We start from the raw sequence: 72,089 nt of genomic DNA, 5'->3' as shown, positions 1-72,089 counted from the left end.
TTTTGTGTTAAAATATCTAAAAAAATTGATTTTTATTTTTTATTGATTTTTTATAAAATAATCGAAAATAACTAAGAAAGATAATTACATGGCTAAAAGCCTATAAAAAAATATATTTTTTAAATAAGAAAATCCACAGCATAAAGATAATATTTATTTAATTTTATACATTTTTGAAAAGTTGCTCTTTCTTTTCTTTTTTCTTAAATAACAAATAATACAACCTTAATCTACCAGAATGTGGCCCCATATCCAAGACGTGCCGACCACGCCTAACGCGCAGACCCAACGCCCAATGGGCCCATTCACATTCGAAAAGCAACTTTACAACTACTCGAACCAGAAAAAACAAAGCCCACCACCTTCTCCTTTCTTCTTCTATTTCTCTCCTTGCTGTTTTTTCTTCTTTCATCAAACGCACGATCGATCATGTCTTCTCTTCAACGGAACGCAAGTGAATTAAAACTATCAGCACCACCACCGTCCCCTATTCCAACCGGAAAAGGCTCACGTTCCGCCGCTAACGAAATCTTATGCGAATACCTTGAGAAAACCTTAAACATCCCTGACCTTTCTCTCCCTGAACCTCACATTCCGTTATTACATGATGATATTGATACCCCTCCCAATATTCCGGAACAAATCGATTATCAATCACTAGAATTAGGAGATTATGAAACCATTGATCGGCTCTTACGGTCCGCTAGGGAATTCGGTGCCTTCATGATCATTGACCATGGCATTTTTTACCATGATGACTCATTGCGATCGTTGGTTCTTGAGTCTGATCGGGTTTTCCGTGATTTAGAACAGGCTGACACTGGAGTCCTCGGTAATTTCGGCAATGAGAATACAGAACAGATTGCCTGGGTTCGTTCTGGGAATAAACGAATGAAATGCGCGCGGGATCATTTCGTGACTGAAAGATATCGCAATTTTAGGTAATTTCAATTCCGAGATGTCGGTTTCTTTCGCTCGTAAATTTATATTACCGGTTATTACTTATAATTAGGCTGCTTGTTGGGCCTTGATCAATAATACAGTAACTTTGTTAACAAACTCTGGAATGCAGGGACAGTTGGGGTCTGATCCATGCATGAGCCTTACTTTTGTTCTAATTTTAGTTGTTGTCTATTCGTTTACAATATACATTTTATGTTGTCAAAAGCTTCTTGAAGCTAAATTTGAGTCTGGATTCTTACAAGTTAGAATTTACTTGAGCAAATTTAATATTGTTAAAGGATGACTGCTGAATACATGTATTAAGTTACTATTAAACTATATGTAATAGATTTTAATGTATGCTGCAACAGGAAAGTGTTTGCTTTACTACTATTGTTTGGGAAGAGTGTGTGCAAAAATGAGGTCCATTTTATTTAAACCCATATTCAGGTCATAAAAGAGCAACCTAGCCGTGGATGGTCCTCAAGCTTATTCATGAGTTTAACCTGAAAATTTTGAATTGATTCTTAAACGAACTTGCATGCTAAACTTGCTCAATAATTTCTTTTGTTTTTTTCTTCTTAAAAAAACTTGACCAGAGAGATTTTAGTATATCTGTTAACATTGATGAATGACTGTGAACAAGTTTATAACAGAGTCAAGTCTCAGTGTCACTTGCAAACAGAGAGTTTATTTTGTTTGTAGGCAAACAATTTGGTACTTTGCCACCTAGGAAAGCTAAGAGAGTACAATTTCTTCTATTTCTGCTTTTTAATTTTAATTTGAACGACATTTGCTGTTGCTTGTATATCATACTTGGACCAGTTTTTGATAGCATAACATTGTAGCAATGCGAGTACATGCTTAGCATATTGATTATGGAATATGGTTTATGGCCTGCCTGTAATTAATCTATTTTCCATATATGCAGCGAGAAGATGGAGACAATTGCTACCAAACTTGATGCAATTGCTGAACTATTGGGTCAAATTTTTGTCGAAAACATAGCTAGAATGCACTTTGGTAAAAGAATCCAAGGCAAAGAGTCTGTTCTCAGTTTATACAGATACAACAACAACTATAAATTGGTACGGAAGCCATTTTTGCCGAATGAAAAAAACTGCAAACGTTGTGATCATACTTTGTGCCTTCACCTTCCTGCAAGGCGGTCTCGATTTTTTGTCCAATCAGCTAGTGGTCCTTTGTCTTTTGATGCAGGTCCAGACACCATTGTTGTCATTGTTGGACAACGATTTGAGGTAATTCTTTTTCACTGGTTGAATTTGCATATTTACTACTTTTGAATTGCTTATACAGGAGATTACTGATGGGCTCTAAAAACTATGCTAGCATAATATTTAGGGAAGACCCAGGTCCCTGAAATTTTTCATTTTTTTGGCATTGGATACTTTAAATATGTCCGTGTTTTAACAGGTCCATGAACAATAATTTTTGTTAGCATCAAAGACCTTTTTGCCCTAATATGGAGCAGAAGATATAAGTAAGGCATATATATGCTACATTGGCTGAAAAAGGGGGTGAGAAAAGAAAATTTACATTTTGGAGTCGTTGAAAGAGTAATTATATACCACAACTGAAAGCACCGAGTCTACTTGGTGAAGTCATTCTTCAAGATGAATGTCCTATTGAGGATGAATGAAGGCAATATTCAATTAAATTAATTGCTCTATATTAGGTAAAGAAGTTCTTGATGTTAATGAAAATTACAGTCGAGTAACCTAATAAAAATGCTTAGCTAGGGAGATGAAAAGGGACCTATTAATAAACTCAAAAATGTTAGATGTGAATGTAGAAATATTTTAGCTAGGGAGTTACATAAGAGCAGTTAGTTTTGCTTAGCTTGCAATTAAGATGCTCACGTATAGTGATGTATTAGCAGTTAGATCTTGTATACTAGTAGCTGTATTGACCAATTGTAACGACATAGTGAGAGAAATTCCCTTCTTGTTCTTGATTGTTCTTGTTAACTACCAGTATATTTACTATCTTCTTTACAAATTTATTCTCGCCTTCTCGGTGCAAAAGATAAATAATTTGGGCATCTTTAACTCAGGAATGGAGCATGGGGGATTTCAAGTGTGCCTGTGGTGAATTAATCTGTGAGCCACACCTCCAGGGAAACCAAGTTTCTTTCTCTGTAGAGCTTAAATGCTTGTCCTTAGATTTAGATCCTAGCTCCAATAAAGGTTGTAAAACAATCAGCATAAGGGACCAAATCCTGATAATGCTAGTCATTGTTTTCTTGTACAAAATTGTTATGTTTCTATTTTCATAATCTGCAGCAAGAGTAGGAAGCCGGTCCAGAATTTGATAGGGAGATGATAAAGCTTTTATTTGGTGATAGTTAGGTGCAACTTTTGTTGGAAATTTTTAATTTCTTTACACACGTCTGTTTGATGTACAGTTTGGAATGCATTGTATGAAAAGGTGCAAGTTTGATGTGAGAAATGTTATAGCACAAATTTATTATTTGCAAAAATTAAACTAAAGAAAAGCAATGTAATACCACTTGATTTCTGAATAAATGAGCCTGTCTCCACCTATTTTATGTATTTTTATTTTCAGAAATGAATGAGATGAGAATAATCTTGTAGATCCCGGTCCTACATTGCTAGACATTGTAATACACATAATAATAAATTTTTATAAATTTTGTAAAAGCTCGAAAATGTTCTAAGAAAATATTAAAAACTAGTGATACACAAGGTTCTTACTGAGATTAGAAGTCTGTATTATTGGTCTCAGAATACATGCATTTATCAGACAAGGCAGGGCAGGTAACTACATTGCTAGATATTATAATACAATACTTATATAATAATAAATTTAGGTAAATTTCGTCAATGGTCTAAGATGTTTTAAAAAACTTTGAAAATTAGCCGAGCACTTGATTCTTATTGAAATGAAAAACCTGTACTGTTGGCCTGAGAATGCATGCATTTATCAAGCAAGATATATCACTACATTGCTAAACATTTTTATACAATACTTATATAATAATAGATTTATATAAGTCTCGTAAATGCCCGGGAAAGAAAGACATTTAAAAAAAAAATGAAAAATCTTACTAGTAAATTGTTGCATATTTTAATTTGAATGAGAGACTCCGCTTACAAAATAAAATGCAAGTGTCCTTCCACTAGAGGATTTTCTACTTCTAATGGCCTATAAAGTATATCAAAATCATTTTCAACAACTTCATAACTTTAGAATTTGAGGGGAGACCAAACGTTTATTTTATTTTTTAGAATACATATAAAAAATATCATGTGGAATTTTTACTATTTTATAACTTTTAGTAAGTGGTTTTTTTCAAATAAAAAGAACTACGTAGTTATAAATAGTACAAAAGAAGGGATTTCATCATTAAAATTCTTAATTTGTAAGGATTCAAACACTTTCGTTCTTATCAACTATCATTATCTTATTGTCCATATTTGATAATATAAGTTTAGAGTTTAATAACTTCTAATTTTATTACTTCACCGTTAAATTGCAATTTAAAAAGTAATTTATTCAATAAAAACGAGTTAACGGTCAAATAATAATATTCTAAATTGTTAAATTCTAAATTCATATTATTAAACACTAAAAATATGATAATAATGATTGATTACTATGCAAATTTCACCCAAATCTATAATCACTGAATTAGTAGTTTTGGCGGTGGTCTACATACATGCTTTGTAGTATCGATTTCGAAAGAGTATTTTTTTTAATATATATATCTTAAATTTAGCATTTGGAGGCGGAAAAGAATTCTGTATAGGGGATTTTGCTTCCCCACTTCGAAGGGTGGGTTTATACGGTTCGGTTTTAATTTGGTGTGGTTTATGGTATATATTTTCAAACCAAATCAACAAATGCGGTTTGACAAATCAACGTAACCGTAGGAAGTAGCCATAGATCAGTGTTATGGGCCCTTATTGGAGATCTTGGCAATTCATGGGCTTCAAGCACTATAATTTTTGTTTTAGATCTTTTACATATATATAGAAAATGCACGGTAAAATTTAACGATCTAAAATCTGAAATTCTTTCATTTATACAATTTTTTTTATCATTGCTTTATAATATTATTTTAGTATTATTTTATTTTAATAAAGTTACAATAATACCGTCTTCATCATTCATTTTTATCCATCTTTCCGTTATCATAAAAATTCAAATAACTATTATAAATACAAAATGATTATTTTTATTTTATTATTTTCATCAAAATTTTATTTTTGGTCCACCGTCTATTATTTTTAGATGAGCGGTGGTCTTTTTTTATTATTAATTAGTTTTATAAATAAATATTAATATTTTTTTAAAGAGTTCTATGGTCCTCCATAATGAGAGTTTAGAGTTTTTCTTTTATAATAGTTTTTTGGTCCTCCATTACGGACGTGTTGAGTTCTCCCTCTATAGAAGTGGTAATAGAAAAAAAGATATCAAATTTGACATTCAAATAATCGGACTCATTCAAAGATATATATAAAATCGATATTTGACTTAGTGTCACCAAGTGGAATATTTTTCCCATAGAATTACAATCTACTGCTCCATCAAAACACGATTGATAATTCTTATAAACAAATTTCTTTACATGTATTTTTTGATATTTAATGTTTATTTTTATTTTTTATATCAATATATATTATCAATTCTCATTAATGAAATATCCATATTTCTTCTAAAAATATTACTATCATTTTTCACACCCTTAAATGAATTCTTTAGTTTTATTTTAATTTTATCTTCATGTACTTTTAATTGTATTTTGATATATTTTTAGTATATTACAATATATTTTTTAAAATATATATGTTTATTATCATCAAAATACAATAGTTGCAATATAACGGCATGTAATATCCTTCAAATTTATGGATACCAAATATAAACATATCAAATAAAAATGATAAATTTATTTCATTTGGTTGATTTGACAACGATGCAAGTTATAAGATATTTTTATGTATATTTTTAGTATTTTTTGTTTGATGAAATTTTAAAAAATAAGAAAACTGTATAAATAATTTTTTTTTTAAAAAAATCATGAAGAAAAAATATCAAAAAGACATCGTAAAAATAATTCTTTTAAAAAATTGTTCACTATAAATTTTTTTTCTCTTTTTTATTTTATTTTTAAGACCGTTATGAATATGATTTGGGGCTTTTTCACAGCCTACGATATCCCGAAAAGTTTTTACAAAACTGATTTTTACATATACTAACTGTAAATACTATTATAATTTGAATTAATTTGATTAAATAGGAGTGAAGAAAGAGTATTAGGATCTAATAAATAGATTTGAGCTTGTGTCCAACTAATACTAAAATAACTAAAATTAGCTATTTGGTTGGTTAGATTTTTACCCTTATAAATTATAAGTGCAACCGAGATTTAACTATAGCACTTAGTTGCCAGACCAGCTATATACCATATTATAAAATTGAATTGAATTGATTTGATTGATTAAGATGAATGAAAGAATATTAGAGTTCGACTAATAGATTTGGAGTTGGGTTCAACCAATACCAAAATGATTAGAACTAGCCATTTGATGGTTAGACTTTTACTCTTATAAACTGTATATATATCTTTTATTTCTTAATAATTTTTTATATTTTTTATTGATTAATTATGTTTAATTATTTAAAACTAATAAATACTTATTAATTAGTTTTTAATTTAATATATATGTATTAAATTAGATTTTAAAAAAATTATAAGGCAAATATATGAAAGTGTGCTGAAACTTTTGGAGTGAAGAGAAGAAGCATATTTCTGACGGAAAAAAGAAGAGAAGATGCATATAAATATTATCAAAATGAAAAATGCTAAAATGTAAGGATTGACATATTAAACAAACATTTTTTTACCTTAGAATTTTGTATTGCATTCAGTTGGATTACAAATTAAAAAAAATTCAGTTATTGCATTAAATTCAATGCAATCAGGTTTTTTTTTTTTTTTTAATCCTTAATCACCACAAGTAGACACATATTTGGAAGCATTCAGTTGGATCTGAAACAATGGTGTAAATAAATGGGGGGGCCATCCATCTTAAACAAAATTATCTTCCAACGATTTGATTTCAACTGTTCATTGGATTGTAAGTCAGTGTTTGACAGCGGGCAGCTTCATTTATCACTCTAATCTTCTTCTCTTTTCAAGAAAAAAGATTAATTTATTTTTACTGTGGATGTACCAAATTAGGTAGTTTCATTAAAGTTAGTTGACATATCACTTTTTTAGGCCCGGCATAAAATCCAATGATATAACAACTTAAGATTTCTCTTATTTTAGATTAATTTTCTCTTCACAATATAATAAAACGTCAAGTAGCTTGCACACAATGGAAAAAGGATATAAAAAAATAAAAATTAAATAAATCCTACCATAGAATCTCTCTTTAGATTTTCTTTGGCTACTCGTATTGCATTCATATTCAATGTTTCTACATTATATCAAATATCAACCCTACAAGTTTATTATTACTATTTGCGCCAAAAGTCTACCCTAATTAAGTCATCAATTTATGGAATTGTCGGTTTTCCTTTTCTTCTTCTTTCTTTTTTCATTTTGGGCCATACCCATACCCATACCCATCTACCGTTTTGGAAATAACTGTTAGGTACTCCCCTAAATTGCTTAACTCTCCAACCCTCAACTCGATCCTTGATCCTCGCTTGCAGGGTTTTCTTTTCTTCTCCTTAATGCAAGTTAATGATTTAATAAATTGTGTGGGACGTCATGGCCTTTTGATTTATAAAACTTACGTTATTGAATATGCCATGTATAAGCTTTGGAGCATTAAAGGTGAACCATAAATTCTTAGTTTGCTCCAGTTTTTTATTTTTGTATTGTTTCTCATCTCTGGCTAACTTCATCATGTTTTTTTCTTTTTTTCTAGGGCTACTATTATATTGTACTTCTATTTCATGCGATGGAACACACATTTGTTCAGAAAATATATCATGTCCATTTCATTTTGGGTTCTTTTTGGTTCATAATATCTACCTATTCTTGGTATAAGAATGAGCACAACTCTATTTTAATTTTTTTTTTTTAATAACTAGAGAGACTTTAAAAAAACATGTAAAAAACAATCGGCATAATTATAAATATTCTCTTACAATTTGTCTTATTATGTACTTAACTTTTTTAAAAACAATATTTTTCATACCTTATGTTATTAATATTCGTTCTGTAAAATTATTTTTTATTAATTCAAACATATTAAGTTAACGTGTCAATTTTTATCATAAATAAATGTATTATATATATTTATTATATAATTATTAACGGACCGCATCAACTTGGCTACCAAACAGTTCTTTTGTCACTATTGTGTACATAGGGTAATGAAACCAATATCATAAATTTCAATCCTTTTTCTGCTGATTAAAAATTAAAAACTAATTCCTTTCATATAAATACTTTCCTATGGTTTTATCTTTTCCTTCTTAAAAAATAAATTGAAAAAAAAATAGTGAACGGAAAAAGAAGATAAAATAAAGTGGTCGTGTTTTTAGTGTTGGCATATTGCATGAGGGAAAAAATTAAAGGCGACAAATTGGAATAGCGACAAGAGCACATGAAAGTCAGCGATATTATTGAACTCGTCCTCTGTTCTCTGCATTAACTCTTCCTTGCCATCTTATTTAGATTTTTCCAGATTTTTGTCTCCCACACGTGCACCTTTCACTGTCCCCTCTTTCCTTCTTCTTCTTCTTCTTCTTCTTCTTATTTAGCCTTTTCATCAAAATAACCTAAATATTTTCAGTCTTTTGAAATCTTTATTAATACTTTTAAGAGAAATTTTATAATTACTTCATTTATACATTTTATATGAAATAACCAATAAAATTATCCCATATAATTTATTTTATATAATTGAAAAGAATTTAATTCGATTAGCTGTAATTAGATTACCAATTATAATTACATTGCTAAAATCATTTTAAAACTTTATATAAAATTTATGATATATAAATAGTGAAAAAAATAAGAAAAGTGTCAAATTTTCTATTTTAGCAATTACAAAAAGAATCTAACATTTTTATAAATTTATTATTTTTTCATAAATCATTATATCTCACAAAATAGTCATATTTCTATACTATCATTTATTTTTTATAAGTAGTAAGGCTTGCAAAAAATTATTATAATTTATGGAAATATATAAAGAAGTTGCTTCTTTATAAATTAGCTAATATTTTATAAATCAATTTTGAAAAATTATTATATTTTATAATATTATTTACATTTTTTCCAGTAGTGAAATTTATGAAAAATAATTATAATTATAAAAATATAAAAAATTGTTATTTTTATAATTTAAAAATAAATTTTATAATTACCAAAAGTTACTAATTTTTATAAATTTATCAATTTTTTATATATATCATTAAATTTTAAAAAAGTAATTATATCTTCATAGTATTATTTTTTTCTCAAATAATAAGATTTATGACAATTTGTTATAATTTGTAAAAAGATATGAAGAAGATTATCATTCTTCAAGATTTAGCAATAATTTTTGCGATTATAAAAAGAACATTATTAGAAAAAAAATATTATTCTAAATATAGAATATTATTATCCTAAATTAGAATTCAATTAGAATTTTTCTCTAACTATTCTAATTGGCAAAAAGTCTAAAAAAGAAAAACAAAATCTTTAGCTATTATTTTATTTTAGTTTTAAATTTTACTTTTTAAAAAGATTTAATCAAACCAAGTTATTCGCCTATCAATATTTGATTAGTGATGAAATTCATTTAAGTTTCTCATATATATATATATATATATATATAGAGAGAGAGAGAGAGAGAGAGAGAGAGAGTTGATGATAGAGGCAAGGCAACAGTGGAAGGAGAGGTGAGAGACGATGATATTATCAGAAGATAGTATGTTAAAACTTGCTGAATTTTAGAAAGTAATTTTTTGTTTAATTTGTTTGAATTGTTTAATTTTCTTAAATAATATAATTAGAATGTATATATACATTTGATTTTTTATTGGTTTTAAATTTTACCGGAGTCTACGGCCAGTGGAGGAGTCAAACGAGTTAACCAAATGACTTTAAAAATTCTAAATGAACCGTAAAAGATAAAAAGGAAACTTGAGGTGAAATAAAGTAAGAGTTTAATTTTAAAGCTGAATGTCTTTTTTTTTTTTGTTTTACTTTAAATTTATAATTCTTAAGCATTTATATCCTTTTATATCATCGAAATTAGTGTTAATAAAATTATTTGTAATACATACTGAAATGGATTGTGACAATACAGACACGAAATAATGTGAAAATGACAAAGATGGCAAAACAACAATGAAAAAGAAGGAGAACACGTTGTCACTGATGATGCCTAAAATGAAAACTCAACAGATCGTGTTTTTTAAAGAAAAAGAAAGATACTATCGACACACGTGCAAGAATTTGGTTACAAGGAGGGACTATTCTATGGTGATCAATAATTGGTACTTACTACTAGACTAGTAGCCAGCCACCTAGTCTACAATGCAATTGTTGTCCAGCTGAAAGGCTAGCAATTTCTTTTGTTTTTTTTTTTAATTACATACTTATACATATAAATAAAATTTAAATTCAATTTTGTTTTGGGTCAGATTCAGTATGTAATGGCAACGTCAAATGTAAAGCCCAGAATCTGCGGATATATGTTGGTCGTTTGGTCTCTTCTCACCTATTTATCAGCACCAGAAAAATTGTTCTTTCTTTGACCCCGTCTGCATCTGCGCTTCGCCGACACACTTCCTGAGTTTCTTTACCCAGCTTCAGCCATTTTTATGCGCAGATAAATTTGTTTTTTTTTTTTTTAATATTGAAATATAAGAAATTTAACGAAAGGTGAAAAAAAAGGGGTCAATATTAGCATTTGTCTTGTCTGAAAAATGAGGGTAAAGAGAAAATTAAAAAATGTGAATAATATATATTCTTTTTCTTTTTCTTTTTTGTAGCTGGGTATATCTGACTAAAGAAAGATGTTACGATCATTTTTCAATTATGTTGAGTATGAATTACAGTTAAATTCAGTTAACATTTTGCAGCGATTTTTTGATAGTAATAGTCAAACTCATTTGTGATTTCGATCGAAGAAAACGGCCGGATTCGAGCTGTAAAATTTTGGTTTGAATAATAGGAAAATGTATTAATTAATTACATAAAATATAGATATGGGAATAAGGGAAATGTCATAGTTAATAAAGAACAGTAGGTTAAAGAAAATAAAAGAAGCCACTCTTACCCCCCCACCCCACCTAAGATCTTCATCATATGACATCTTTCTTCGGCCTACCAAATTGGTGGGTCCGAAATTGCATGGCGAGATGGATGCTTGTGGCGCAAGTAGTCTCATTCCCATAACCCTTTGCCTACCGCTCACAAATAGTGTCAAAGATGCATGCATTCTCTATGTATATTCCACGTCTTATATTGTACAAAGTTCGCAATCTTTTTTGTTCTTCTTTTTTTTTTAAAAAAAATTCATGTTTGTTACAAGTTATTTTTGGTTATGATAACCAAATGAGATAATGTATAAAATCTAGTCTAATTGTCCTTATTATATTCTTCATGGTCATAAAAATACGGAAGATAACAAATAAATTAAGCTTCTCTATTTATTGGTAATATTAATTTGATTATAATTATATTTATTGGAGATGTCCAATATCGTGACAATTTTTAAAATTTCTTTTATGCTCTTGAATTAAAAATAAGAAATAGAAAAGAAATAATTAAGAGTGAAGACTAAAGGAAACAAATATTTCTTTTATATTTTCAATTTTATAATCAATTAGATTGCTATATCAATATTTTCCCCTTACAGAATTTTAAGACTTATGTATTACTGGTTGCCTGCTCTGTGTTGTGCCAAGTAATACTATTATTTTGATTATAAATATTGTATGATTTTAAAATTAAAATTATATATATATATATATATATACACACATAATTTGATTAATAATAGATTAAATACACATTATGTAACAACTTGATAAATTGCAAAATTGACTATATCAGAATGAAATCTAATATTTTAAAATTATTTCCAATATGATTTTCTAAATTTTTTAATATTTAGAAAAAGTATTAGTTAATGTATCAGTGATATTTATATATGTAAAATATACATATTTAATATGCTTTTTATAGGATTAAACCTAATATTTAATTTGAAAATAATATTAATAATATTTATATAATTTAGTTTCAAAAATTCAATACATATGTTACCTTTTCAGAAATCATTTTATATATGAAAGGGATTATGGCACATTAGTACAATTGTAATATACTAATATAATAAATTAGGCATATATTAAAATTTTCACTAAATATATTTAACATATTTTAAAAAAGTTCTAAATTCAGCTTTTATATATATATATATATATATATATATATATATATATATATATAATTATTTATGCACATATTAGTATTAAATAATAACTTCATTTAAATAATATCTAAAGCTTATATATTCGTGAAAAGATCTATTAGCAGGTCTGCCCCTATTCAGCACGTCCGAATCCGTCCAGAAGAAAATCTAGTCTCAGGTACAGGTAACTAAGCCTGGTTTGACTGGCTTTGATTTTTATTTATCTTATTATAAATATTGTTTTATATAAAAAAAAAAAATTTCATAAGTATAATATATATTTTAATATACGCGGGCAAACTGAATTCCAATAGAGAATTATGTAAGTCAAGTTGGACTAATTTGATCCAAATCTATTATCGGCAGCATATATACATCGAATATATTTATATATTAAAATTAAATATATATAAAAAAAATTTATATATTAAAAATAAATACACATTGATAATTTTTATATCTTAAAATCTACATATATATATATATATATATATATATATAGATGCCCAACGCATCAATATTAAATTACTAGCCCCTAAATATATATATTTTTACGAGATGTGATTATCTTGACAATTAGTAGTTAGTGTACCAATTAGATTCATATATCTCTTATTTTTAAAGGATAAAGCATCATTTAATTAGAGCTTAAATTATAGGATAATAAATTAGTATTTAATTAAAAATAAATCAGTTATTCTTTAGGTAAATTCATTATCTCATCTCCTCATTCATATAAGATTTCATTTTTAATTTTCTAAAAAATAATAGTAATGGTCATAATATATGATATTTGTGTTAGCACAAGGTATGAGTTTTTCCAAATTAGTTTGACTTGTTATATCTGATTTTATAAATTATATAATTTTTTTGATGAAATTATATACAGTAAATCTTTACTATAGTCGTATATTTGGGATCAAATAAAATTTATGACTATGAGGAGGTTATAACTTAATGGAGGTTTGATAACTATTTTTTTTTAAAAAAACTTAAAACTTAAATCTGTTGATAAAAACATAAAAACTAAAGATAAGATAAGTAAATATCTTATCCTATTATACAAATAACATTAATGAAATAGAACAATATTACACTAATACAAAATGTATCATAATATGTATTTTTAAATATAAATATTACTATATAAATGAGTTTCTTAATGCAAAATTTAAAAAATTTATAACTTATTATAATAGAGAGTCTATTATTATTTATAATTGACCTAAATTAAAACTATAATTCTTTATTATTATAGATAAATTATTCTTATACAAAATATCATTATAGAAAGATTTTACTACATATAGAATCATATATAAAACAAGCTCATAAACTAATTAACATAAGTACATTTTATTTTGTCCTTATTTGTTAAGTGTTTGCATTGTTTGAGTAGAATATTATGTATAGTGGTCGTTCGTACAATTTAAAAAATGGCTAATTTGCTATATTCAAAGCCATTTCCCGCTCCAGGTGGATTTTCTGTTCAAATGTTTATTTCCCATCAGTCACTTGTTTCAAATTCCTCCAAACAGCAGTGTAATATTTGTTGTTGACCCAAGACAACATTGAGACCTTCAAATGAATTAATATTTGTAGCTAGAAAAGGATGCATATTGATATTGGAGAGACAATTTAATCATATAAAAATAATAATAGTAAAATTTTTGTTCTATAATGCAGTTCAATGGAGGATGAATCAGCATTTATTAATCGTGCATTTTGATACTAAGATTATTATGTGCAAATTGACCTTCCAAGTAATATTTAATGTATTGATGTTCAAGTCAAAGCCACTTAGTGTAATATCAATCCGTTTTTATATGAAACCAATTATCTCTTAGAAGCTATGGTTACTTGTAGTTTTCGATCCATCAAGACAATGATGATTACTTCGCAGAAATATTAATTATTGCACCACTAATTACCCTCTTTTCTTTTTTCTAAAATACATTGTTAATGAATGGCAAAACAAACCTTAAACAAAGGTGCGATATCCTTATTTTCACTTCCCTTACTAAACTCAATCTTTTTTTTTAATAAGATTAATTTTATAAAATAGAATGGAGAGAAAATTATCTGCAATCTACCCATAGTCAAAAGGCTATCCAAGTATGCCGAACTAATTTCCTAAGTAAATTAATTTCATATGAAAAACCCCATAATTTCGAAATATATATAAAAAAGCATATTATAACAACAAGATACAAAGGGAAAATAAATACCCAAATATTGGTTTAAAGGCCAGTAAACAGACATACATGAATATGATCATAAAAAGAGCAGTAAGCTCAAAATCAGCCCCTCCATGCATGGATTACAACAGCAATGTTCAAAGATGATACATCTTAATCATCAAATTTTCCCATTATTTTTCTTAAATCTCATTTACTAACAACTGCCAAATAGTTAATTCAGAAAGGAATATGAAGCACAGTACCAAAATAACAATAGTCATACTCATATAAAAAAATCACAGAAAAGCCACAGATAACAGAGATATGACTTAATACAACTCTAAAAAATAAGACAGTTAGAAATCACAGTCTATTTCAATCAATTAATTAAAACCATTTTCCATGTCTTTTTTTCTTTTTAATTCTTGAATGGTATGCACTAATTATTAAAAGAAAGAAAACAAATAAGTGATCAAAAGCCGTTTTACATTTTATCATTAGATTGATTTTTTGCTTCATAATATATAGAGTGGGGTCCAATCGTCCAGAGTATAAAACATATATATATATATATATATATATATATATATATATATATATATATACTATTTTTCTATTAGTTTTAGATAAAAATTTCCCTTGTTTATGTATATATAAAACACCCTTTTCATATATTTAAATTTGTAATTATAGCGGATATTTATAATCTAATTTTTTTATAAGTATTTGTAATTAGACTGAAAAATATAATTTAAAGTAAGTTAAACTAAACTAAGTTATAATTTGTTAGTATTGATTTATAATAAATTTACTTTTAAATTGTAATTAACGGAATAAGCTAGAGTCGATGCTGTACCCGTTTTATAATTATAAGATGGAATGGGAAAAACTGTTGCAACCGCAAAATTAGGGGACACTTTGAATACTGATTTCAAGTGAGATTCCCTTAATTGTTTGGTATGTCAATCAAGCATGAAAATTGCTTTGTCCAACAAAGAGACAACATTAAGCATCCATGCTTTCTAATCACACACACACAAATATATATAATATTCAATTTGATAAATAAAAGAATAGAGTCATCTATGACCGTTGATTTTCTTCCAATAACAATCCAAGCCCTTCATTAGAAGGACTAAATAACAGGTTGATTTCTCTATGCGCATGGTTCGTAAAGTCCTACTACTTGCTAATGCACTGTCTCTCTCTCTTAAGGCTCTGAAAGTAAATTCAGCTTTTGAAATCTTCTATGCAATAACTTTCACTTTTTAGACAAAGTTAAAGAATTTTTAAAAGCTTGATCGACTAAACAAATATATGTAACATAAAAATATATTTGGTGCTTAAAGAAAAGAAAAGCATTCTTGTGTTCTCACTTTGTTAAAATTTGAATTTTACCTTTTCTTTCTTTAATGATAATAACCACTGTTCAATACCTTTATTAAAGATTTTGAATCAACAACAGCACAGCAGCTTTTTTTTTTTTTTTGGTCTCGAATTTGGAGTGTACTGGAAACTGAATTTGGTAGCCAGAAAGAGAGTTTTCTAGATATTGAAGAAGAAACAACCCAAAAAAAAAAAAAACTGAATCTTGTCCTTAAAGAGTATCTTCTTTTGAAGTAAAAGCTGAAGTTCATGAGACTTTGATTGTCAGTTCTTGTTTCTACTCCCTTTTATGTCTATTTTCTCTGTTTTACATGTTCTCATGTACAGTCCCAATTGATCTTGCCTCTTCCAGCATCCACAGACCAAATCGTTTGCCCTTTGCAACTTCTTTAACAATAGACAGTGAGGGAAAGAATATGGACATAATAATTTTAAGGGTAAATTCGAATCTTTTATTGTGAAAACACTTGCCTAACTTCTTGGCGTCTTTGTATTTGAAAAGAGAAAAAAAAATGCACAATTTGATTGAAGGGAACAATCCCTTCAACATAAATCATTCAAGTGGGGTTCTACTTCTCCAAAAGAAAAAAAAAAATCAAGTGGGTGTGGTTGCTGGCTGTGTAGGTAGATGTTCAAGAATGGTGTGTGTGGATCAGAAAGTGTAAAAGAGAAAATAAAAAGTTAAAAATAATAATAATAATAAATGGGTACCTTACATTAAAAATAAAAAAAATGAAAATCATTCTTACTCGTTGTGCTTATTATGGTGTGATACTGAACTTGTTTCCTGACTATTGCATTATGAATTTGAAATTCGGGAACAACAATTAACAATTAAATAAAGTGTAAAAGAGAATGTGCATATCACACCATTATTCTGAGAAATGTTACTTAATGGTAAGAATTTGCCGTACCAAATGACAATTGAACTTTAGCAGAATAAGCAAAATGTAACAGAGTTTCAGGCTTTTTGGGTAGGAGTCCCGAGTGTTCCCAGTGTGCAAAAGCGCATTGAATCTTGATTGCAGAAAACTGCATCATTAGACCCTTCCCCCCAAAAAAAAAAGTAGAAAACCCCTCAAAGTTTATCATCCCAAGTTTACCCAGCATGGAACATTAATTAATTACTCAAATATATGCAAATTCTACTTGTAATTAATTGCTGCATGCTAATTAGTAAAGAACACTCTGTTCTTTACTTCTCCACCTTCCTTGACACTTGATTTATATCAAATTTTTATATAATGAGAAAGGTTATTCAAAGGATAACCAGAGGAAAAACAAAAAAGAAAAGAAGAAGAAAGAAAAAGATAAAAAAGAGAAGAAATTACTTGGACGGTGTTCCAGTCAAATCGAACCAGATTTGCTTGAATACCTTGATGATAAGATCGTGATACTCATCTGAATTTAAGGAAAGATAGCAAGCAAGTAGGTCTTCTAAATCTTTTGATGCCCTGATATTATTTTCCACGATCATTTCCAACATTGATTCCCTGAAATCTTTTTGAGGATCACATGAAGATTTCACGATTGCAAGGCTATCAGAAAGACTTCTCCTTGAGCTTGAGCTAGAATTTGACGATGACACACTCTTTCTACCAGCCTGAACTCTCCTGCTTACTGCAATTCTTGGAGAATTAACTCGAAGTCTGAGTCCTGGAGAATTCAAAGAATGTCTCTTAATAGAAGAACTACTGCTCTTGTGTTCTTTCATGGTTACTACAGTCTCTTGTTTCACTACCTTGACTGATAATAAAGAATCATGAGCATTCTTTTCCTGGTATTTAGCTGAAGTAGTATTTCTGTACTTGGATGTTTTCTTTTTGGTATCCTTATTATTATCGTGGTCGTCGAATTTATCAGGCTTTGTTATGATTGGTGGAAGATCAAGATCGGATATATCTAGCTTATCGAATTTAGTACCAAGAGATTTCTTGTCCACATCAATGATAATGTCATCGTCAATGCCATCAAAAACGACTTTACAGCCACAAGAACGCGGCCATTCCATCTTCTTATCAAACGATTCAGTTGCAAGAACGCCATCAGACCTGAATTCTGGAGGAAATGAGTCATCTTCGCAGAGGTCTGATGACTCATCACGAGAGCTATCAGAACTTGATGCGGAGTAATCCGGCGGAGAATCTGAAGGTTTAGTCCAAAGCGGAGCAGTGGCACGGCAACTGCAATCGGCAGAAACAGAGGAGGTAACAAGCTTGGGAGAAGAGTACCTGACGGCGGCTCTTCTCTTGGCTAGTCTTCGTTTGGAGGATTTTCTTGGTGGGTCAGCGAACTGAGTGTCTGTATATTTGGAGTCTGTAGGAGAATTGTGGAATCTTTGATTACTCGGGATAAGCTCTCTAGTAACATGGTAAGACTTTCTTGGATAAGAAGAGTAGTGGTGGTGGTGGTTATGGGTTTGCTTTGTTTTGGATGCTCTGGATGGCTGTGCAATTACAGCAGCATCAGTAGCAACTGATGTTGCCGTTGTTGTTTTTTTTTTCTTGATGGGATGAGTAGAAGCGGTAGTGGTAGCGATGTTACTATGGTTTTTGGTTTTGCCCATTTCTCTAAGCTTGTAAAACCAAGCATTAGGCATCATATCAGATAACCTAAACCTGTAATTACCCATCAAAATCTGCTCTTCTTCTTCTTCTTCCTCTCTCAGTTATCTCTGTGTTATCCCCAAGTGTTCGTGCGTGTGTCTGTCTCTGTGTATCTATTGAAACCAAATTTTGTCTGTTGGGCGTAAGCAAATGATAGAAAGATAAATAAATAAATAAAAGAGAGGAATAGAGTGGAGGATATAGCAAGCAATTGGAGTGGAGTGGGGTGGGGTGGGAGAGGTGGGGTCTAAAACGAAGAAGAGGAAAGAAAAAAGAACAAGTTAAGCAAAAAGAGAAATGGAGTGGGTCCACATGGTAAATATAAGGGCCTTACTGGGTTTATTTCTGACGATTTAATCACCTAACCAAACAGAACTTGTTCTTTATTATGATTGTTTTTTTGTTTATTTGTTAACAAGAAGAGATTCTTTCAATTTCATCTTCTGTTTTCTTTATGGCGTTAAGCTATAGCTCACCCCCCGGCTTTCGTACCACTACGGCCTCTAATCAGTTGCTTTCCAGCCTTTTCCTAGTCCATGTGGCTTACATGCAAGCAGCTGCCCTTCATATCTTACCTACATTACATGCTTGATGCCTCTCCATTATTCACTTGTTTCTCTGCCTTCTGCCGAGTTGTTTGTTTTTGGGTTGGGAACATGAAACATATAATTTAGCACCAAATTATTTACCCTATCTTCGGAAACACAAAATAAAAGAGGAAAATAAGAGAGGGAAAGGAATAGTATTAGTGGGTACCGTAACATTTTCGGACTTCCTTATGTGATGAGGTTTGTACTAAGAATAGTGTGTACTGTACATAACATTTTACATGGGCTTCAAATTCAAAAAGCTATTTCCTGCGCTCACAGGTTTTGTCTAGCTATATCTATATCTGTTTTGACTTGATTAGATTTCAGATTTCAGTCACCTTTAAAATCATAATTAATTTAATCACCAAGCAACAACATGTGAATTGTGAATGGTGAATGGTGTTAGGCATCTGCAATCCCCACAGTCACGGCTCTAATTGGGTCGGGAGATACCATATCATTGTAGTATAACTGTAACCCTTGGAGTTGGTCTATGCTTGAATTTTCTAACTAATTTATTATTTCCATTTTTCATAATCAACTTTGTAAATAAAATTAAGGGTTAGTTGCTGTTTGCCCTTTAGTTTATACCTAATTTATTAGTCAGGAGCCGCATTTTATTTATTATATTAAAACCCTTTTGCATGTATATTTAAGTGATTACACCATTTCTATATCTATTAAATACTTTTGAAATGACCAAAATATTTTAAACATAATTAAATATAACAATAACTTAAGATTAATTTTTCTCTTCTCACATTCCATTCTCTCTTTAAGAAAGAATAATTTAAAAGAGAAAAAAATTAGAATTTCAACCTACCAAAAAAAAATGCTAAGGAATTATTGTAAAACTCAATCTATCCAAAATTAAGTGATACAAGCTCGCCTAAATAGATTGCCCGAGCCGAGCTTGTTCGATTTTGAAATTTGTCTGATCCATAGTAAAGTCAGGTGACTAAGAAGTAAGTCTATTGAACACTACCTCATTCCTTGTGGACTTAGAGTAGGGTTCCACTTCTTGTGTTTGTTGTTTAGTAGAAACAGGACTCTATCTCTAGAGGTAAAAGAAGTATATTGTGAATAAACTACTCCACTTCTTTGCATATAAATATCAAGTACAACACCATGATAAAAGGTAATGCAATTATAATCCTTTAAACATTTATACTCTTTTGCCTTCACCAAATACTAACTTGACTATTGGAATGATTTTTCAGGTACCATGTTTTGCAAGTACTGCATTCAGAACAGTTTGCCCATATAGATCGGCATACATATCAAAATTTGTGGTTTGTATCGTTAAGCATCCTCTCTCCTTTTAATTTAGTCATAATCATTAAGAACCCTAATTAAAGTGGGGATTGAAACAAGAAAGTATAAGAGGACTCAATTCTTTCTTCATTGTCATAAATAGAAAGGGAATTTTTTTTACCGAGTTGAAAACGAAATTTCTATTGGGATATATCAAAATTTGCTATCTTACTTATCCAACAATTAGGTGTAATTAAAGGTAGTAACATTTTCATAAATAATAAGTAAAAAAGGAGACTTGCTTTTCATAAATATATGAGAATTCCACATCAAGTAAAGCACAAGAAAGAAAATGTTAATTCACTTTCATTGCTTTCTATAGCTTCAAATAATGGGAAGAAAAAAAAATAGTATGCTTTTTCGTCAATGTAGAAAAAGAAAAATTCTCAAAATTTGCTATCAAATTATGTAACTCTCTTTAAATTTCAAGAACGTTAAACAAGAAGATCGAAAGCAGCAAAAAACTGAAAACAGAAGAAAAATGAGAAACAACGGCAATAAGATCATGCATCAAATGACATGATCCACACTTAATTACAAGTACAAGTAGAAGAAGAAGAAGTAGCAACATGAACAACAGTAGGATAAAGAACCAAATGACTGAAATCGATGAAATTACACCCATAAACATTAAAATTTCACAATAAGTAGTTGTGGAGCTTGTCACGAGAAAATTAAAATGATATCGTTGAGATGGTGTTTTATGTCGTTCAAGAAAATGAAATAGGATGTGGAGAGAAATAATTTAGTATTTAAATGAATAAAAAAGGTATATTAGGAAGTCACTCTGGTTGTGGAACACTGTTAAAAAAAGCTTTACTATCCGAAATGATTTATTATATTAAATATTTTTAAAGAATGAGGTATTTAGTTGGTTAAATATGAATAAAAAATTTAATATATTAAACAAAATACAAACCTTAACTAATAAGTTAAATATAAACTAATTTTAAAATTAATTCTTAAATCTACTATGTGTAGGAATCATGTTGTAACTCATTTGTTGAAAAATACACACAAAAAGTTGATTCCAATATCATTTAACTTTTGATTTAATTTAAATTATGAATATTAATTCAATAATTTCATTTCATGGATAATTTTCAATTTTATTCTTTTTATTATGCAAAATAAAATAAGAGTGAAAGACATACTTTAACGTATTATATTAGTATTTTTAGCTTTTTAATACTATGCTATTATGTTTATTTATTTTGAATTCGTTAATGGGTCAATTTGAAAAATTATAAGTACTATATCAGTCGCTGAAATTCCTTTATATAATATCAATTTCACTCAAAATTAAAACCTTTATTAAGTTAAGAAAAAATTTTGCTTGATACATTTTTATAAAGTTTTAATATCATATAAAAGTCAATCAAATGAGATTTTATGCTATGGAATATATTTTGTTTTTATCTTTTTGGCTCAATTTAATTTTATTATAAAAAATTTTGATTGACATTAATTCATTATAAAAACTAATTTTTACATTAATTCATCGAATGATAAATTTACATTAGAATATCACATAATAATTATCTAAAAGATAATATGAAAAACTAGTTTATGCTCAATAATTATGTATTTGAATATTATAACAAAAAAATTTATATTCTAAATATAAAATATATTTTTCTTTAACAGAAAAGGTATTTAGCATAACAAATTTAAAAATTAAAGAATATAAAAAGATATTTTTGAAAAAAATGGACGGTTTTACTATATCAGGATAAATTACACAGGGTATTTGTCATTTACCAAAAAGAAAAACAATGGCCTGACTAGATCATAAATACTCATAAGTTTTAGAGTAATGAATGCTATGTGTTTTTTTTTTCTTTTCTTAATTTGTTAGTGCTAATAAACTAATAAAGGACTGTTTGCCTCTGTCATCATCTACTCTTTTATTTATATATGCCAATTGTTTAGAGAAAAAGAAGAAGGAAAAAAGAGTTGGGCAAAATGACATCAATTTAATGGTATGGATTTTGTTGACTTTAGTGAATATGTAGAACCCACTTGGTCTCTAACCTGTTGAGAAAATGGTGCCTTTTAGTGAAAAAAGAACAAGAAGACAGACAGGAGGAGCTTTTAGGAGTGAAATTGTAATTGGGACTCAGCAATTTGCGAATCCAACATGCAAAATCTTTTAATTAATGGCTCACTAACATTTTCGATTTTCATTATTAACTGACAACCATATCTATGCTTGACATTCGCAAAATCTATGTTTTTTTATTTTTCCTTTTTTCCTTTTTCAGGGTGTCTTTAATGAAAGATATTTGGTTTCTGCAGCATTAGCCAAGCCTAACAAATTTACTTGGCAAATGCGCCCTTATTAGACATGCATAATAACCTGCACCCACCTCTTGGTATTGTCGTTTTCCAGATATACCTTTCTTTCCCTTCACTTAAAGAGATGTACATTTTATACACGAAACCCCCCAAATATTAGTCCACCTGGTTAAAGAGTTTTTCATCTCTTTATCGACCCCAATATGATCATTGGGACCAGCACTCATGGAGAATAATTCTTTTTTTTTTTTTAAACAAAATTAAAGCTAATATGTGAATTACATTTTTAAAATGGCTCTAACAAAACAGTAGCTAACTACAACTTTCTCCGTTTCATATTAACATTTTCTTTTTCAAATTAAAAAATTATAATTATATGTTATTTTTACATATCTAATACAATATTAATTTTTTTATTATTTTATTCTTGTTTTGAAATTAATGTAATATTTTGCAATATCTATAGAAAGGTATTTTAGTCTAACTTAATTAATTGTTTTTTTTTTTATAATTAAGCCTGTTTTTAATCTAAATAAACTACTAAAATATAACAATTAGTATAAAATGAAAGGAGTAGCAAAAGACCCATTTATAAATTGAGGTAACATCTAGAATTTCATAAAACAATTAGTAATGACAAGAACCATATACATACACACATTTTTGAAAGAGACACAATAGGGAAAAAGGAAGGCACTGAATGAATTTGTGAAAAGTTCACATCGATTTACTTTCTTCTATTTTTATTTTTCTTTTAAAAGTGAATTTGGTGAGTTTATTTATAAATGGTAGGTTCATGAATTTAATCACTACCCTTTTGCAGCTCCAGTCATGTGCCCTAGGGCTCTATACATGTTCTTGGGTAATATTCATATTAAGGACAAAACAGTATGCAGGTGTACCTGACCTTGAGTTAAAGACAATGTGACCTACAAATTGGGTAACTTTGATTAAATAAACTCGCCCATTGCACTTGATAAAACCATGAAAGAACATTTCCTAACAGCATTAAAGCCACTACTGATAAGTATCTGTCAAGATTACCTAACCTTTTCTTTTTCCTTTTTAAACAAAAGCTGATCTTCATTAATGACCAACACAATCATATATAACTCAGTAATTCTGTATATAGGTGCCTTGTCCTATCGTTTTCCAAAGTTTTGAGCACTATTTATAGCAATAAGCATGTAATGCAAGGAAGGACTATATGCAGATCATTAATTAAAAAGAGCTAATATATATTGAATTGATATTGAAGTTTTTGAATTGGAATTCTGAATAGAACCAGTTAATTAGAAAGAAATAATTACTAATATAATGTTCCAATCGCAAAGAAGGAACATTTTCTTCTAGCTCTAATAATGCCATGATTACCCAAAACATCTGGTTTTAATTTCTCAAATTTAGTCTAGAAGAAAGTGCCAATCTTGTTATATGTAAAAACTCTGAAAAATACCTGCCCTCATAATTAGAAAGAATTATTGTTTTTGAGTTGCTCAGTATGTACATAAACATGATCCGTATAAGGGATCACCAATCGAGAAGCACGAAGAATGAGTTGTTGGATTGAAGGAAAAGCAACGTACACAATTTTGCTACAAGAAATTGCAGCCAAACATTGAGATGATAAAAGGAAAAGAGTGATGTGAAAAACTTGAAAAGGTCTCTGCCATCATCTCTCTCTGCATAAAGCCAAGTGATTTTATAGGCAATTCTGCTATCATCAAATAGACACAATAGCTGGTCCCTTCCTTCCCTTCCCTACCCTATCCACTCCCCCAAATGGAAGCCAACAAAAATGTTGACGTGTTGTGTTATTAAATGAATTTTGTATATGGGGACCTATTGAATTTGCCTGAAACATGATGTTCTTTCTTTGGTTTTTGTTCTCAGTTTTCTTTTTTGAAATAGTCTGAAACATGATGTTAGTTTGTTGAAAGTTGTTCATCTAAATTTATGACAAATAACTAAGCTTAATTAAGGCTTGTCGTTTCTCATTCATGAATTTTATCAAACTTGATAAATCGTAAATATTCAAATTCTTATAAATTTTTTTAATCTGTAACTTTGTACACAATTTTTTTATTTAGTATGCACATAAAATTAAAATTATTTTTAAGAATATTTATGAAATAAAAAGGGTTGTATAATCTTTTATTGAATACTTTCTCCATTTCATACTAAGTGTTATGTTTTAATAGTAGGAAAGTAAAATTAAATCAAAAGCTTTCACAAAAAGCATTTCTATGTCTTTTTATATGTTATCTAAGGAAATAAAACCTTCATCCTAATAAAAAAAGATAAAACCTTCCCAATAAAAATCAAGAAATGTATGTGATATTTCTCCTGTCCGTTATCAATTTATACTATATAGATTTTTGGAATTTTCTCATTTGGAGATTTTAGATAAATGAAGAATTCATAAAGTTGGTAATTTTTTCTTCTTTTCATTTTCCAAGCAACCGATAAATTTCAAATAAAATTCATATATTTTGTGAAAAGTTCATTAAATTCCTCAAAACCAAAATTCCCCCTACTTATTATATGATATTTTTAAAAAAATATATATGAGAAATGAGATGCAAAATTTTACTTTTTCAGTCAATTTAAAAAAAAAATTATTTATACAGTTTTATTAACTTTATTATAATATTCTTTTAATAGTTTATTAGTATTTTTGGTAGCTTAAATGATTATTTTAATTCTATTTTAATTATGTATTCATATATTTTTAATTGTATTTTAGTATATTTTTATTATATTAAAATATATTTTTAAGATATATATTTTTAAATTATTAAAATACACTAGTTGCTATAAAAAATCTGTAATATTATTTAATTCACAAATATTAAATATAAAAATAATAAATAAAAATAATAAATCTATTTTATTTTGTTGATTTTTCACTTACAATAATATCTTTTCGGTATCTTTTAAAGATATTTTTATTATTTTTTTTAAAAAAAAAAAACAAAATAATATAAATTAAATGATGAACTTTCAAAAGTTTTTAGATAAATTTGTAGTAGTTTTTGTTGACAAAGTTATAAAAAAGTAAAAAAGATATAGAATAAAAAATAAATTTTTAATGATACAAGTCAGAAATAATATTTTTTGGTGTCTTTTAGATATATTTATAATTTTTTTTTTGAAAAAATTCTAAAAGAAGAAACTTATAAATAAATTATTTTAATAAGTAATATCCCATGAAATTTCTTCTTATTTTATCTAAATAGTCGTTAAAGTTTTAGGAAGTAGGCAAGTCAGATGCCTTCCTCTAAAGCTGCGCCAGAGAGCCCATGAAGTGACTGAAGTGTACACAGCTTCTAGATTTGGCCCAGTACGGTTTCAATTTCATTGTGAATTGAGTATTTAACTTTAACATTATAGCCACTTAGATTGAGAAAAAACAATGATTGTGCAGTTTAACTTGCACAAATTATAAACAAACAGAGAAGGTATTCAAACATCAGAATGTTTGTAATTTTCAAACCCTTTTCATCATGAGAATTTGATTTAATTTCTAAGAGGTAGTCCACTAAATTCCTATTAGATATACATTCTCTACAGTTATAGATTGACGTCCTAAATTTTTCTACACTTGATGTCTATTAGGTCTCAAGGTGGCACCAACATTTACTTTTGAAAATGAGAGGTTTTAAGTTTGAATTATTTCTTTTGTACTATGTGAGTTTTCGTTTTTATAACAAGTATAAGAGGATGACTACCAACTGTTGTGTAGTCCATTACCTGTTAGCCCTTCAATGAATTAACAAGAAAAATATTCTAAATTTTTATATTAGATTTCGTGATTTTTAAAATATAATATTCTTTTTCTTTAGTAAATAATTAAAATAAAAGTATAAAAATTATATTTTGTAATTAGGCATTTTTATACTTAGAGAATTGTAGTTTTTTTTTCTTATAAAAGAGTATCTTATAATTTAGTTTTTTTTTCATATTTTTACTGCCTTACAAATTAATATATTTAGATTTTTATGATTTAATTTTAGTATAATATTTATTTTTAATAATAAAATTAATTTATAAATCAAAATACTCCTAAAAATATTATAATTTTATTTTAAAAATTATTTCATATTATCCCTAACAAAATAAAAATTATATATATATTATTTTATTAACATAAACTCAACATAGATAGTTTTATGTTAAATCACTTAATAAGTGATTTTGTTATTGAAAATAAATATTAAATAATAAAAATATAAAAATATTAATTTATAAAATAATAAAAATATAAAAATTAAATTACAATTGTATTTTTTTATCATGAAGAAACTACAATTTCTTAAATACAAAAATTTCAAACCACATAATGCACATCCATCTATTCATTTACTCACATCATTATCAATTTACTAATTAATCAATAGATTCGATTTCTAGGAACATAAAGGTGCCACAATATTCTTCTAAAAATGAAAAGGAAAAACTTTCACGAAGATAAAGATAGTAGGGAATTGACTTTCAGGCCATTAGATGACAACTAAAAAGTTAAAAACTTGATTTTGCCAATGTCCAGCCATGTTCTATTTAAAGAGAGAAACAGAGTCGGACAAAAGAATGAAGCAGAACAGATGGCATTCGGAAGGCAATTCATCAATCACTAGGCCAAGGCCCCCTCATTGCAAGCTTTTCAACCCAATATGCAGCTTATATTAGAGCTTTCATGCACAAATTTAACAAGTAAACTCCATTTCTACCGCTGGGTCTTCGGCTTAGTCAGAGAGCTCTTTTGAAGCTTAAATGGAAGTCTTAAGTTGAAGCCTCCACTTCCTCTCTCGTAATTAAAAAAACATCTCCATTATAGGACAACAGAACCTTAATATCATCTGCAATGGCCTTACTCTTCCGAGGAGGAACTCAAGCACACAGTTAAGGACATTTGTTGACGACTCAAAATTGAGTTTTTCTGTAATGGTATAACATAACAGTAACACCTTGTATTTAATCTATAATTTATTTGAAAAACTCTTAGTATATTTACACATATCATATGCAGTGAAAAATTTAAAAATTGTAAAAAAATTGAAGCAAGTAGCATTTGTCTCTAAGTAATTTGTTTCAACTTTTCTTTTTTTGAAACTGGTAATTTCCTTATTTCAAAGTATTTGGCAACGGAGTATATAATTCCAATAATGAAATGGAGCAATTATCATAAACCAAATCTAAATTAACAGCAAATATAAAATAAAGATTATGAGCTCAGAATAGATGCAAGTACCATCCCAGTAATTATACCATGGAGCAGGTTTTCTATGTGAACATCTAACATGACGATCTAATAGAAGATAAATATTTGGAAAAATAAATAAATTAATGTTTAGTGTTTAAACGCCAAAAGATAAAGTTGTGGGTACCAAGTGGCACCCCAGAACCATCTCTCTCTCTCTCTCAAATTCTCTGCTCATACAGTACCCTCTCTTAGGGTTTGGTTTTGGGGAGCCGCCAGAGGCTATCCGCAATCTTTTTCCTTTTTTGTTGTTTAACATTGTTTATATATTATCAATGTTCGTATTTAGTGTTTTCCCTTCTGTTTGTATTGATTATCTCAAGTTGTTAATGAGTTTTCTATGTTGTTGTTTTTTATGGCTGTCCGTCAGCCACCCTCTAGTACGGCTGGGTCCGACTACTTCACCATCCTTTGTCCTTCGAGATTTCGTCTCGCGATGGAAGTTGGTGGAGGAGGGAAATACTGGTTGGTCATAGTGACAGGAAGTGGTTTTAATGGTTGTTTTGTTCTCTACACCACCAATGATGGAGGAGATGGTAGGTACCAGATATGGTTTTTGAATCGCTTTTGCAGGATTGGGACTCCTATCCTCCGTCGACTGACTAAGCAGAAGAACATCTACTCTTTCTGTTTGGTTTGGCATCAAGCTCTTCAGTCCAGTAATTTGTTGGTGGGTCTGATGGTCTCTCCCCTACTGCTCATAAATTTTTTTGCTGGTGGCGCAATCTTTGATGGTGGAGGCAAAACAATTGGGAACAAAAACACGGGTGTTTTCATAATTTAATTTTTCCTGTGGAGGTTTGGACCGAGTTTCTAATGGATTGTATGTCCATTTATTTGGGTATTCTGTTATAAACCTTTTTATGTGAACCCAAATTTGTTTATTAGCTATTGGGCTTTAGGCTTAAGATTGCCAATATCTTTTTCACCTGCTCTACTGTTGTAGTTTTGTTGCCATTATTAATGCCAATCTGTAAGTTCTATTGGTAAGAAGAAAAAGTGGCAAATCAGAAAAATTCAGTTTTCTGCATATATGTAAACCCTCTTCCCTTATGCAAATTATATTATTCTGATCATAAATATAAGGTCTTTTGAATCTTTTCTCTATAAACATTAAGAAATTTGCTGTTATTGACTTATATGAAAACTAAGTAGTTGAATTCGAGAGCGAGAGCCTCATTTGCTAATTACGAGTGCTTAATCAAATAACGATTGGAGAATTTGGAGCCTAATATTTCCTTGTAAGTCAGTTTTCTTGAATGTAAATACTTATATTTTGCTTTTGTTTCAAGATGGGATATTTCATATACTTTATTAACGAAGACTTGTATGTTTTTTTAAATAAAATATGCTTAAGAATTCATTTCTCTTTTATATTCAAACACTGACTAGTTGGTATTTAAAAAATAAATAAAATTAGATAGTTTTGATTTACTAATCTTCATAAGAATTATTATTTTTAGAGTGAGTATAAAAAGATAATTATATATTTTTTATTATATGTTCCGTTTAGCCTTTAGCTAACGAATTAAAAGTAAAATATTTCTAATATTATGCATCACATAAAATTTTCTGATAGGAAAGAGAAGAAGTTAAATTGTCTAAAACAAATAATTCAATACATTTATATACTATATTATTGATACAAGCATGTCTTTCACTTAAAACATGGAGGGATCTGACTGATAATGTGTTTGTCAATAGCTTACATAACATTTGTTGGATTAGAGTTCTAAGAATAAGCTACAAGGCGTGTTAACTTAAAGATGTACAAAACAATCACTAAAGAATAGATTAAAGAGAGAAGAAGAAATAAATAATCAGAATTCAATGAATCAGTTAACAAAATTGTTGCTTCGTTTGCTGGGGCCAGAAGGGGGCAAAGGACCCTTTGGAAGGAGATTAAGCAGCAATGGCCGGTACTCGTCAGCTACTTTGTGTGCAGGGAGAGCAAGGTCTCCTCCTGACCGAATCTCACTTGAGAAAGAACCACCCAAGACCCTGGCGTAGGAAGTATTCGTCATGGTAATGATAAGCAAGAAAACCACGATTAAACCATTTCTAACTCTATCGAATTGTGCCATTTGAATCTCAAGATTATGGAAATGACTGAAAGAAAGAGGAAGAGAATAAGAATGGCGGTGAACGAGTGAAGAAGAAACTTTGGAATTTGTGAAATGAAAATGGACTTTCTACGCTTTCCCTTTTTTATATATATATATATATATATATATATTTTGATCTTTTTAGAGGAAAGTCAGAAATTGAAAGTTCTTGGTGGGACCAATTGCGTGTCTCCGCGTATGGGATTTTGACTTCTTAATGTTAACTGTCGTTATGAATTCTGAAAAATGTTGTATTACTGACCATAGAAAAATGCTGTAACGAAGGTATTCAACAGACTAACACGTCTTCTTGTCGGTGCATGTTCATTAAATTTTTGCTTGCTGACTACATTTTCTTTATAGTATTAATTTAGTTTTTTCACATTAAGCATCTGTTAGAACAATAAAACGAAAAGATTTTAAGTAATTCTTCTGATAATGTAATTTGTATCGGATAGCCAATGAATGAGAATCAAGTGTTCTATTGGATATTGAGCACATTTTTCATCCATTTTCAGAAACTAAAGCAATTACAGGCTAGCAACAAAGAATGAAAGCATCGAAAAGAAGAGGAACAATGTTTAACAAAAGAATGCATTTCAAGCTGAGGAATGAATTTATGAAAAGATTATACATCCATTGCCTCATCAAATAAAATTAGAAAAGAAATTTTATTTACAAGTTGAAATTGATGAAGATCTTCCTTCCCAAAAATGTTAGCTTGCTAGAGCTGCTCTACACAAACTACTGGATGTAACTGGTAGTATGCCTCTGGAAAAATTGATCATTACCATCCAAACCAGCAGTGGCAGCTGCTCTCATAGTCTCCATCTCCATCAATTCCTAAATTTTTCTTTCAATTCCATCCAAAGATGCCAATTCTGCTGCTACCATTTCCGATCCCCCCTTTCGATAGAGGGTAGCAAAAGTTGCAATAACATTCCCTCTACTCGCATCCGATCCTTCCCTTAAGAACAAAAGTTATCTTTTTAATCGCACCATAGGCCGCCGCGACAGCCACTATTCCACCTCTCATAATCACCACTACAAGAATCGTTACCGCCTCCTCTGGATCACATTCATAACATCTTTAACCACATCACACCCACACCTTCCTCAACTAACCTCGCAACTGTTTCTCTATTTCCCGCCAAATTCAAAATCGCCATCAAAACATTCCTTTTCGAACATGTGTTCCCACTTCTCGCCAAATCCCTACAAGACACGTGTCTTCCTGCCTAAGCTTTTTCTGTATGAGTGCATACGCCTGATAAGCTGAATATTGCTGTTGCTGCATTGCCCTTTCCCTCCCACCCACGTCGCAAATATGCAGAACAACAATATAAACTTCTTGTATTGGGTAGAAGGTTGTTGATATGAATTCGTCATCTATAAATATAATGCGGTATTCTTCTTTCTTTGTGTTTATCCAGCTTTAAGAATCGTATAAATATTTCAAACATACTTTCTTTTCCTCTTTTGATATTTTTCTTAAAGATGAATGTTGAAATTAATATTGGGATTATTTTTGCCTTCAATGGTTGGACCCAAACGGGTGGTCGACACATCCAGTTGAGAAATTGGCAATATGCATGTATTGTTTTGAACAAGCTGTGGTCAAAGAAAGTGGAAACTGTTTCTTTTGATAAAATGCTCATTCCATTGTAGTTCTAGCTAGTTGCAGTATTTTCGAGAAGCTTATACTCTTGAAATTTTTTTTGATAGGACAAATTCTTCTTCATTATATTGTTTCAACAATTCATGTTGTTACATATGCCATTTGGCCTACCATGATTATTTAACTAACCTTTTGTCTACAACAATGGTCCAATAACTATTGCATGACCACTTCAGGTAGCAGCTGTTGTCTCTAGAACCACTATGAATAGGAAACATTTTTCTATTTGCAACTGTAATGATAAGACTGAGTTTAAAATGAAAGAGTGCATGAAAAGAAAAAAAAATTAGATATTAGTTATTTGATTTAATTCGACAAGCATAAGGATTCTATTTGTCCATAAGAATTTTGGGTTGCTACAAGTTTATTACTTTTTCCAAAATCTGATTCTGAAGATAAAAAGAAAGTTATTTAGGTTTGGTGCATATATTCCTATCTATACACAAAATAGATAGACGATTGATACATATTCATTAGTTTTAAATAATAGAGTATGTGTCAATTATCTAATACTAAATTATAAAATATTGATACATACGTATCAGTCTCTTATTAGTTGTAGTATATACATCAGATCTAAATAAGAATTTTTCATAAAAAAAAAAAGATTAGAAAAATTAATCTAAAATATACCAAACATTTTCTTTTTCCAAGAGCGGCTTTCTAGCTTCGGTCGGGCTCACAGGAACGGTCATAAGAAGGTAGTTTATTACCCTATGCATATCGTAAACTTGGAAGCAAAACTTCAATTCAATTCAAGCCCAATGAACAAGGACTTCTACGCAAAGGAACTTTATTGCGAGATGGGCTTGCTTACTCCTGCGCTGATTAATCTGGACTATAATTTGCACTTCATTGCATTGCATGTCTACTTTAGCTTGTTTCCCCGTTTGTTCAGGATAATGGTCCAATAACTAATAATCTACATAGGAATAAGGTCATACCGGTACTCATACTTTTTTTAAGGATATTAATATCGTCAACTCCATTTCCCTACCCGTGAAGGAGCTAATCTTATGTGAATAGATTTTTATTTGAAACGATAGGTCAGAATTTGCAACTGGCAACTGTCAGGAGATGTCCTTGTACAAGGCAGAGTAGACTTATCCTTTGTTAATCTGTAATGTGTACGCAGACACAACACAAGGAACACATTGTTTGTCATGGCCATAATAATGACTTTTCACCGTACCTCTTTTCGTCGATATAAACACATTTACAGAACATCTGCTTTAGGTATACGCAATGTTTAACACTCATATTATAATCACATCATGTATGTATGGCCGCCCTTTAATCACGCGTTTCAGCAGCAGATTCTGAAAGAGAATAAGACTAATTGCTTTGAAATATCTTGAAATTTATACTAATTTATCATATGATTAAACTTAATCTCAACTGTAATGTTCTTCTTTTTGTTTCTTCGGGGCGACTTTGACTTTAGAAAAGTAATATTTATACAGTTTTTATTAGCAAAATATTTATAGGAACAAGAGCTTAAAACAATACAAATTTCTTCTGTTCTTGATAAAAAGAAAGTTGAAATGTGGTCTAGTTTCAACTTTCAACTTCCTTGTGGATCAAATTAATGCATGCTCGTCCTTAGAAGGAATCGAAAGAAATATGAGGCATTAGATCATCCAGATATGTCGATCTTAATCACCCAAAATGATAGGGAGAGCAAAAATCGACCGATCATTAGAAAATATTGGAGCTATGATCCCCCAATAACATAACATGTAAGTTTCTAAATATATCTTTTAAAAAAATTTAATAAAATAAAAATAAACCAATTTAAAGAAATGAGATCTCAAACTTAAAACTTCAGTTATTGACTCTAAAACTGTGTTTAGTATGATATAATGGAATTTAATATAATCAATCATGTAATATAATGTAATAATCATTCTATTACTATATTTGATTATAAAAAAATATAATATAATCACAATTTTTATTTTAATATTTAATTTATTTTATAATAATTAGTGTAAAAATAAATTATTTATAAATAATATAAAAATTATTATTTTTTAAAATAGCATTGGTTGTCAAAATCCGCTGATGTCATCGGTCATCAGAATTTGGTTTTCGATCATTAGAATTCAATCATCAGTCGCTAGAATTTGATTGTCTGCCACTAGAATTCGGTTGCCGGTCACCGGATAATAATAGTTGGTGGTAGTTAAATGTATTTAAATTATGTATAAAGATTAGGCTTCCACGAAACTCCATAATTTATCCTCATTCCTTATAATAACTTAAGAGTCACATTCTCTCTCTATGAATTTAAGAAGGGAGAAAATAGCTCTTAATTGGCTATTAAAGGTATGTTTGATTTAGTTGATCAATGCAGCTGATATTTCGCAGCTGATGACTGATAAATTAAACAGTTTGGTAGAATTTTATTAGCGGTTGTTTTAGTATGTTAAATGATAATTAATGGTATAATTTTTTTATTAAATATATTAATATTATATTATATTATATTCAATGATACAAATTAATAAAATTAACTTATAATAATTAAAAAATATAATAGTTAATTTTTTTAGTTTTAATTTTATTTTATTATTAAAAATATTTATAAAAGTTATTCAAATAATAGAAATTTAAATTTAAATTTCACTAATAAAAAGTTCTACTCAAATACCATAAATATAAATGTTATAATTATTTAACTATTAAAAATAATTTTAAAATAATAATTATGTATTACAAAAATAAAAAATTAACTATATGAGATCAACTTGAAATAAGTTATTATTAATAAATTTAATAAGAATAATAATATCGAAATAAATAAATAAACTAAATCAGCTATCGATTGATAAAAAAAGAAATTTAAAATAGAGCTGATACTATCAGCTGTTGATTGAGACTAAATTAGCTATCAACTACTGTTTCTTAAATTTTTACCTAACACTTTAATATAGTTATTAAATGAGAAACAACTATTAGCTACATCAAACCTTTGAATCAAGTATCTTTTTAATATTTTTCTAAGAGTTATATGCTCTCTCCTTACTTATTTCTCTTTCTTTTTTACTATGGAATGAAATAGAAAGTATTGTTGGAATATATATACATATCAAAACAAGTTAGACTAGAGAGTTAATTATTTATAATTTAATAGAGAGACATATTAAAAGTATTATTGGAAATACTTTTAAGCATTACATCAAGTTCATAATATTTGAATATATATTATATTTGTCATTATATTAAATCAAAAAATTAGAACCAAATAAAATAATGAAACATATAATATAATAGTGATTCTGCTAGATGCTTAAATCCTACCAAATGTAGTCTAGATTATTACACTAAAGCCAAATAATTAATGAGCCTAAGTGTATAAGTTACCAGACTAAAACCAAATAATTAATGTTTAGAATTTTATGTAAATAAGAAATAAGTTAATTTGATTTAATCTGAGTGTAGTTCTAATTTTGAATTTTCAAACAATAAAAGATGTCCATATGTTATTTATTGTTTCTATAAAATTCGGTGACATTTGAGCCACACTTTTCAAGTGATCATAAATTAGTAATGTGACATATGATATATAAGTCCTCTTCTTCTGCTTAATGAAATTATCATTTTGTTTCAACAAAAAAAAGAAAAAAAAAAGTAATTCTCATTGGACTCATCCAATAAAGCTCATTTATTAAATGAATCAATCTTAAATCTGAAAAATTTAGTTTAATTGCTTAAGCTCATAAGCTATTTGTATATAAATTTGCAAACTAGCTTTTAAATTAATACGTTAATGACTCTAAATTTAAATATAAAACTTATATGAATTTTTTATATTATAAAAAAGTACTTATTTAAATATATTTATTTTATGAAAAGTATTAATTCTAATAATTGTGTTGTGATTTTTATAAAAATAATTTATTTCTTTAATAATCTATGAATAAATTAATTTCTTTTTAAATTCATTAAGGGACATTAAAAATTCAGTAGATTTGATAATTAACATATTAGTCTTAAGAATTCAGCTTGAGTAGGCTCCAATTACAATCCTAATATAGACTTAATATGATAAGAAAAGCTCAACCTCTAATCACTTCGTTTTAACATTTAAAGAAACATAAGAAAATATTTATGTATAAAAAAATATTTTTTTAAGAAATAAATTTACATAATGATTAGCTTCTTTGCCAAGCTGCTGAATGAATCAATATCAGAATAATAATTTTTAATTTTAATATTTTTTATTGAATGATACCAAAATCAAACTAATATATGCTTAAAAAAAAATCAAATTAATATATAATATCACATCACCTCTAAAAGTAAAAATAATAATAATAATAACATTAGCATATAAATCACATTCATGATTTCTCATGTCATATTATGTGGCCATCTTAAAATCATTTTTTTTTTGAATTAAATTTTCAACATAAATCCAAGCGTTATGAATGTATTTAAAAGAAGAAAGAGAAAAATGAAATTCAAGCATAGTAAGGTCATATTCAAGATCAAAGGGGACAGGAACTTAGCCTTCAACCCGACTTAATGGACACAGCGAAGCACAGTGACTGAACACCGATCTGCCGCGGCACTCTATCATGGCTGCCTACTGCTTCCACATTCATACACTGCTTTCTTTTCTTGGAAAAATAATCATTTCGGACGTGAAAGAAGGACTTTAAACCTCAAAAATAAATATATTAAAATTTATTGGAGTAGAGATTAGAAATAAAAGAAGTGTAAATAGATATTAGTAAATTAATTTTAATTTGAATATAATTATCAGCATGATTTGAATCAAGCTTGCTTACAGTATAAATTATTTTATATTATTTTATTTATCTGATATAGAATAATTTGTACATTCTTCGATAAAACACCACAAAGAATTTATGAAAAAAAAGATATAATCACAATTTATTAGAATCTATTCGCCGGCCAATTTACAATTTTATTATTTTCCATCAAGACATGAAAAGTAATAATTTTTATGAAATACCAACTTTAGAATATCATTATTATTACAGCTAATTAAGGAAACTATGTATTCAAAATGTTTAATGTTTATAAAAATCAAACATTTTTAATGCTAGGATATTTATGTTTAATTAAGATAATAATTCGTCACTTTGCTTTCAACTTAAATAATAAAAAATTTGTCCCAGCATGCACGATTTTTTATTTTGAAAAAATTATAAATTAAATTCACCTCAGCTCAGATAAATGGACTACCGGTCATATACTGTGTTGGTTTTCATTCAAAACAATTAATTTTAACTGACATCAGCACTCCCGAATTTCAAATTCATGCATCTAAACATGGCGTTTGTTTTTATAATAATGTCCGAAATGGGAATATATATCTATTATTATTATTATTATTATTGATTTACAAATTTTGATGGCCAATCGTTATTTGAAAAAGCCAAAATTGTAAAGAGGCGATTCGGAGTCAAACTCCATTTTAATCACACATTTTATTTTTCTTTTAAACAAAAGTTCATACACATTTTCAATTTCCTATATTTATATTATTTTTATTATAGTTTTATCACATTAAAAATGAGATTTCCTCTAATACTGTTATAGCATTATATTTTTGTGAGGCGCTTGGCGTTTTCTTCTTGTTTGTGCCTCAAAATCCTGTGTCTGCCATTTGCCTTCACAGTCGACACAGAAGCCTCCATCTCCAAATTTCATAGCTATGCTCCGTTATTATATATTCTTTTCCTCCTCTAACAAAGAAAATACGTTTTTTAGAGATTTTGTTAATCAAAATTTATCTCTTAAGCTACCAAAGCATATAATGTAAATAAAGAATCTAATAAAACTCTAATCTCAACTTTAACAAGAATATAATAATCATTAATTTGATAAAATGCTTCGACCGACAAAATGGTTTGAGGAGTTAAAAATAAGTATAGATTAGAGATTCCTCAATAAATCAACCTTTCAAATTGTTGTTGAAATTGTTATTGAATTCATGGAAAGACAGGGGACAACCTGATGAATTGAAGATCTTAGCATTTCTTTTTTTTAAGTCCAGAGTTTTGAAAAATCTAAACATCTCATAGATAGATAGAGAATACCAGAGCTTTATCTGGCTCCCCGAACCGTATTGTGATGTGGTTCGTACAATACATGTGTCAGGACTCTGATGCGCGCTTATTTTTAATTTATATATTTATTAATCGGTATTAAATGTTTATTAAATATGTATTGAATGTTCATTGTTTAAATGTTAAATATTTATTTTTTATTAACTTTATTTTATTAAAAAGATATTTCTACCACTATATAAAAATTTATAGTATAACTTTAGCTTAACATCTTTTTTGTTTACTAACTGTAAAAACGATTTATATTATGTCAATATTATATATATATATATATATATATATATATATGTTTGAATAAATTAATGAATATGATGTTCAATAATAATGAATATCTATTAACATATTAATAAATATTACGCCTATTAATAATGAATGCTTATATCAATCATTAAAATATTTTACTATATGCGTTACAAAAATAATGAATCTAACTTTCATAAAAAATTAAGATCATTTTTATTTGAAAATAAATATTTCATAATGATTTGAAAAATGTACATACAGTTATAACTATTAAATTGATAAAAATAAATTAATAAATAGGTAGATCATAAATGATGAACGTCCTTTACTAAAATAATAAGCATTTAAAAATTGATGGAATACAAAATGAACATCATTATAATAAACAATGTCCATTATAAAAATGTTACTTTTGGCTGTGAAATTATTAATTACATGAAATTTTTAAATTATTAAATATGTATAAAATTAATTATATTTACTAATAATATAAAAATTTAGTTTATAAAGAATCTCTAAAAATTATATTATACTGGTTTTAATAGATATTTAATTTATAATTTATCGAAAGTATATCGATTTTTAATTTCTCAGAAATATGACTAGTTGAAAAAATAAAAAAAATGTGTTAACAATTATATTAATTTTAAATTTTATTTACCTATAATTTTATTTAAATTTTGAGATAGGAAATATTTTTAATATATGTTACTATAATTTGACACATTTTAACGTATGTACTTATTTCTAACACATAAAATTTAATTTTATATATAAAAAATTAAAAAAATATTAAAAATATTTAATTTATATTATCAAAAATATTTATAAATTCAATTTATATTATTATTTAAAATAATCATATAAATATAAAAATATATATTTAATATGTGATATTTTGATACAACATTAATTTTTATAATTTATTTTATCATATAATTTTAAATTAAAAAAATAAAGGAGCGGGACTGCTGTCCCTTACGTATGGCCTGCATACGGACCCACTGCAAAGTGATCCCAAGGCAGGGCGTAATTTAACGAGAGTACCAGCCATACTTAATAATAAAAGGATTTGCCAAGAGCTACACATAAAAGGGTAAATTTCACTAATAAACCTGTGTTTAAGGATTAAATAAGTTAAATTTTATTTTATTAATAATTAAATATATAATTTTATTATTTTTAAGTTAATTAAATTTAGATTTTAAATTTTTTTAAATATATTTTTATATAATCCATCACTAAATATTGTATCGGTAAATTAATAAAATAATTATTATTTTTAATTTTATAATTTAATAAAAACTCAAAAAATTTAAATTAATTTATTTTCTAAAAAAATTTAAATTAAATATATTTATTTCTTAAACACAAATTCAGAAAATGTTTGATGAAAAAAATTAAAATAAATGTATTTAACATTTGAATATAAATTTAAAAGATTATTTACTGAAATAATTTAAATTATATATACTTACCTTTAAATAAATATTTATTAAAATATATTAAATTTGATAAATTTAAGCCCACGAAAGTTCGGGAGGCAAATTGTCCCAAAAGCAACTGTTACAATTACAAGATTCATAAATAGCCGTGAAAATGATGGCCTAATTTTTGAAGAGGTAGAAAATGATCGGCTCACGAATTTATAATGAGTCAATTGAATAACAGCTCCCATTTTTAGTTAGTCGATTGTTTTCATATGCGTAATGCCCTTATTGAAATTATATCTATTCGCTCTAATACTCCAAAGTTGTAAACAATTTTAAGTGAGAAATTAATAACTGAACAGTACACTAGTTTCTCTTTTTCTTTTTTTCACAAATTGTCCACCGACTTTCATATTGATTGTGAAAAAGATTTGCCCATATGATAGTTGTCGTTAAATATGTATTTTAAAGCATATAATAACAGATTTATAATTTTAATAGACCACTAATTTGGAGACTTGGGATTCCCGGTGTGTCCATATGCGATTGCTGGGACATGATACCCTATAAGTGAATATTCTCTAATAATAATAAAGAAAACTCTGGTTTTATTTTTTAATTGCATATAAAGCGAAAAGGAAAACAAAATAGGTACAATATGAATATTCTGCGGATACTGTAATTATCCAAGAAATATAGAATAAAGATTGTTTTTTCTAAGGCAGGCGACCCTATTTGAGTGCATTAAAAATAGAATTCCTGATTTGTGGCCCTACCCAAACATAGTAGATTATTGGCTAACCCCACCGCTTTGCCCTTTTACTTGTAGCTATGGTGTTGCCTTTGATTAGAGGTGATCAACCAAATCGGTAATCCGACCAATTTAATTAATTTGGGGTTGATTTTAAATTTAAAATATATAATTAAATTCCATTCAACTCAATATAAAATTAAAAAGTTTAAATCTATATATAGAATATGACTTTTTATTCATAACTTGTAATTTTTCCCTCTATATAGATAATTAAATCGTTTATTCATAATAATTTTGATAAATTCAACGATGCATATTTTGCTAAATTTAATAATATACATGACAATAACTATGCTAATAACTTGCTAGCTAAAATAATTGCTTCTTATTATGAAGCAACTAGTTTCTCATAGCTCATCTACTTCAATCATTTTTAAATTAATTTAAAGTGTTAATGTGTCTAAATTAGTACTCGCAAGTGTACGAACCGAATGATAGTTCGGGCAAGTTCGCTACGAGGTCGATCTCACAATAAATTGGGGAGCATATATTATAAAACGAACTATCACACAAAATACTGAAAATAAATATAAACATTCTAATATAATGTTTTGAGAATGATCTTAAATTTAATAAAAGAAATTAAATAACCAAAAAATAAATATGCAATTATAATGATTAATATAAACTATATGATAATATAGTATTTAGTCTAATTTTTACTCAGTAATACCCTTAATTTCCTTAAGTCCAAATCTAATAAATGATTACATAACATTCATACAGCCCACTACTGAAATTAAGCAACTATAATCATATTTATTTTAATTAATGAAAGATATAACTGGCCCGAGAGCTATCCAACACAATAACAACAATAATCTCTTTGTACTAATAATTATGTTCGGATTCTTATTTACATAGCATATATACAAAATTAAAGAGTTAAATGCATGTGGATAAAACTCGAAAGGCTATTATTATATGGTCCATGTCCGTTTTAGGAAAGAGCATTTGAAGTTGAAAGAAAGGAGTGTTTTGTAAAAACAGTAGCTAGTTTCAAAGAGAATTTGGAGAAAGCATTTTTGTATATTACCTAATTAGTGGATAATTATTTTTTGAGTTGTTTAGTTTATTTAAGACAGTAAGAGATAATTATGGTAGTTATGTACTAAGAACTCTACAAAGAGTAGAGGTTAATTAAAACATAAATTATTTTTTTTGCTGCTATGATTTTCTCAAGAGAAATTTTTTACTATTCTCTGCAGAATTTCTAGAGTTTATCGTCTTCTACATCTATTTAGCTGGAGTTGTATCATTTTTAAAAGAATTAAAGAAACTTTTTGAAAACGTGGAGAAAGATGACCAATCTTTTTCATTCCTTAAAAAGTCTTTGAACTTTGAGGGAGTTTTAGTTTTTTTTTTGTTTTATGAATCTTAAGTCTTTTTATTTAATTATAATGATCGTTAGATCAAGTATATTAGGTTAAATTTCATAAATATTTAGTTTGGCTTTTTACTTATGTATGAATTTTATATATTTTGAGTTTAATAAATAATTTTTTTACCTTCATATGTTCATTAATTTCATTTATTATTATTGGTTAACCATCATATTAATTTAGTAATAATATTTGTTATGAAAATCTTTAGGTTAAAAGTATTACAAACATCATTTTTACTTTAATCTATATTGATATAAAAAAATTTAAGTTGCATTCCTAACTTGAGTGATTTAGGAATAATAATATTAAAATAGTATGATATATATATAAGATTCATTTGTTTTAAATAAAATTTATTTTGAAATTAAGTTATCTTCTCTTCGTTATTTCTAACTAAATTTTCAATCAACACACCTTCTATTTGAGCTAGAAGTCAATAAGTAATCGATGCATGCACGCTGAAAGAGATGACTCCACGCGAGCATGACTCTCCCGATTTGATTTGTATATCGGACTTATTGTATAATGCATATTCAAACACTATTTTATCTTCAGTAAACTCAGGGGCGATCACTTGTCATTATTAGTTTCTCTCGATTTTCCAATCATGAACCAAACTAAAAATATAGCTATATTCAACTCAATTAAACTTTTACTTTTAACGTAACAATTATATTATTGGATTAAATGTAATACAGATATCCATCACCTCTATAATAAAAACATTTTTTTGGTGTTTATAAAAATAGAATTAATAATTGCATCGGTGAATAAATCATATTCATGATTGCCCATGTCAAATCTCTTGGCCATATTGAAATCCAAGGGTTAGGACAATATCTATAGTTAAGAAAATAAATAAATAAAAAGAAACATGTCAATGCCTCATACTGAAAGATCAGAGAACAGGAACTTAACCTTCAAACTGACTTAATGGACACAGCAGAGTGCCTGCACACCGATCTGCCGCGGCACTCTGTCATGCCTGCACAATGCACATTATTAGACTCAAACAAACAACTCCTATGTTTTCTTGAAATGATAATCATACGATATCTTATAGTTATACGTGAGGATAATGTTACCTTTTTTTTTTCATAGGTATTTTATGCTATAATATACTTTAATTAATTAATTTATTTAAAAGATATATTAATAAGTATATTTTAATATAAAAAATAAAAAATCAAATATTAAATATTAAAAAATAAATATAAAATAATTTATTTTGAACAATCATCAATCGTATTAATGAAGCAGTAGATTGCAATTCTACAGAAAGGCTGTTACACAGGATGACATTAAACCATATATTAACTTTATAAGTGTCTTTTAATGTTTTATGTATCAAGGTTTCACATTATTTCTATAGAAAGAGAACTCAATACCTCATAATAGAGAACTATAAAACTTATATAGAAGGAGAATTCAACACCTCTATAATTGAAGGCCATAAAACTCCTAAAAATTATTAATATTTATTTATTACTACTAAAAAGAAAAAAGGTCATTGCCGATCTAAAAGTGATTGGCGATGAGTCAAAAAATAAAATTTTCATAAAAATAAAAAAATAAATTTCTTATTAGTTTAAGGATACATCTTTTATGTTTATTATTCGTGGAGTGAATGGCTAGAGAAAGAAAAAAAAATCTAATTAAAATTATTAACTTGGTGCTATTAAAATTATTCGATATATTTTAGAAAAACAAATATATTATGAATCTAACAAAATAAAAGTATTGAAATTTATCTTCTTTATAAAAACTAAACTAAGAAGAAAAAGGAATTGTAACATAACATGGAGATATATATTTCTGATATTTTGTCCTCATTTATTTTTTTACATAGTATTTGATTGAAATTTATAAAATATATGAAATTTACTTATGAATTTAAAATTCATATATTTAATGTATTTGATTGCATTCTTTTTCCTTATCATGGTTTTTTACTTTGAATTTTACATGGTAAGGTTTTCTTAATGAGACAATCCATTTGTAACTCAGCCTATATTAATGATAGGTCATTCCATTTTAATTAAGAGAAAATTTGTTTAGAATTAGTTATAGCTAAACTAAATTCTAATACAATAGATAGCATTTTTAAATGGATTCCACATTAGCAAGTCAATACATCAATAACACTAAAATATCTATTTTAATTTTATCAATTTTGTTTTGTTTTATCTCTCATATTTTTTTATTTTTATTTTATAACACCAAAATAATAAGTTTTAACTAACATCACTCCCAAACCGACCCTTTTCAAATTTATACATATAAAGCAGCATTTATTTCTATATTAAAATGTCCCTTTCCTTACCCGAATTGGGGGAAAAAAAATGTAAACCTGGTGTATGCATATTATTAATTAACAAAGTTAGATGGCCAATTACAACCTGAGAAAGCCAAAGTTGATTTGCACTCTTCATTTGTAAAGAGGCGACTCGGAATCCAACTCCATATTACTCGTATAATTTTTAATCGAGGGGCTCGTTTCTCTTCCAATTTATTGACAACATAAAGCATGAACGTGTCTGTTGGACCAAAAAAAAGAAAAAACCTTTGATTTTACAGTTCGGAAACTGCCTTTTAACAGTCAGTCCATTCTTTTTTATTTTTGGTTTTAATTATATTGCAAATAGAATTATATTTCCTTTAGATTCATTTAGAAACAATGTCAAAGTATCATTATTTAGCCTAGCCATGTTAGTTCTTTCATATTTGTGTATAATTATATACGTAAGAAATGAGAAAATCTCTGTTTTAGAATACATTTTTTTGCGCTAATATTGGTGGAGATTGAATACCTCCAAATTATATTATAAAGACATTAGGAGAAGATGGAGATTGAAGACCACTAATTTCATGCGTTATAAGTGTGGCTTTTGGGCATTTGATAATAACCATTTAAGCAACAAAGAAGGACAGAAATAAACAAAACAAAAGAATCTAAATCAAATTATAAAACCACGATTATGTCTATGTTATAATAATCGAATTTTCGATGAGAGATTATAAAGGCTGTTATGTATTGAAGCTATAAAGCAATTCACATATTGGGCGTACAAGTGGATATACAAGTGAGGCTTTTGTAAGATTGAAATATATATGTTATATGAGGATTTTATTTCACTCTTTTAAACTTATTGATAGGTTATATTTTTTAAAAAAAATGGGCTAAGAACTTCTTTTCAATTCATTTTTTACTATTAGGTTTAGGCCTTAAAAACTCATTTTGCTCATTAAACAATAATCCTAACTCTAAAAGATAAAACATTGACTAATAATATGAAGAAAAAGAGAAGAAATTATTAAATATTAGAAAGTCTGTTAAAAAGACTTTCTAAAATAATAAATTTGATTATAACATCATCAATCATGTGATTTGTTAAAATTTCATGATACATATTTAGTTTATTATTAGTTAAATTTTATACATATAGATATTTTAATTTTAAATAAAAAATTATATATAATTAAAATAATAGCAATAAGCAATGCAAGATTAAGAGAGTAGTAATATAAAAATGTACCACCTATGTCTATAATATATTATTTTGGGGGTTAAAAAGTAATTTATGGTAAAACCAATTCATGCTGACGTAATTAATACTGGAAGCAAAGTTTATAAACGACCAAAGTTTATAGAAAAAATAAGATTGGTCTCTTAAAAGTAACTTAACATACAATTTTTTAACTTAACAATTTGATCATTTTCACCCAAACCAATTCATGCTGACGTAATTAATACTGGAAGCAACTAATAATGGCAAATGACATATAACCATATTGATTCATGCACAGAAGATATTGGAATGGCGTATGATATTGCAGTGTTTTTTTTTTTTTTTTCTTCTTTTCATCCTTTTAATCGAAGTTATGTATTACTTTGGACATCCTTAAAAAAGAATTCATAAAACATTAAGGCTCGGTTTAGTATTGAGATTGGAAAAGATACTTTTCCAACTTTAATTTTTATTTTATAGTATTTTCTAAATATTAAAAATAAACAGAAATTAATATTTTTCTTAAAAGAATAGGTTTCAGAAAGATTTAAAAAAGTTAAAATATTAATTTGAAAAATTTCCAAACCTGTTCTTTTAACACCCAATATAGCAATTCCAGCCGTACCCTAAATTAATTTGGGCGCCACAACGTTTGAGAAGCATTATTGCAAAGTCTTCATCATCCAATCCTGTTTCTTAGTAAGAAGGTCTGAATATCTTAGCCAACTGCATCCTGTTCTTGAACTACAAAATTATTCAATGCATCGGGTTCCTATCTTTCTAATATATTCAGCGCATTTAATTCATCACATTACGTTAATATGTTATACACTTCTGCCCAGCACATTGCAATTTCTAAATACACAAAAAAAACACACATAGTTTGTTTGTTTTTTTGTTTTTTCCTTTCTTATGCAAAATATTGTGTTCGTATCTTTTACGAATGAACATACGATTTAGTAAAAGAATCCATTGGCAAGATTCGACGCCATCCTTATTCCTTTAATATGTTCTGAGTTTGATATAAATAAAAGGAGTGGGCTTAACAATTTATTTTCTTCTTTGTTATATAAAAAAAGAGTTTAACTCATCTTCATCATTCAATGAACATAATGTATAGTAAAAGAATTCCATTGGCAAGATTTGACTCCATCCTAATTACTTTAATAAGTTCATGCATTTATGTACATTCTTCTCATCGCATGTATTACACGCCCATTGTGTTCATAATTTTTTATTTTTATTTTTTTTACTACGTTAGTAATTTCTTGATATATATATATATATATATATATATATATATATATATATATATAGGGAGAGAGAGATTATTAATTACAATTATTAAGGATAAGAATAAAGATAATTATAATTGAGAAGTACGAAATGATAGTCTCATTGAATAGTAAATATCTATATTTATATTCTTTGATGGTGTCAATAATTTTTTTTTTAAAATTTGTAATTCAATGGTAGTTGCTCTTTAGTCAGTGGCTATTTAACAGTATAAATTATTTCTTTTTAATTTTAGATGAGTCGAATTATGAAGATATCAATAAAAATTTGCATCATTAATATTTAAGATCTACTAAATTTATAAAAAAAAAATCTTGTAAAATGTATCATTACAAACTCTACAAAGAAAATCAAGATATGAATACCGGATATCACTTAATTTTATATTTAATTTTGATTTTGTTGTAAAAGTTTTTTTTTTTTTTTTAAATATTAACTAGTAATTTTGATATGGATAACAGGTTAGTTGCATGTCCTAAACCTGGTGATTGAGCTCACCGAAATAGTAATGTATTCAAAATATAAATTTACAACTCACTTCCTAAATTAATTACCCAATTATACGTTTCCAAACCTAACTTAAGCCACACCCAAATCCACTCATTTTTCTCTCTCACTCTAAACACCTCGTCCTCGTCCAAGTAGCATCTGGATTCATAAACAAAAACAAAAAAGAAATTAGTAGACACGAAACAAAAATGAAAAGGAAAAGAATCGGAAGTTCTCAATTTGGGGAGAATTGAGGCTTGATTTTGGCGTTTATAGAAAGCTTGCGGTGAGAGGAGGTTATATATATATATATATATATACAGAAAATTTATTATTAAGTCTCCAAAACTTTTTGTTTTATTTTATTGATTTCTTGAATTTTCTTTATTGAGCTATTGCACTTATTTTTAAATTTTATTAAAAAACTTTATAGATATTTAATGAGATTTTTATTTATTTTTATTTTGATTTAAAAACTATTAAGTTCCTAAATAATAATAATAATAATAATAATAATCCAATAAAATAAAATAAAAATAAAAAATTTAATAATTTAATAAAAAATAAAATTAAAATAAAAAGTTTAATAAAATTAAATATAAAAATCTAAAATATATTTTCTAAAAAATAATATTATTTGGTGTTTCTTTCATGTGGTATACATGAAAAAAGAAAATATGGATAAGAGGTGATTATAGCACCACCGAAATTAAAGTCAAAGCTAGAATACTACAAAAATATCCACAAGCAAAATACTACATAAGCAAAAGCATTCGAAGATGTTCTGAAAAAAAAAAAAAAAAAAAGCACTGGAAGATGCTATATAAATTTTTTGTTAAGGTAGTATTACGCAGTATTTAATTAAAATTTATAATTTTTTATAAAATTTACCTATAAATTTAAAATTTATATATTTAAATAAAATAAAATTTAAATTGGAACTATTCATAGCATTAGTTATTGTTAGACTAAATTTTAATAAAATATATAAAAATTTTAAATAAATTTTTATTAATTTGTCACTATAACATTAAAATATTTTCTTTAATTATATTATAATTTATTTTTATATAATTCTTTTGAAATAAAACTAATATTTCCACCAAGCATAGGAATAGGATTTATTGATTAGACTATTTAATAGAATTGGAAAGAAATCATGACATTTGGAACCGTATGCTTAACGATGCCAAACTAGTAGGAGAAGATGATGTAGGATTTTTGACAAATAAGACCGATTATACTTAAAATTAATTAAAAACAATTTCTTTTTGAAAAAACAAGAAATTGATTTGAAACTAGTGGGCCCTATAAAAAGTCTGTTAATCGCCAAGTGATTTTGTCAAATATCTTGCAGAACCTTATTACAGAATAGCACTACCCATTCTAAATATAAATAAAAATTATTTAATTATTTAATAAGATCAGTGTTTGTTAAATTAAATATAATAATATGAAATTGAAAGCAGAAACTCTTAAAATATACATCTGTAGTGAATTAAAAATAAAAAAGAAAACTTTTGATTAAGAATAATACAAAAAAGAGAAAAAAAGAGAGACTTTTAATGCTTTTTCTTAATAAATTTAAAATTTATTAATCAACGAAAAATTATTCTTTAATTATAATTAGTAAATAATCATATGTAACGCAGGTTCTTAATAAACTAGTTTGATTTTTTCCAAAAGGAAAACTGGTTTGATTAAAAACATAAATTTATTGTAGGTTTAATTATTTATTATATCTTAAGTTATATTTTTCAATAATTATATGTAATTATTTAAAAATTTTAAAATGTACATACATACTTTTAAATTATTTTAACTTATGATATAATTTTATATGGTAATAAGTCGATTATTGATCAGTTCATAATATATATATATATTTAAAATATTTTATTATTTTAACAATATATTTTTTATATATGATAGTTAAAATAAATATTTTTATCTTATTTAAACTTAATAATATATTTTTAGGTAATATTAATCAAGAGAAGAAAATATAGAAACAATGCAAAAAGAAGAGCTTAAATAGAATTGTTGTTGTCAAAGACTTAAAATTAAGACGCATGGACTACTATTTACTGAGTTAGCAGAAAATTACAAAGCCTAAGAGGGGTATTTTAGCATTCTATATTGTTATTACGATTTATATTAAGAGTTGTTTATAAGATAACATTTTATATTGTTATTACGATTTATATTAAAAGTTATTTATGAGATAATATTTAGTGGAACTAAAGATATCTATAGTTTTATATATTATATAAATTTATATTGATATACTTATTTAGATAATGACTATTCTCTATATATATTTTACAGTAACATATTTTAAAACAAATAAAATTTAAAATATAAAAAGTTATAATTTAATAAAATATTAAATATTATTTTTTTAATTTAGTTTAATATTAATAATAATAAATAAATAAAATACATTAATATCTTATCATATTATTTTGATATAAATACCACTATATAAAAATTTAAATGTTTTGTAATTATTTTAGGGCTCTAAGCCTCTAATTAGAGTTAGTAACCAATACATATTATTATTACTGATGAAACGAAAAGTAAATTCACTAACTCAATCCTTCATATAATTGAAGATTGAATGTAATCGTAATCGAATCATTGAAGAAGCTCAGTACGAATTAAGAAAAAAAAAAAAAAGGAGTGTAAATGAACGTCAATTATTGAAACTAATACTAAGGAAAGGAACAAACATTAGAAATCGGATCCCGTACGCCAACCTCACTGGACCAAAACTCTCACACGGTCGTTGAAAACTATGCGTTTCTTTAAAGACACAAAGACACGTGTGTGGTGGTTACCGTTTATCCTGACGTCATTCACTCTGTTCCAAAAGTAAAATTTGAAACTCACTGTTTACTATCTCAAAAAAGAAAAGGAGGAGTAGACGGTCATCATCGTATTTTTTTAAAAGCCAAAAATAACCAAATTGCCACGCCTTATCTTGAGTAACAGAGTCTTTTAAATAGCCTGGCAATACATGATTTGTATTGTCAAATTTGCAAGAAAGCTTAGATTTTACTTGCTTTCTTTACGTTTATTCCAGCTCATACTTTGCTTACTCTGCAACTTCTCTATAAAACAGTTCTCATTCTAAATATTCAAACCTCGCACGGTCTTTACCTGCCGTTGTGCTCCTTCACTTTTCTTTCTTCCTATCAATGATAGCTCCGAAATGGCGGAGTTGCATTCCACCAAATATTTACTGGAAACCGGTGAAGCTCTTTCGCCGGAGATGATTAATTTGTTCGACAAGTACGAGCTGGGTAAGCTGCTCGGCTGTGGCGCTTTCGCGAAGGTGTACCATGCCAGGAATGTTCGCACAGGCCAAGCCGTGGCTATTAAGGCTGTGAGCAAGCAAAAAGTGGTCAAAGGAGGGTTCGTAGCGCAGGTTAAGAGGGAGATATCTATCATGCGCCTATTGCGCCATCCGAACGTGGTGAAGCTGCTAGAGGTTTTGGCTACAAAAACAAAGATCTATTTTGTTATGGAGTTTGCTAAAGGTGGGGAACTTTTCACCAAGGTGGCTAAAGGACGGTTCAGTGAGAATCTAAGCCGTCGGTATTTCCAGCAGCTTATTACAGCCGTCGGATATTGCCACGCGAGAGGCGTGTTTCATCGTGATTTAAAACCAGAGAATCTTCTCCTTGATGAGAACTGGGACCTTAAAGTCTCGGATTTCGGTCTCAGTGCGGTCAAGGATCAGGTCCGACCCGACGGGTTGCTCCATACTTTATGCGGTACACCGGCTTACGTGGCCCCAGAAATTTTAGCTAAGAAAGGCTACGATGGTGCTAAAGTGGATGTTTGGTCATGCGGCGTCATCTTGTATGTGCTGATAGCTGGTTATTTACCATTTAATGATACTAACCTCATGGCTATGTATCGTAAGATCTATAGGGGCCAGTTTAAATGTCCCAAATGGACGTCTCCAGAGCTACGCAGCTTTCTCTCTCGACTACTTGATACAAATCCGGAGACTAGAATCACCATGGAGGAGATTCTTCATGACCCCTGGTTCAAAAAAGACTACAAACAGATCAATTTTAATGCGGAGGATTTTGATTTCAAGCCCCGAGAAGATAATCAGAACTGCTTAAATGCCTTCCATATAATATCATTCTCCTCCGGTTTCGATTTATCATGTTTGTTCAATGAATCCGATATTTCGGATCGATTTGTGTCCTCGGAGACGCCGGCGAAGATAACCGAGAGGGTGGAAGAGATTGCAGTAGCTGAGAATGTGAAAGTGAGTAAGAACAAAAACTGGGGAGCGAAACTGGAACGGCCAAATGGTAATTTTAATATGAGCATTGAGATTTATCAATTAACTGATAAGTTAGTAGTGGTAGAGATGAAGGGTAAGGAGGTGAATGTAATACCAGGTCAGGGAATTTGGAAAGATAAATTAAGGCCGCAGCTTGGCGGGTTGATTTATCAACCACCATTAACCCAAGAACTTGAAATCTTAGTTTCAGATAATAATGTGATTATGGGTTAATTTTAAGGTCATTAAAAATGTCGTTTGTAAGTTTGGATGAAAAAACCCAAACTAATTAAAACCGGGCTTTCTTATGTAATTAATTTTTTGCCCGGAGTATGCCTTTACTTTTGTATATTACAGTGATAAGAAGAAAGAATCTTTCAATACTACAGAATCGGATGCTGTGTTTGATTTTGAATGACAGTTCCATCTGTATTGGAACTTGAATCAAAAGCTAAGTCTGTGATGTCATGTGTGATTCTGATTGCTGAAACCTTTTGAGCAGGGCAGGAAATAATTTTGCAATCATTTGCTTAATCAAAACCCAAGTGTGACCTACTTTAGCAGTTTGAATTGAGCAATACACAATATATTAGCCAGTGGATCCGGATAACGAATCCTTCAAATATATGATCCAATTAAATTGAAATTTTATTATTCAACAAAAATTCACTCGGTGCATGTAATTTAAAATTAAAATCAATCTTTGAAAGCATTGGTTGATATCTAATTTTACAAAATTTACTAATGAAAAGATAATTATGAGAGCATCTCAAGTGCTGCCTCGAGCAAAATAGCAAATACTGGCAGCAAATTTATCTACCTGTAAGTTTATGCTGAAATTTACAGTATAGGGAGAGGGATGAAAAGAGAAGAAGGCTACTATTATTATCTGAAGTTGACACAGGAAATGACAAATAATTGAAACTATGTACATATTGAGTTTACACCCATTAATGGTTGACAAGCAAACAGCTAAGACACCATATGTTTTTCTTTTCTTTCTCCTGCACACAGCACTGGCTGTTTTGTAGTAGTAGGACAACATTAGTTCTATTTTAATAATGTTGATAATCGATGCATTTTGATATTATCAATTATTGATAGGTAAGTGCATGTCATTATCAGGTATCTTCCACATATAAATATATTTTTAAGAGGTTGAGAATAATTATGGACTGCCTGGCCTCAGGCCACCGAAGAGTAATGGTCACACTATTTAATTTGCTAATAATTCAAGATCAAGTATACATTTTATTTTCTGTATTTTTATTGAACTAGAAAATAGATATTCAATCCAGAGTCACGCATGGTGCCACTACCCTCCAGTCCACTCACAAATTTTATATTAGATCTTGAGCATGTTTTCCCTCTTATTTCATTTTAATATCATTTACAGACACATACAGATGCAAGTGATAAAATGAAAAGATTCCACCCAATTTTTGTCTCTTCACAAGATATATACCTTGATTATATTGCATAATGAGCTTAGTTGGAAAATCTAGTTTTAGGTGTCATGACTCATGATGCATATTCGCCTGCATCCACTCATGAATCACATTACTTTTTTACTTTGCTTCTATCATCATAGAAAGCATATGCTTATTATTTTATCCAACAATCCTTAAGAAACAAGAGTCAAAATTAAAAGAGTTTTAGAGGTCAAATTAAATTTTAAAATATTCATAAAAAAATACATCTAATTTTAAGGGTTACAAATAAAATTAGTCTGTATATTCCGACTTCTGTATTTCTTCTTTAAAAATTTTTTTCCGCAAAATCAAAGATCGGTAATGATTGATGTGACATTTTTTATGGTGAATTATAAACTTAAATATGTGGTGTGATATTGTGAGGAAAAACTTGGGAAATATCAATAAGGGTGAATGAAATGAAGGAAGTAGTGGAAGAGGGAGTTTAGTTATATATGGAAACAATTGATTTTATGGAGGGAAGACAAAGGAATAATCGGTGCCATGCATAGAGATTCCAAAATGAAGCAGTTTGCTTTCATCATCCATCATTCATAATCGTCAAGCAAGTTTTTTGCCCATTGGCCAATTCAATTTCATGTTTGCATCACCAAACATACATGAACTGTTCATCATGAATCAACGTCTTTCTGCACTGCAAAGCGCCAACTATTTGTTATTATTATTACAATTATTTTGCAAAGAATCAGTTTTAATTGTTGTTATTATAAGAATCGTTTTGAACTGTTGTTCGAGTATAGTTCATATACGAAGACAATTTAATCATCTTTAATTAATCTAACTTTAGTTCATTCAAATACGAGGGCAACTCAGCAATCATTGATTCAAGTACTTCTCGGCATGACATTTAACAAAATCCCAAATGCAGGTACTTGCAAACTCATAATTCAGCACATTCACATGGTCTGCTTTTGCTTTTGCTTTTTCCTCCCCTACCGCGAATGTACTGATTAATTGATTGAATCCAATTGGGTCCTATCCTTTATGATGGTCTATAATAGGATAAGAAGAAGTGATACAGCGGAAGCTTCTCCAAGAAAGATAACTATAAAATTAAAAATTATTATTCTATAAACTTATCTATTCGTTTCCAACAGCTTGACAAATAGACATCAAATTTTGATTGACTTAAGAATTTAATTGTCAAAAGATTTGAATGAAAAGAGAAAAATTAGTCTATATTAATAATAAAAAAAATTGAGTTGTGGTTATTAGGGCATACAATTTAATTAGAGAAAACACTAATTCAGACAGAACTTGAAAAAAGAAACTGATCAAATAAGTTAAAAATCTAAAATTTACCCAAAAAGATGGGTAAAATCTCAACTAAATGCATAGAAATAAGTATTTTATGAGACTAACATAATCTCACAAACAACATGCTAGTATGATTGTCCTAAGAAATTATCAAAAGAATAAAAACATCAATTGAAGCAAAATTACATTGAAACGGATCCAAAATTACAGAAACTAAGACTATGTACCCTTTTGTTTTTCTTCCACTTCGATCTCTATAAATGGACAACCTTATTAATCAAAACTTCATCCCAGGATTAGAGGGTCTGTTAATCAGTCTGAAGCACGAGACTTGTGAAACAACCTTGGAAAACCGGTAGAGGTTAACGGTCGGTAATGAAAACAAAATTATGTCTTACGTTAGATCATTCAGTTGTAACATACGAGTGATGTAAGAATAAGTGCTGATCTTTCTTATCCATACCCAATAATTGAGAGCTGAAAGATGAAACGGATCATGCACTCTCCAGTTCTTATTAGGTCACTGACAAAAAAAATATGGAAATAGAATATCAAAAAAGAAATAAAGAATTTCCTCTTTTATTAGTTTCTCTGTTTGTTATTACATCCGCCCTAAATGCATCCAACCGTTCATTCTGATCTAAGTATTATGATAGCTACATCAAATAAGTATCCATCCATTCACGTCCTAAATTGAAATCCAAAATTATCTTTATGGGTATCGGATTTTCTTCTTCTTCTTTTTTTTTTTTTGGTTGTTAATAGAAGGGGGCCATTGTTGCATGTGAAGAGCAACCCACATGTGCACTCAAATCCATACGTGAGGTAACCAAACTACCTCTCCCTTGTTGTAATGTTCTCTGTTTACTTTTTTTTGAAAATATATTTTTTTTAATTGTTTTTCTTGTTTTGGTGAAAAAGAGCATTGTATTCCCGAGTACAGGACCCACTACATGTACAAACAAACAACCATATGATATGACCTTGCTCCAAGCTTTGATAAAGAATCAGTTGCATTTGGTTCCATCTATTGGAAGGAAACCAAGTTTGAATAACTGACAAACTTTACCTATCTAGTGGTCTATAATTATTTGGTTCAAGGAAAGGTGATAACCTAACTATGGGCTTTTAAAAAATAAATTAAAAATCTGACTACTCAGTTTTGGTTTTCATTTTTATTAACTTAAAGAAAAAATCAAGCCAATTATTAAAAAGTAAAATACAGTCAGTCGATTAATGATAGATTTCTGATTACGTACAAAAATATTTAAAATGAATGACTAATAAATCAGTGTTTGAAGTTTAGTTAACTACAGGTTGAGAATTGAATAACTCAGTTAACTAAATTTGTTTAATCTGTTTGGTTTAAGCATCGGTTTAATTGATTTCTTTGCTTAACTCTCGATTCAAGAGGTCAAAATGCTATGAAAGTTGTAGAGTAACAATTGAATTTGGGTGTACTTTGGATAATAAACAATGGTGGACAGGTTGTTGCAACTAACTATATATAACATTGAGCTTGTAGCCAACAATTTGTTGAAAGGGGAGTTTTCTTTTTCCCCCTAAATTATGGTTTATAGCCTACAATTTGGGATCCACATCAATCTTGGGATTAAAATTTGTCAAAATATGTGTTTTCTGGTCCATTGGATTATAATTTAGGAAAAAAAATCATATTGAAGATGAGAACTAAGGTGATGAAAACTGTCTCGTCACAAGAAATCCTAATGACATAAGAAGCTCCAATGGCACAAGAAATCCAAATGACACATGAAAACCTAATTATACAAAGTGATAAAAGGTATTTAAAGTGGCAGATAGAATCAAGCTTCAGGTGATTCTTTTAACATCAATTGAAGTCCAAGAATAAAAATCGATTGTATATCCTTAGAAGTCTAATATGACAAGAAACAAAGCCAAGATATCGTACAAATAATAAGAGAAATTTAGACCATATACGCCTTCTTTTTTTTCAAATTTTTATTTTCTTACCTTTTTCTTATCTTTTTGCTATTTTACCTTTTATTTATGCATGCTTTTTTTTTTTTTAAATTGTATCTAAACGTTACTAGATCGGAGTTGTTCTTATTAGTTCTAGAGGTTTTAAGGTCGGAAAAGCCATTTTCGGCGTCAGATCGTCTAAAGAGAGTCTAAAAATAATTATACACTCGCTGGCAGCAGAGAAAGAAGCTTTCTCTCTTTTCGAAACATTGAAACCTAATGATTTCCAACAAAATTGGTGTTGCGAGAGTACTTGGGATAAGAAGAAATTGGTTTGGCCGAAGTTTAGGAGACTAAAATGGCCAAAAGATGGAGAAAAGAGAAAAGAATAGCTCGATATTGAGAGAAAATAGTGTTGAAAAAAGAGAAGAGAAAGACAAATATACCGATATTTTACTTCAATAAAATTTATAGATAGATCCCCCTTATATTTGAATATCTAAAATAAATATTGAAAGGATTTGATAGCGTGTGTCGATACCATGTAGCCTCCTTCTCACTCACAACTATAGCCACATGATTCCCAACCTCGATCAGGTGATAGTGATGATGACCGGTCACTTATGACTTAATGTTGATGTTTATTACTAATTGTATTGTACTTATTACTATATATATATATATATATATATATATATATATATATATATATATATATACATCAATTGTTATTAGGTTTAGCATTTTATATTATATATTATTATTTCAATTATCATTTATTTTTTAAAAAATAAATAAATAGTACAGTAAATTAAAATTGTAAAAGATAAATATTGTGATTTATCGACGAATTACCGATTAATTGTAATTTTAAAATTCTAATTTTACCAACAATATTTCAAAACAATTACTGATGATCTAACGACTACTACAATATTATCAAGACACTAGTTTACCAACAAAAAAATATCATAGATAAATTTACCGATGAAATACCTACACTATATTATTGGTAATGTTTTTCCCTCCAATTTGTTTTTTGCCAGGACTACAATTTACTGACAGAAAAAGTCGTAGGTAAATTTACCTACAATTTACCGACGCCTTTTTTCATTGGTAGATTCCCTCTAATTTTTTCTACGAGATAATAATTTATTGACAACGCATAACAAATTACCAACAGAAATTTTGCTTGTAAAATGTGGTTTTAAAAATCTTGTTGACAATTTAAACTAAAAAACATTGGTATATTATTGATAATAATTACCTACAATTAACAAACCGTTAGTAATTTTTACCGACAATGTATTTATTAACCATTTTAAAATAGTAAATCGTTGGTAATGCAATTTGCTGATGATTTCTGTCGGTAAACTGTCAGATTCTTACAGTGTATGTTTTATAATTTTAAAATCACTCTAAAATAATATATCTATATCCATTTAATTAAGTTAACTCAATGCAAAAAATTAAAATATAAATATAAATAAAATTTAATAATTAAAATAGAATTATTTAAGAGAAATATAACAACTCAAATATATTTAATGAGAACTGGATTAGCAATCTAAATATGCCTTGAAATATTCAGTAAATAAAATTAAAAATTCAGGGTATTATTAGCTGAATAATTTTTTATTGACGTATGGTTGATGTTAAGAGATAAATGTTTTATATTTCGTTAATGTTTGATTGATTTTGATTTATTTTATATTATTTTTGTAATTGGTTGATTATGTTTAATTTTAGTTGGTGTATAATTTTTTCAGAAAAAATTTAATATGGTCGATATTTAGTTAATTCTTAGAGTATTTGACTTGGGCATATTCTTACAAATATATTTTTCAAAAAATGCTTATATTTACAAATTTTTTTAAGATAAAAATATAATTATTGTTAGAAAAAGAGGAGTTTATATAAACAAGCCAAATAATAAACGAATGGGTTAACTAAAGTAATATAGGCTTCAAATTATTCAAATGATCATACGAACATCATTTAAACAAATCCAAATGCATATAAACAACTTGGTTGGTGGAATCGGGTCGTGATTTGAAGATTATTCAAAGTGGACGTCAAGGCCCATTTGTATGGGTCCTAACTAAGTCCAACCTATCCACATATTCAAGCCGAGTAGGATTAAGTTGATTGGCCCCAAGTCCATAAACACCTATAGTGTTTCAATTATCATGATACTCATGACTTTTTTTTTTTTTTTTCTTAAACTGCATAATGTCGGAATTTTTATCCCCGTTTTCTCACTTTTTTTTTAATTGTAATGCTTTTAAATTTTTTAAATTATAATTTGAATAAATTTATAAAATTAATATTATATTAAAGATTATATATTGAATAAATTTTTTATATATTTGTGTTATACGACTGTTATAATTATTTTAATATCATTATTTTAAAAAATTTGTTTTGATAAGTGTATTTATTTTTAACAAATGAAATTTTTATTGTTTTAAATTGTAATAAAATGAATCTAAAATTTATAATTATATTAAAAATAATATTTTCAATATTTTTTTATATATTTATGAAAGCTAGTCATTTACCCGCATGTCGTACAACCGTTGTAATTATTTTGATTATAAATAATAATATAAAATAAATTTATAAATAAAAATAAATAGATATTTTAATAATTTATAATTATTTTAACGTCTTTGTTAGTTTTTTATATTTTAAAATTTTATTAATATAATAATATAAAAATTATTAATAAATTAATTAAAACACTATAAAATTATATATAAAGCTTGAATATCATATACCAAAAGTAAGTATACATGTCAAAATAAAAATCTTATATGTCAAAGATTAAGCAAAGATATCAAAAAAAATTTGGGGTTCAGAAATTAATATATACTAGTCATTTATCCGTGCATTGTACAACCGTTATTATTATTTTGATTATAAAAATAAATTGATAGATACATTTTTATAAAAATTTTAATATTTAATTTATAAATTTTAAAAAATAATGGCAGACTAACTAATTTTAAATGTTTTTAATCTTTTCAAATTTTAAAATTTTATTAATGTAATAATATAAAAATTATCTTAAGTATTATTTATTAATCAATTTTAATATTATATAAATTAATAGATCAATATAATTGATATTGTGATTTTTAAAATTAGAATTTTATTATATAATTAAAAATTAATTTATTATTGAATATAATACTAAAGATATAATTTAAAATGTTAATTTCTAGAATTAGAATTATTATTAAATTATAAAATAATTTATTAGTTAATATAATATTAAAATTTAATTAATATGCTATTATTTATGATAGAATTAATATCGTTATCTGATTAGGAAACTGTTTATTAGTTAATATAATATTAAAATATAATTAATATACTATTTTTTAGGATAAAAATAGTGTTTAATTAGGAATGTAATTCATGAATCAATAAATAAATAGAAAAAACTATAAAATTACATATAAATTCAAATTTCATGTGTCAAAAGTAAGTACACATGTTAGAGATTAATATATATAGATATAGATTATATCTTATATTGTGTTACTAATCCAATTTATCTTATATTTTTAATTTTTTATTTCATGAATGTGGAATATAATTTTTTTTAATATTTTTAATTCATTTTTCTTTATAAACATTGGTCAAGGTTTCAATATACAAATCTTATTTTAGCCTTTTTTCAAGTTTGATTATCTTATTCTGCGTTTTGAGGTCTCATAACAACTTTGTAAGGTTGTCATCAGTTTGGTATTAGAGTTTGGCTTTAAACCATATTTGTTCATCTAGTTTTTATGAATTAGTTCTATAAAAATAATATAAAAAAATTACGTAAGTATTCTGCTTTAGTTTTATAAAGCGTTTGAATTATCTTATTGTCTTGAATTCTATTTTTCTCTAAGTTCTACACAAAAAAGAAAAAAGAACTTATCAATTAAAAATATTCTGCCCTAATTCCTATATTTTGAATTATTAATGCATTTAAAAATATGATTATTTAAAATTATCTTTGTCAATTATGAAATCATAGCCTTTCTTCCTAATTGTTGCGTTTCTAATAATCATTGTTTTAATTATTTATTTATTTGCTTATGTTTTGTTCCTTAACAGTAAAACTATTAGTTTGTGCCTTTTGCTTATAACCAAAATTCAGCTAACACGAGTAATAAGCAACATCAATTGAGTGTAAAACACGTAAAGGAATGTAGTAATTTTGTTGTTTTTTCTTTAACCTGTTTTTACAAATGATTACATAGTAAATGTAAAGATGAATTGATGGGGAATTGTGCAAATGTGGCTACCATCATTTTAGTATCTAAATTACAGTCAAACATGCTTCAGTACTTAAATGAACATGATAATATTGAGGTAGGTGATCAAGTGTTAATTTCATTCTCCGATAATCAAAGATTCGAGGACAGATTTCTTGAGGAAAATAAAAATAATGAAAATTCTAATAGAAAAAAAGAATTGTAGTGCCCGAATTTGACTCATGAAATTATTTTGATATTAAATTCAAACTCTATTCATCAAGCTATTTGAATTTAAATTTAAATATTTTTATTGCCGAGTTAGTGTCAAATGTATATTAATTTATATAATATTAAAATTAATTAATCAATATTTTTTTTAATTTTTTATATTAATAGAATTTCAGAATTTTAAAAAAATTAAGAATATTTAAAAAATAATTTACTATTACTTTTTTAAAATTTTATTAAACTATATCGATCAATTTAATTTTATAATTAAAATAATAAAAACAGTCGGATAAAATATAAATAAACAACTATTGCTTTTTAATATCTATTACATGGCGGATGCACAGTTGTTGTTCCATTACAACTGGCATTTGATTAGAATGTATTGAAATCAAGAGTCAGGACAGGAAGCCCATCATTTATGTTCATTGGTTACATATTTAGTTAATTGAAATTTCGGTTGGAAGATTAATGAGGGGGCATCATTGTTAGGACTGGCGAAACTACAATTATTTGGAAGGAGATTTGTAGTGCAGTCACTTTTTAGCCACTTAGATTTGATTTCATTCTATTTATTAATAAGTATATACGAATTTTTTTATTTTTTTTTAACTTGCTACTATGAATTAGTTTTATCGTACTAAACTGTTATATTTTCTTTTCAAAAAAAAAACAAAAAAGAAAGAAAGGAAGTTCTTTTGAAATTAGAAGAGCAAAACTGGAAATTTCTCGGTCAAGAAAATATTAGATATCATATTTCCTTAAATAAGTTTATTTTTTTCGTATACATAATTTAGAGTTAATCTAGAGCTCTTATCTGCTTAAACAAGTTTATTAGTTTTAATATTTGAGTTTCTTTTCATTGGAAATGAATAATATAAGAAAATAAAAGGAAAAATCTTAATCCGAAATTATTAAGCATTATTTCTCATAGGTCATTTTAACAAAAAATTTATCATTTTTATGGTGAGGTTAAAATTTTATTTAATCTATATTTAATTAATTTTTAATAAATAAAAAATAAAAATTACTTTTGTGTAGTAATAAAAAGTTGTAATTAAAAAATGGATAGATGAGATAATAAAAAAAAATTGTAACTTAATTAAAATTTGAAATTAAAATTTTAAATATATAGATATGACATGGTTTCTATTCGATATAATTTGAATTGATACAGTTACTACTCGATATGTTGAAATTAATTTTAGATACTAGATAAAGTAGAAAGTTATAACATAAAATTTTGTTCATCAATTATATTCTGAAAATAAGGTGACCATACATTTCATCTATGTCTTAATCTTCTGTCATTTTCTGTTGGATCCAAACAAAAAATTTTGTATATATATATATTTTTTTTCTTTTTCCATCTTTCCAAATTTCAATCCACTCATTTTTCTTTCCTCCCTTTTACTTTCCACCTCAAAATTGTTTCAAAAAATGGGGTAAAAGATTTACAAGGCAATAGTTGAGAGCCTAATGAGCATCCAAATCATGCTGTCTCATAATTCTGATTGGGCAATGCACTTAGTAGGCTGAACAATAAGGCTTTTCATCTCTTTTTTGGCGCACAACAAAGTTTCGAAAATAGAAGGAAAATGAGCTCTTCCTTTCCTTAATTTATCCTTTATGTTCCTGGATGGTGAATAAGCCTCTATACCCATATAGGCCCAACAACACAAAGTCAGATATGCACAATATATATATATATATATACACCAAAGACCCAGTAAACAGTTGAAGGTGCATGTCAGTAAGAATATATCCAATACTAATAGACTCTGCTTCACAGAAGAGTATTTGCGGGCAAAATAATCTTTATGTAGTCAGTTGACAGGTATAATATGATCTGATGAAAAGGAAGGTGACCATATACTATTATGAAGATGCTGCTGCTGCTTTTTTACGTGTGACACACAGAAAAATTCAATGGAACCATAACTGCATCTTGCAATTGGGTGCTAAGGTGTAAGGTCAGGTGTGTAAGTTATAGGGAACAAGTACCACTAACACTGAACATTTTCACTCAGCTTTGTGTAATTAAATATTTCTTTAGTTATTGTCTTTTCTTTTCGGTCATAATGATAAAGCAACGAACACCATTGCATTAGGACTTCTTTTTCTTTTTTTCTTTTTTCCCTTTTACCTAAAAGCAGGGGAGGAAAAGAAAAGGATTTGAAAGCACCAATTCTCTCAAGTGAAGGCGCCTTACTGATTAGCAAGGAAAGCCTTCTCTATTTCTTTCATTATTCTTGGGGTACATTAAGATGGACATATTATCTGTTGAGGACAAGAAAATATCTTAGTACATTAATAACGTTAATTTGCTGCTGATTCACATGTAATTCTCAATTAATATTAGCCTAACTTCCTAAGAAAACATTGTAAATTCAGGAAAAGGAACTATTCACACTTGATATATTTATAACCTTTTTTCTCTAAAATGTCAGGATTCAGGAATTTTGCCATTCCCTTGTGCAGAATTGCCTTCATCATTTGGCAAATCACGAGCCTTAATTTTCCCTTTCCTGATTCCAAATTTTACCAAAAGTACCTCTCCCCAATCCAAAAGATGCAAAACAACATAAGTACCAATTCCTCCTATCAGACCATATGCTATAGAATATGTCAATGGCATCATTATGATTGTAATAAATGCTGGAATAGCATGCCTCATATCCTCCCATTGAATCTCTACCACTGATCTCATCATCAAGACACCCACCAAGATCAACGGTGGCCCTACCGCCCACGGAGGAATTGATGCCAGTAATGGAGTAAAGAAGAATGCCAAAAAGAAATACCCTGATACTGTTATTGCTGTTAGGCCTGTCCGTCCACCTTCTCTTATTCCGGTTGATGATTCGACAAATGTAGTCACCGGAGACGTTCCTAGTAATGACCCTATAACAATTGATGCAGCATCAGACATGAATGCAAAATATTGGCCTTCAAAATCACCATTACTATCTGTAAATCCAGCAAATTTGGCCATTGAATATAATGTGCCAGTAGTATCAAGAATGTCAACATACAAAAATGTGACTAATGCTTCCCAGAAGCTGGCTTTATCCATACCCTTAAAACTCAATACACCAGCAGTTTCCTCCATGACATGCACATCAACCACTCTCTTGAAATATTGGTAGGACAAATTTCCTGACTCCGTCGCAGGAAACTCCGTTACAGATGTGTTGCGGAACCATGAGACCACCGTAACAAAGACTATGCCATATATCATAGCTCCATTAACATTCTTGACTAGGCAGTATGCAATTATCACAAAACCAAGTACAGCAAGCCAAAATGTTGGACTCTCCATTCTACCACCGGAGCAGAAAACATCAGCTGATAGAGTACCACCAGCAACTAAACTGACTGTACCGTTAGCTGTCGTTACAACAGGAGCTATTGCTTTCCGGGAAGATCTTGGACAGGCTCCAAGTGTAACCAAAGTTGAAGAACTATACCCAATAAGTCCAATTCCTTGATTGTTCTGTAGTCCGATAAAAGCTAGAAACAACCCGATTCCAGCAGAGCAACTGATTCTAATTGTTTTAGGAACAAGTTTTGCTAATTTGGCGCGTAGCCCAAGAGCAGAAATCACGAGGAAAATCAAACCTTCAATGAAAATAGCAGTTAAGGCACTTTGGTATGAAACGCTACCCGAGCCATGAAACCCTACTACTGTATAAGCAAAGTAAGCATTAGTGCCCATACCAGGAGCCAAAGCCAAAGGAAGATTTGCAAATAAGCCCATTATAAGACAGCCTATTAAAGAAGAAGCTGCCGTGGCTACAATAAGATCTTTACGAGTTCTTTCAAGGCAGGCAGCGTAGCCAGGATTGACTGGAGGAAATTTGCATGATTCATCTAATAGGGTGCAGTTCTTAAAATCAGTACTGCTGCAGAGCGGGATGCAATCAGAGACACTACAGGTGCCACCAGAATCAGTGAGGACACTGGCGTTCACGGCTAAGATATAGGCCATGGTGAGGAATGTTGCTGTTCCTGCTCGGAGTTCGGAGGTGAAGGTGGTGTTTCGCTCAGTGAGCTTGAAATATTTCCCTACTCGGGTGTCTGCCATGAAAGAGTTGAGCCATGTGAAGAGAGATGGTTTCTCAGGCTGTGGGGGAGTTGCCATTGAAGGAACTCAACAAAACTTTGCTCTCTTTGCAATTCTTTCCTCTTTCTCTTTATGCTTTAGGCTGTCTCTAATAATATAATGAGAGAGCTATATTAGTTAATTTTACAAAATTACAATAGTAAATAACTATTTAATTACATGGCATTCAGTCAAATTATTATTATTATAACACTGGATTCCAGTGATCGAATGCATGCCTGCATTTTAAATCTTGAGGCTCTTACTTTTCTTTAATATAAGATTTTTTTTTAGTTTTCAATTTTACAAGAAATTTTAAGTATGCATCAATTTTTTTTAGTGGGCTAACTTTGAAAATCTTTATCAGAATATTATAATCCATGTATAGTGATATTATGCCAGTTACTTGGCCATATCCAAAGACTTCTTGAGATACCAAAATTGATTTTATTTCTCCAGAGAAAATTTTATATCCTTCCCATATTAAATATTTTAAGAGACAAAAGACCCAAATAAAGTGTTTAAGTGAAATTCAAAATATTTAAAAAAAAAAGAATAAAAATGGGGGCATGCAGTTAATGTAGAAAAAGATATGTAGGTGTGTAGGATAGAATTAATGTGATGCTAGTGGTATCATAATATGATCTAAAACAGGGTTAAGGATAATTCTAGTGGGGCATCATCAGATGTTGACTGCAAGAAAGCTGAGACAAAAGGTTGGACATGATCATAATTAAGTGGTTTTGCAACTCATAATTAAATTGGAGTTGGGGAATTAATAAGATGGGGTGGAAGAGATCTCCAATTTTGTCCTTTAACTATTGCTGTTTTATCTAAGGCCAATCTTATTATATATCAAATCTATCATTTCTATGATATAAATGAAAGTCAATCAAATACGTACACTATGTCCATTTTAGCTCATCATAACAATTATATAGTCAATGTACCAAAAAGATTTTGGGGAAGTCAGATGTTGTGGGCTATAGATTTGTATACTAAAAATACAAAGAAGTAGTTATAAGGTATTACCAAATGTTTTCCTTTTATGTTAGTTCTAGTTGATTTGCAACCTTGCCAATTTGAAAAGTATAATATTCAAAAAAAAAAAAAAAATTATGTTTATATTCTCTTGGCAAGTTTGATTAAGTCTTTTAATTTTGATCAAAACAGCTTGAATTTTAACATTATTGGCAATTTTAACTAACTTTTAATTTTAGTCAGAATTTTGATGATGCCGCATATATGAGGTGATATTTGATCAAACAGAAAATTCATCACAATTATAAATAATTTTATAATTTGATTCAATTAAAATACGGTGGAGAACAAATGTCTCCACATTGTAATAAAAGTTTTTCTTGATTTAATGATAAAAGTTTCTTGTAATCATACAAGCTTAATTATTTTTATTTTTTTTCCTTTATTTTTGGTCAGTAAATCCTATAAATTTTGATTATGAGTCGAAAAAGTGTTTTACAATTTACATAATGCATAGCTGATCAATCGTTGGTATGATCATATGGCATAAAGTTACCTTATATGGTGTTGAAATTCCTTATTGTTACAAAAGTTGTATCAAAATCAACTTGCCTAGACAAGAATAAAATTATGGTACCTGCAAATCTTAAATGGAGCAGTTCAGAGGGGCTTTTGTCCCCTTTGTAACCCCAAAAAAAAAAAAAAAGAAAAAAGAAAATGGAGCAGTTGTTCAAAGAGAACAAAGTGAAGGAGATCGGCATATTGCTTTCTGTCGATCTACGTCCTTCTCAAATGTAAAATCATATGGAGGACATGATTGCACATAAAAAAAACTACTTAAGATTAAATAGTTTAAGTACAAACTCTCCCCACTCATTTAGGACAAACATTATAATTCTTTTGTGCACTGACTCACTTAGACACACACAATCAGTTTGGCACACTACAATATTAAAGTGCCTCCTTTTATAGTGTTGTTAAGTCGGTTTATTATCCACTTTATAAAAGTCGGTTCTTCCATCTTTATTTTCTTTATTAAATAAATATTGAAAATTCTAGAGATAAAATTCTCTAATAAGAAGAGAAAGAGAGGGCGGTGACCTTGCAACAAAGACTTTGTTAATGGTTATGCCTCACCCTTATTCAAATTCTTGGCTAAAGTGTTGTATTAGAGGTTCTCTATAGTCTATACTCTTAATTTGACTATTATTATTGAATTTTTTATTGTTCGAAAAAGAAAGCAAAAGAAATAGGGTCCAACTTAATGGGTCTAAAAGAAAAAGGTAAGGGCTCCGTTAATATAACTTATTACTTATATGTGGACATAAGCAAGGGTTGTATACTTTCTCCGTTGTGGAATATAATGAGAGGGTAAAAGATTAGCATATTTGAAATTCAATAGGATCTCTCTCTTTTACCCATTTAACAAAATTCGACCTTAATTTCTCTCTTTTTTTGGTTCTTTTACCCGTTATTTAAGATACTTCTTGTAATAATTATATAAATCACAACTATAAAAAGGCCGGATCATGGCTTTTTATAGATCGTAAACATGAAAACATATATACTAAATATGAAAATGAAAACAAAAACTTAGTCATAGTAGATCTCCATATGTATTTCAATTTAATTTTTCAAATTTAAATCTCCCACCCTTCTCAAAAGAATACCCAGTTCTTTTATATTATCTCATTGTACTAACAATATTAAAATTCTAGTTTATTATTGCAAGCTTAATTCTTATGGTTAACATTCGTACTTAATTAATAAATTATATAAATGATATTTTTAGATTTATAGAAAATTTAATGGGCTATGAGAATTATTATTACTTTACAATCACTATAAAAGAAAATAATATATAATTTAGCTGATGCCAGATTAAAGAAAAAAGATTATTAAAATCAATATCTTGTAGCATTTGTTGGGTGTAAACCATAAAAAAATAGTTATACCAATCATTTTCCATTAATTTTTTGTTTGATATGCAAGTGCCAACTGAGCTAAGCGTGTGGTGATTGTATATTATTAGTATTCAAAGTATACCAATTAAACTTTTTGAACTGCATGCTTGCCATTATAAGATGGCCATTCTTAATTCCTTATCCAACATGTTGGGGAAGGAACTTACCTTAAAAGGAAATGTCCAGTTTTAGTAAATATCAATTATCAAAGTTAGATACCCAATGTACAGCAACAAATATTCCTCCGCCATTTTATCTAATTTTGATTATCAATTGCATCATATTAATATACCACTAGTGTTTCCCTTTTTCTTTTTTTCTGATTGTAAAAGGATTGTATATATAAATCTATTATATAATAAATTTACTAGCAAATTTTATGAGCTTGTATTTATGTATCATTACATAAAACTATAGTTTAAAAAATAAAAATAAATCCATTAAATAAAACCACAGGTTGGCATATCAGCCTTTACAAGTGGGATATACTTAGATCGATAACAGGCAGACCAAGTGATTTCACAATTCTGAGAAATAGCATCTCTACCTATTATATATGCTAATTTAACAATACCTTTTTTTATTGTAAACATTATTTTTTTTAAATGGAGACAGTTACATCCCCTTAACTATTTTTGTTTTTTTATAGATATTTAATTACTTAAATTAATTATTTTCTATTTATATTGTGCGTGGTTTGATTAGTGGAATAGGCATTATATAATATAATTTATAAAGTTCATTTTATTAGCTAAAGGCACTTTTTTTTTTTTTGATGGCGTAGGACCCTTTCAAAATTAATGGATTACAGATAAATGCAACATCTTGGTTCCTTTTCTTATCAATCAATCAATCTCACTTTCTCTTCTCACACAAGTTCCTTTTAGCAATTTGACCCAGACCTAAACATTAGACTTCTTCTTCTTTTATTATTATTGTTTTTTTTTTCAAACAAAGCTAAATATTAGACTGAGATATATGAGTTATAGTCCTAATTATATTACTATCAGTTTCAGATATGGTCAGCTCTAATATTTTGCCACTTGACAATACCTAGGTATTTATTACAATCCTAATATATATCTGTTAATTTAGTATAATTTTCTTTCTTTTTGTAAGACGAAAGAAAGTTGTTCTTTAAGTTCTTACTCGACAATACAACCAAATAAACTTTTCTTTTTCATAGCCAAGGCCTTGGTTGGACTCATATCAAGTCAAAGAAAAATCTACAAAGAAAAAAAGAAAAATGATTACAAGTTCATTGGACTTAGCTCTCAGAGCAACGAAACAACCATTCACGTTAGTTCAATTATGGGCATCGTGTTGCTTTTGGATATATAGCCCCATACTGAGATTTAAGCTTTGGGAAGAAATCAAACAGAAATAGGGTCTTCCAGAATTTGGAAGGATGCACATTTGAAAAAAGTCTTAACTTCAAGATGCATCTTGTGACATGACCGTTCCTAATCATCAAACTACAAGCCTGCTGGTTATGTAAAATGCACTTTCATATGACTCCATAATGCATTCCTGCTTCTCTTTTAGCCTTATTTATTTGGGAGAGTTTTTTTTTTTTATAAAAAAGAACCGTCTCTATAGAAGGGTTATTGTAAATTCTTTTAAATATTTATTAAAGAAAATATATTGTTTAAACAATTTAAACTAAACCCTCTTAGACGTCTGTACAGAACTACCACCGTGTGAACAATTAGAGCCTTTATAGAGGTGCCACAATTGGGTAGTAGCCATATACCCCCCACCTTGTTTGAATCATAGATTAGAATTGGCTTAATTCCAAATTACAAAGGGGTCATTCATATATGTACATTCTCTACCTTGGCTCGAATATGCTAATTAACTATTTTAGAGCTAAGTAAAATTGTGGCAGACAAAAGGCATTGGGTTTGTCATTCAACTAGGGACAAAACATACTTGCACTTCACGTGATGGATTCCTCAATCAAAAACCTAATTATCCCCCTGTGCTTTTGGATTGGATTATTGTTCTCACCTTTGTCATTTCCTGTCTGTCTTATAATATCATTCTTTTTTTTGTAGCATTGTAAATATCAACTTTCGTTCACCATTTTCTTCATCCATTGTCCTGCATCTTTTCCTCATCTGTGAATGATTTGAAGAGTTGGCAGTCATACAATATGGTATCCAATTCTCATATATCATACTAAATTTATTTTATCCATTTGATCAGAAATATATCGTTTATGCTAAAATTAAAAAATTTACGAAAATGTTATATATTTTTATGATTTAATCTTTAAAGTTTGAGTAAAAACAATCTTTTTTATGTATTTGTGATTTAGTAATTTATAACTAAATTAATTTCTAAATTTAATATATCTTGCGAAAAGAAAAAAAAAAAAAACTGAAGACTCCAAAATAGTGGAATTTAGGCGAGATGGGGCCTTCGATAAACAGAGCATAAAGAGGTTAAGGCCCAGATACATCCAAAATAGTTGAATTTAGTCCCAAGTTTTTGGTCTTTATAACTCTTTATCTCAACCTTAGGCCATTGCCCTAATTTGCAGGGCTCAAGCAACTTTCTAAATGGACCATACTACGTTGGACTTGTGGGTTTTTTTTTCTTCGAAAAAACAAAACCTAATACGATGTTTAATCATCATAAGTTATTAATCCAAACATAATCTCATAAACCACGAGGCTTTAGTCTAATGAACATGAGTTTACTTTCGGGTATTGAGATCTCGAGTTCAAGTTTATTCAAATGTGATGATTATTTTCCGCTTTATAAAAAAAGTTTCCACTAAACAAGTTAAAATCTACAAAAGGACGTGAGAGGCAATCCATGAAATGTCTAAACTTGTCTTTATAAAGTCGTCCAGCATAAATTCATAACCTTAAATTTTCAAATACATACACATATATCTTACTTCTTATATGGTTTACAAGGCGGTCCAATTACTTAAAATCTATCTCAATTAAAGAGCAGTCTTTAACTGAGTTATTGTTGTGTCTCTCTTTCTCTCTTGCCTTATGTAAATAAAGAAAGTTAACCTAAATAGAACCACCTCAAGGCCGTCGTTAGTGGTTTCCACCACTGGTGGTGGTCCTATTCTCCTATTTTTCTCCTTTCTTTCCTCGTTTTCTTCTTTTTAGGTTGGTGGCTCCCTATTCTATTGTGGCTACTGGTTTTAGAGGTGATTCTTTTTATGTTTAGCTACTAATGGTGGGAGGTTTGCTATCGTATGGTGGTAGATGGTGCTCCCATTAAAATCGGGCAAACAAATGATGTTGAAGGAGATGACGATGTTACCATTGCTTCCCTTACTGACGACGTTAGTGACCCAGCTACCTCGACCCAAGCCGCAATTAACAACACTTTTCCTTTCATCGCTTTTGTCATTGCCCTCTTAAGCCACCACTGTAGTATTTGTTTAGTTTCCTTGTCTAGATGTGTTGTCTTTTATTTATTTTGGTTATCTTAGTTATTATTATTATCCTTTATGTTTGCTATTTATAAGTTTGGGAGTTTGTTTATCAACTTTTATTTTGAGACATTTAATTCGGCTTATTGGATCATCAATTTTTATTCTCTCTATTATTAGAGCAGTTTATAGTTGGACTTTATCACAATCCGGTCAAGAGGATTTAGAATCTTGTCCTAATGTATCAATTGTATTTTAAGTTTACTCCTAGAAAATGGATTACTAGTATTTGGTTAAAATTCAAAAAATTAGTAAAATTTATTTACAAATCTGACATTTATATGTTTTAATAGAATGAAATTAATTTAATATTCTATGTAATTAAATTTGTATGAAATTAGTTATAGTTAAATAACAGAATAAATATAATTTTTTAATAAATTTTATATTAGTAAGTCAATACATTGTATATCATAAATTATGAGCTTATATTAGCTTTTAAGCTAGCTCGATCGATATAATATTGTCAAGTACAAACCATATTTAAGAGGTAGTGTTGAAGGGTTATATGAATACTGGATATATATAAAAAAAAAAAAAATCATAATATAAAAGGAATTAATCTATTAATTTGTATCAAGTCATGCTAACGATTAAGTCCAAATTAGAAATTGATTTATTAATAACTCATTCACACTTCTTTCATTTATAATCTTTACCCCTCAACAGTCTGTTTGGTTCTTGAATTTATAATTCTTAGGGTTAAATTTAACCTTAGGCTTAATTAAGCTATAAGATTAATTATATTAAATATTGTTTGGTATAAGTATGTTGATCTATATGATTAATTAATTATATTTTCGTCATTCTACGTTTGGTAGCATTGTTTAACTGATAAATAAATTGTCATGGTAATTAAATTACTGAAACACTCTTTTTGCACTGTATGTAAAATTTGTATCTCCAAATTTTTTTATTTTTATTCTCTCAAGATATGTTTGTTCATCTAGCTTACATCAACTTTTGGTTTGAACTGCCATTTTTTGCAATAGGGTATATGAATATAAGCATAAGCAATTATGAAACAAATTAAAAAATTAAGGTCA

The 72,089-nt window shown here is 28.2% G+C and overlaps 5 protein-coding genes across 5 annotated transcripts; 2 read left to right on the top strand and 3 right to left on the bottom strand.

Moving 5' to 3' along the window:
- The first annotated feature begins 343 nt into the window (after positions 1-343).
- LOC8281238 lies at positions 344-3,506 on the top strand. Its single transcript, XM_015727638.3, has 3 exons — positions 344-941; positions 1,874-2,201; positions 3,017-3,506. Exons 1-3 carry the CDS (start codon positions 430-432, stop codon positions 3,236-3,238), a joined length of 1,062 nt encoding a protein of 353 aa, XP_015583124.2. The 5' UTR covers positions 344-429; the 3' UTR covers positions 3,239-3,506.
- Positions 3,507-17,063: 13,557 nt separating this feature from the next.
- On the bottom strand, positions 17,064-18,768 carry LOC8261829 (transcription repressor OFP2). The gene has a single exon (XM_002534257.4). It carries the CDS (start codon positions 18,558-18,560, stop codon positions 17,256-17,258), a length of 1,305 nt encoding a protein of 434 aa, XP_002534303.1. The 5' UTR covers positions 18,561-18,768; the 3' UTR covers positions 17,064-17,255.
- A 10,825-nt stretch (positions 18,769-29,593) lies between these two features.
- On the bottom strand, positions 29,594-30,184 carry LOC8261827. Its single transcript, XM_002534259.3, has one exon. The coding sequence runs from the start codon at positions 30,078-30,080 to the stop codon at positions 29,832-29,834; it is 249 nt and encodes an 82-aa protein (XP_002534305.1). The 5' UTR covers positions 30,081-30,184; the 3' UTR covers positions 29,594-29,831.
- Positions 30,185-50,073: 19,889 nt separating this feature from the next.
- Positions 50,074-51,741, top strand: LOC8280809 (CBL-interacting serine/threonine-protein kinase 14). Its single transcript, XM_002534499.4, has one exon. It carries the CDS (start codon positions 50,264-50,266, stop codon positions 51,587-51,589), a length of 1,326 nt encoding a protein of 441 aa, XP_002534545.2. The 5' UTR covers positions 50,074-50,263; the 3' UTR covers positions 51,590-51,741.
- An 11,041-nt stretch (positions 51,742-62,782) lies between these two features.
- On the bottom strand, positions 62,783-64,764 carry LOC8277677 (adenine/guanine permease AZG1). The gene has a single exon (XM_002533675.4). It carries the CDS (start codon positions 64,672-64,674, stop codon positions 62,977-62,979), a length of 1,698 nt encoding a protein of 565 aa, XP_002533721.1. The 5' UTR covers positions 64,675-64,764; the 3' UTR covers positions 62,783-62,976.
- Positions 64,765-72,089: the final 7,325 nt, after the last annotated feature.

The sequence above is a fragment of the Ricinus communis genome, chromosome 10, assembly GCF_019578655.1.
Source record: "Ricinus communis isolate WT05 ecotype wild-type chromosome 10, ASM1957865v1, whole genome shotgun sequence".
Lineage (NCBI taxonomy): Eukaryota > Viridiplantae > Streptophyta > Magnoliopsida > Malpighiales > Euphorbiaceae > Ricinus > Ricinus communis.
This window is presented reverse-complemented; position numbering and strand designations above follow the sequence as displayed.

What these genes read in the sequence shown, in the direction of transcription:
- LOC8281238 (XM_015727638.3), top strand. Translation starts at nt 430, where the DNA reads ATGTCTTCTCTTCAACGGAACGCAAGTGAATTAAAACTATCAGCACCA. An exon ending in GAAAGATATCGCAATTTTAG is followed by an intron (nt 942 to 1,873) that starts GTAATTTCAATT and finishes CCATATATGCAG; the next exon opens with CGAGAAGATGGAGACAATTG. An exon ending in TTGTTGGACAACGATTTGAG is followed by an intron (nt 2,202 to 3,016) that starts GTAATTCTTTTT and finishes TCTTTAACTCAG; the next exon opens with GAATGGAGCATGGGGGATTT.
- LOC8261829 (XM_002534257.4), bottom strand. Translation starts at nt 18,560, where the DNA reads ATGGGTAATTACAGGTTTAGGTTATCTGATATGATGCCTAATGCTTGG.
- LOC8261827 (XM_002534259.3), bottom strand. Translation starts at nt 30,080, where the DNA reads ATGGCACAATTCGATAGAGTTAGAAATGGTTTAATCGTGGTTTTCTTG.
- LOC8277677 (XM_002533675.4), bottom strand. Translation starts at nt 64,674, where the DNA reads ATGGCAACTCCCCCACAGCCTGAGAAACCATCTCTCTTCACATGGCTC.
- LOC8280809 (XM_002534499.4), top strand. Translation starts at nt 50,264, where the DNA reads ATGGCGGAGTTGCATTCCACCAAATATTTACTGGAAACCGGTGAAGCT.